The sequence below is a fragment of the Gymnoscopelus microlampas genome (genome assembly GCF_963454915.1).
Source record: "Gymnoscopelus microlampas genome assembly, chromosome: 2".
NCBI lineage: Eukaryota > Metazoa > Chordata > Actinopteri > Myctophiformes > Myctophidae > Gymnoscopelus > Gymnoscopelus microlampas.
Genome location: NC_139939.1, coordinates 12,490,506 through 12,562,594, shown reverse-complemented (window position 1 = coordinate 12,562,594; position 72,089 = coordinate 12,490,506). Strand labels below are relative to the sequence as shown.

The window sequence follows — 72,089 nt, the reverse complement described above, 5'->3', positions numbered from 1 at the left end:
TGTAGACCACAATATTTATCTGTGGAACGAAGTCAAACAAAATGGGGGGTCCCCAGTTTAAATAGGATTATTTTGGGGGGGGTCCCCAGTTCAAATAGGATTATTTTGGGGGGTCGCCGCCTGAAAAGGTTGAGAACCACTGGTATAGCAGTATCATAGGGGGGATTTCAGGACTTTATCTGAGACCACCCCTTCCTCTCCTGAGAGCCACAGCTTCTCCACGGTTGTCCTAACCGCTTCCCTGCACTGGCTTATTCATTCCTTTTATGTTTATTTTATCAGCCCATCACCCGTCAGCCCAAAACAATTAGAACACCCAACCACCCCACCCACCATCCTGCTATCTCATCATCTATAAATGAGCTGATTGAATGAGGTTGGCCGGGCCAAGGCTTAGCTGTGTGCTAATGCAGTACACTATTCATGAGAGTACACACAAACACTCACACACACGCACGCACACACACACACACACACACACACACACACACACACACACACACTCACACTCACACTCACACTCACACTCACACTCACACACTCACTCGAATGCTATCAATGCATTGAATGGGCAAAGTAGGCGAGATTCTGAACTATCCGCGATTTATCAGACCATTCATTGGGCATAATCAGGAGATACTGACCTACCGGAGGCACAACACAACACAACATGATTTACCATTCTGTGCCTATCGGTATATAACTCGGACGGCGCTGAGTAGGCTCAAGCAAACGTCACAATGTTCGGCACGGCAACTCGCTCGCTTTGGCTCGCTCAGTGGTGCTTCGCGTGGCTCCAGTTCGCTTGAGACTGCACACCTCCGTCAACCGAAAACCAAAACTTAAATTATAAGTCATCTCCCTCGGTAGATCAGTATGTCCTGATAACACTCAATGAATGGTCTGATAAATCACGGGTAGGTCAGTATGTCGCCTATTTCGCCCATTCAATGGTCTGATAAAACCTGATAATATCCCATTCAATGCATTGATAGCATCCGAATGGGGTGGACCCACTCACTCACTCACTCACTCACTCACTCACTCACTCACTCACTCACTCTACCCTCACATCAACCAGGCTTTCCACACAGAGGAAAGCCTGGTTCTTTCCAAACTGACCAGGGTGATCCAGTCTGTGCCACATCTTCTACTCCAGGGTTTCTCTTCTGAATGCCGTCGTGGCACCCTAGGGTGCTGTGCCGCAGAATAATTGGATCATATTTGGAATTTATCACCTCAGTTTAGTTTCACCACTTAGTCTTAGACCCTTCTTGGAAAACTGATATTCTCTCGTCACATACTGTACCGTAGCGGGGAAACATTTACATATTTACGTACGGCAATATGACATTCAAGTTCAAGGTCATTCAGGGGTGCCTTGGATGAGAAAGTTATTTACAGGGGTGCTCTGAGTCAAAAAAATCTATAAAACTCTACAACCTTCCAGCCGAATCGAATAGTCTATAGTCTCGCCAATGGCACTAATACGAGTTGGAATAAAACGTGGATATACCAAAACGATTGTTGTACCAAGCGAAACAGTTACACCAAAACTAAAGAACATGACGCCTCTGGCCGAGGGGGGAATCACTTTGGAAGAGCCCGCCTGATGACGAGAAGTCATATCGTCTCTGTCGGGTGGAAACCTGATATGTCCCAAACCGTTACTTTTCAGGATTCAAATTCAAAAGCATCAAAAGTAGCAGATCTGCAAGCTCAAAACGCGTCGCTTCGCGCCGCGTTTTGAGCTTGCGGATCTGCTACTTTTGATGCTTTTGCGTGACGCTGCGGTATGATCGAGTAGGGAGTTAATTTACAAAAAAAACACAATAAGTTATAATATGGAGATAAGAAGTTTCTGCACGACAGCAACGATATACACTGTCTAGACTCTAGAATGTATCATAAAACTGCAAAAGGACTCTCTCTCTCTCACTCACACACACACACACACACACACACACACACACACACACACACACACACACACACACACACACACACACACACACACACACACACACACACACACACACACACCGAGTAGTACAGTACAGAGTCTTTTAAAATCGTGATGGTTTTTTGTTATTAATTTGGGGGGGACAGGAGGGAGGGGGCTGGTGTTTTATCATCTCCACACATTTTTTTCCTCGTCACAGACACATTGATAAATGAGCTCTGCTGGAAGGGGAGACACAGCTGAGCTGCTTGGAGGAGAGATTTGTCTCCCAGAAAGAGGAGACATGATCACACACACGCACACACGCACGCGCACACGCACGCACGCACACACACACGCGCACACGCGCACACGCACACGCGCAGAAACACACAGACAGACAGACAGACAGACAGACAGACAGACAGACAGACAGACAGACACACACACACACACACACACACACACACACACACACACACACACACACACACACACACACACACACACACACACACACACACACACACACACACACACACACACACACACACGTGCACACACACACACACACACACACACACACACACACACACACACACACACACACACACACACACACACACACACACACACACACACACACACACACACACACACACACACACACGCACACACACATTTGGGAAGCCGTAAATTGATCCGGCTCTTCCCGGCTTTGTGCCCTTGAGCAATTGACACTGAATCCTCCACCGCTCTCCCGATCAGGGCGGTTCCTTGCATGGTTGCCTCCACCATCACTTAACCCATTAAGACCTGAGGCCGATTCTACGAATGCCTTGTGAATCAGCACCCTGCATGGGCAAGACCTGGGATGTTGGTTGTCTAGGAAGTTGACAACCGGAAATGGTTGAATTTGGCGGAAGTACCGCCCAAGGAAATGACGTTGATGCTTTACAAATCTGTTAACATTCTCCGTGAATGAAACGAGTGTTGTGATTGGTCAAAAAATATCGCTTCCGGGGGAAACGCGTACGACCCGATCGACCCATTGTTTTGGAACCAGTGCACTATAGGAATGCAGAGCATTTTACTCCTCTTCCCGTCTCTACCTTCTTCATCACTGTTGACAGTGGTGGGAAAAGTTCTCAAATTGTTTATTTAAGTAAGTAAGTATCAATACTGCAATGCAGAAATACTCTGTTACAAGTAAAAGTCCGGAATTCAAAATTGATTACATTTACTCGAGTATTGGCATCAAAATGTACTTACAGTTCCCAAAGGAAAAGTACTAGTTATGCAGAATGTCCCGTCTAAAATGTGTAAAAGGCTTTTGAAAATAGCAGATCTACAAGCTCACAATCTGTGACGCATTGTGAGCTTGTAGATCGGCTATTTTCAAATAGCCAAAATGTATAAACTGTACGGCTGAAGTGGTTACTGTATGTTTTGTAATAATAATCAAAATCTACAAAGTAACTAGTAACTCAAGTATGCAAATAATTGTGGGGGAGTAAAAGTAAAATATTTGCCTCTGAGATGTAGTGGAGTAGAAATAAAAGTATTGAAAATTGGAAATATTCCAGTAAAGTCAAAGTACCTCAAAAGTGTACAAAAAGTACAGTACTTGAGTAAATGTACTTAGTTACTTTACACCACTGACTGTTGATGCCTCTTTCTGTTCCATGGCCTTCCACTCATGTGGCTGAAGGGCTCTGACTCAGCCTCCCTGTATATGAAGTCCATTGAGCTGCAATGGTCTCTCTGGAGCCAGACTGTTGACTCACACTATATATTCAAATGCTGCAGCAAAGGAAGCGGATGTCCTTCTGTTTCGCCTTTGCAAATGTTCGTGAACGGCAATGACGAACAGATGACAGCTTCTATTCTCCGCTTTCAGGAGGTGCAGTTCCCAGCAGTGGTGGAAAGTAACTAAGTACATTTACTTAAGTACTGTACTTAAGTAACATTTTGAGGTATTTGTACTTTACTTGAGTATTTCCAATTTCCAATACTTTTACTTCTACTCCACTACATCTCAGAGGCAAATATTGTACTTTTACTCCACTACATTTACTTGAAAACTTTGGTTACTAGTTACTTTTCAGATATAAATTATGATATAACGAAACATAAATTAACCACTTTAAACCTATTTTATACCTAGGCTATTTGAAAATAGCAGATCTACAAGCTCACAACGCGTCGCATCGCGACGCGTTGTGAGCTTGTAGATCTGCTATTTTCAAATATTTAGTACTTTTACTTTTGGTACTTCAAGTACATTTTGATGCCAATCCTTTTGTACTTTTACTCAAGTAAATTTTGAATTCTGGACTTTTACTTGTAACTTGTAACAGAGTAGGGCATTCAATTATGAAAAAACACAAAAGGTTAGAATATGGAGATAAGAGGTTTCTGCCCGACAGCAACGATATAGCATTCAGAGATTGTGGAATAGTTGTGGGTCTACACGCGAGACTATAGGGCTGCAACTACCCATTATCTTCTTAGCGATTATATTGATCCATTCATCCATCCATCTTCAAGCGCTTATCTGGAATAGGGTCGCAAGAAGCAGTGAAGCAACCCGTATAGCTCGCCGAACCGTATGCCCTCTCCTCCGTGACTGCGTCTCGAGATCCTGCCCGTGAGTATCACGCACAGGATAGGAGACAATGCGTTGTGCTTACATTGTTATGGTGTTTAGAAAGAGGTGGCGAAGAAAACGGTACAATAAGCTAGGGCAGTGTAGGCGGCTATATATATATATATATGTATTTAAGGAAAATTGTACATCAACAAATATATCAAATAATCTAGTACATTATTTCCTACTAGAAGTTCGGGCCGCTACGCGGCCCGAACGTCTAGCGTGACGTGTCGTTCACTTTGCAGTGCCACCTTACAGGCACCTCACAGTGTGAGAGAGAGTTTTGTGCTCTCCTAAATCCACGGCAGGCTTTGAAAGTACCCACTTCAGAAAGAGGTGACGTGCATCACCTCTCCAATGACCAAAACCCACTATGGAAGCCGTCGAACTGGTGCGATCTGACGGCATCCTAGAATTTATAGGTAGGATGTGATGTCATGCGTGATGTCATGCTGTTTGTGTCCATATTCGGGACGACCGTCTCATCGTGATGTCAGATTACGTCACACTGGCCACATACAACGTTCGTACATACTGACAACCGACATGGCGCAGGATTCAAATTGTATATATAGATGATCAACTACATTGAATAGTCTGATAAACCTTTATCACTCAACTGTGTCGTGCAAAAATAGCTAAAATCCCACAACGTTGTGAGCTTATTTCCTTACCTTTGAAAATGAGTTATTGTATTAAAAATCTATATTTTTTCTTATAATTGATTACATTACATTACATCACAGTCATTTAGCAGACGCTTTTATCCAAAGCGACTTACAATAAGCGCATTCAACATAGGTAGGGAACGAAACTACTAATCACCAGAAGTCTTAAGTACATTCTCTTCTAAAACAAGCAACTAAGAGTATACCTAGCGCTAAAGTAAAAGTGCAGTATATCAGCTACCTACTTTCTTAAACAGATGAGACAAATAGGAAAATCAAATGATGACTTGATTGAATCGATTCGTTTGAGGAGCAGTTGCACCCCTTAGTCTCAACCTCACTGTATAAAGTCCGTTGTCTCCCTCCTCTCCCATCCGTCACTCTGCCCTTCTCTCTCTGTGTGTCTCTCTCCTCTTGTCTCTCTCGTGTTTCTCTCCGTCCGTCTCGTTCTCTCATATTTCTGTCTTTGTCTCTCTGCTCTGTCATTGTGTTTCATCTCCCTACGGTACCGGCGGAGACACAAGAGACAGACGGATTAAAGTACCTGTCAAGCTGTAGCTCAGATCTGTTCCTTTTCTGTTTCCCCTTCCACTGGAAATGACACCACACTGTACTGTGTGTGTGTGTGTGTGTGTGTGTGTGTGTGTGTGTGTGTGTGTGTGTGTGTGTGTGTGCGTGTGCGTGTGCGTGTGTGTGCGTGCGTGTGCGTGTGTGTGCGTGTGCGCGTGCATACACATGCAGACATCTTTAATGTCGAGGACCAAACCTTATATTGCATCATCCTAAAGGCTGCTGTAGCTTAGTGGGTAGAGCGGCCGTTTGGTATTCACCGGTTCGCCTCCCCCGGCCGAGAGAATAGATCTACTGTACGTGTCCCTGAGCAAGATACTTAATCCCTAACAGATCCCAGATATATTTTTTTAGCTTTTCTACCTTTATTCGTTTCGGAAACGGGGAGAGAGAAACGCAGCAATGGGCTGGGCTTGGGAACCGAACCCGCGACTCGCTGTATAGAGGATGCATCAGAGCCTATACTGTATATGTAGTATGCACCGTATTCACCTTTTAAAGTAGGCCTACTGTTATTTTAGAGCCTTACAGGGTGGACGGGGCAGGGATTTCACGGAAGCCCTGAAGGCCATGCATGGCCGCCGTAGCCCCCCAGGTTGACATTCCGCCCCGCCAAAAAAAGATCCCCCCCCACCCACACTGCCCCAGCTGATTGTACCGTTTTCTCCGCTATACCGCTTTTTAAAGATGACTTTATACCTTTGTTCGACGCCAAAGCAATCTTGATGGGTTTCTGGTGCACTTTGTATGACACACTATACTGATGGTGTGCAATGGTGTGCAGATCTATATAGCGCTTTTCTAAGTAACCAAAGACGCCTTACATAAGGGGGGACAAGAAAAAAATAATCCACTTAACTTGAAACATTTTAACAAGTATATGGCGGTCCTCCCGGGTGCAAATTATTTTCACATCCGTAAGTCCGTGGGCCAAATTCAATATCAATTAGGCGGTCCTTGACATGAAAGTTTGAGAAGCAGCGAAGCTAAAGAAATCCAGGCGAGATAATAGTGTTTTGTGCAGATCACTTATCAGACGCTCTCCTCTCTCGTCTCTTGTATCATTTTCTGCTCCCTCGCCCATTCTCTCTATCCTGGCAAGAACGCTGTGTCTGTAATGAATCGAATCAATTAAAAGTATCGATTTTTCTCCACTTTTTCTTTACACCCTGCAAGAACAAATCCCACCTGGTGTGTCTGTGCCTGATCTATAGCCGTTAGACTGATAGCGCAGACACACACACACACACACACACACACACACACACACACACACACACACACACACACACACACACACACACACACACACACACACAGTGTGTGTGACTTTGAGGCACAGCCATGTGGGTCAAGGCCAGAGTTATCAGTGCAGTCTGTGATGATGGGTTGAATCTGGCCTCGGGGCAACACTGCTCTTTCAGGAATAAAATATATATTTCTTTATGTACACAAACAAACAGTCACAGTAGAATCCACAGCGTAAATGTAACTCTGAAAGTCCTTGCTCTGAAGTTTCGATTTTTTTCATACATACAAAATGGACGACAATAAATGCAAACAAACACGTTTCTCTATGACCTCAGTGGACATTTTATTCAATCTCACCAAGGTGGAATCCTGTGTTAGTTCTTTTTTTTCCGATGCGTTATAAAACGGAGTGACAATTAAACAATTACATCGGACTCTGTGTGCAAGGGCCTTATGATTTCCTTTCATATTCTCAGAGTTGAAATTAACACTTTTTTTTTTTTTTACATCACATTTACCTATGCACCCATTCTCTGGTAGATCATTGCTTCTCAAAGTGGAGTAACATAAAATGAGTTAATATAGCATCACAATCATTTTAACCACTCTGACCATATGTTATAGTAATTCAGAAACAGCAGATATACAAGCTCAAACTTGTGGATATGCTATTTTTGAAAAATCTTGAACATTTGTGCAAAACTTTAAACATATCTCTGCTGTCGGTCAGAAACCAGCCAACTCCAAAATGTTCATTTTTCAGGAAATGAAAAAACAAAACAAAAAGTGGAGTTAGGAGGTTTTGTTCATCATTGATAAGAACAGCTGAATGGACCTCCAAGCTCACAATGAGGTTGGAGGTCAAAAGGGGGTGGAGCCTGGAGTCAGCAGAACCAGCTAACTCCTCCCCTTTTGATGGAGTTAGCTGGTTTAGCAGAAAGTTTGAGGATCCAATGGAGCTGGTTTTGTCAGAAGCACTTTTTAATACTTTTCATTTGCTCAATATTTCTTTAACCCACACACAGACCTAACGGGTGTTCAATAGGACTGATTTATGAAGAAAAATAATTAACTAAAATATTTGTTTCTGGCACAACATTTCTGAGATCGAGGGGGGGGGGTCCACAGCCAATAGGCTCTATGCACAGCAGCCATATTGGAAAGAAATTGGGCCTCTTCTTACTTCCTTCACAGGTGTTACCAATGATACTAATGAAGGCTCTGTTCCATTCTGGTCAGGATGCTGATAACGTGCATGTTGGCTCACTAGAAACACTCCATTTTGGTTCCCAAATGGCCCCTTATGGTGGCTGTGTAACTCTGAGAGTGTACAAATGGAACCAAATTGACCCGTAAGGGTTATGGGGTTCCTTGAAAATAAGACAACCACTATGCACACTAAATAGAACAGAGTCTTAATTAGTATCATTGGTAACACCTGTGAAGGAAGTAAGGAAGGGGCCCTATGGCTGCTGTGCATAGAGCCTATTGTATCATGTTGGAGGTCCTTCACATGAAAAAGTTTGAGAAAAAGTTTGAGAACCACTGTAGATACATCACATTTATCTATACATGCATTCTCTGTAGATAAAAGTGTGTGCGGGTGTCTGTGCGCGTGCGTGCACGCGTGTCTGCAAACAGGAGCATTTGCCAACACCAGATGGAATGGGCGTGAGATTCTTTCAGGTAAGTTCATCCCACGATTCAAGAAGTCTCCCCAAAAAACTCCAAACAAAACAAACTTTTTTTTTTTCAAACACTTTCCTGCTGACTGTGCTTGTTGTTGTTTCTGGTGGTGGTCTTACACAGCAAGCTGCTGCAACTCGGGGAACATTCCAATTAAGTCTGTTGACAAGGCAATAGTTGATCCGTGTCTTGGTTGATGAGCTAGATTATGGCTCTGGCTGCATAATGGTTTTTGCAGTAATACATACACTCACAGGGCTGTTTGGGGTGAAAGGGTTGGTTGGGTTTTGCAAGCAGGTACAACAAAGGCTGGCTCCCTGTGGAGAACACGGCTCATCTACCCTGCAGTGGTGGGAGGATGTAACTGAATACATTTTTGTTGCCGTCGGGCAAAAACCTCCTATCTCCATATTTTAATTTTTTGGGGGTTTTATTCGTAAATTAACGGCCTACTTGATCATACTACAGCGTTGCACAAAAGTATCAACAGTAGCAGATTCACCAGCTTGAAACAATCTTTTCTGAGCTTGTCGATCTGCTCCCTCAGAGCTCTATAGTGACTTTTCTGTTATTGTGGGGTAGGCTTTCGCTGGGGTGATTGTCGATCTGCTACTGTCTGCGAAAGCTTTCCCCACGATGCGGATGCTGGGGTTTAAGTGATTAAGTAAAAAGTACTTTTCCCACCCACATTCCCCCTCCCAGGGTGAACATCAACACCTGCTGCACTCTGACCAAACTGCCAAGAGTGGGTATATCGACATCTGGGTGCTCCGCTTTGTGGAAAAGGCAGGAATACTTACAAGACATCAAATGTATTCTTTTAGTTAGAAACTTCTTGTTTTCAAGAAAGTTGTCAGCATCTTGGGAAGTGTAAAGCCTCTGACACACTGAAGCATAAAATGATGACTTCTGGATCTCTTCTCCACTTCATTTTTTATAATTATAAAAATCTATAATCTGTGAAGTGTCTATTTTCATTAGGTGTATCAGTCATGTTTGTATCTCTTTGTGTCTCTCCATCAAACGATATCAAGCGAAAAGGAAACATCGGCCGATGACAGGGCACTCATGCGCCTCATTCCGGAATGGAGAGAGGTAGCTTAGTTTTTATTTAGTTTTTATTCAGGTTTCCTCAGTGAAAAAAGGTAAAGTCAACGAAATGAACACTGCAAGCGTCAATAGGCTCTATGCACAGCAGCCATATTATCACTTCCTTCACAGGTGTTACCAATGATACTAATGAAGGCTCTGTTCCATTTAGTGTAGCACAGTGGTTTCCACGACCCCATAACTCTGAGAGTGTACAAATGGAACCAAATGGACCCTTACGGGTCCATTTGGTTCCATTTGTACACTCTCAGAGTTACACACCTGCAAGGGGCCATTTGGAAGCCCATAAGGGTCCCTGGACCCCAACTTTAGACCAACTGGTGTAACAGAGTGTTTCCAGTGAGCCAACATGCACAACATCAGCACTCTGACTCTGTTTGACCAGAATGGAACAGAGCCTTCATTAGTATCATTGGTAACACCTGCGAATTTCTTCATAATTTGGCTGCTGTGCATAGAGCCTATTTGACTTGAAGCGAGTCTGCAGTTTTAACTACAATGAATGAGTTTGTTCCACAGTTTGGGAGCCAGAAGGGAGAAGAGTCTGGGACGTGTGGAGCGTTGTACCGGAAGATTTATAGGGAAGGTTCTGACAACTTCCCTGTGTTAGCTGATCTGAGTGAGACGGCCATGTCTTCTCTACCGCGTCGCATCGCGCTATGAGCTTGCAGATCTGCTTTTTTCAAACAGTTAGTACTTTTACTTTTGGTACTATATATATATATTGATACCAATACTTGTGTACTTTTATTTAAGTAAATTTGTAATTCCAGGCCTTTTACTGGTAACAGAGTACTTTGATGCAGTATTGAGACTTTTACTTAAGTAGAACATTTCAGTAGTTTTTCCACCACTGACCCCCATGTCTCTCTGTCCTGTCCAGTCTCATGTCTTTCTGTACCGTTGTGGTGTCCCCCCCCCCCCCCCCCCCCCACCGTTAACCGCTGTGGTGGTGGTGTGTCCCCCGGGGGTCCTGCCTCGGCGGTGACAGGCAGGCAGGGGGCGTCAGGCACACGCACTCCAATATGGCTGCCATGGGAAGAGAGTGGCAGTCGGGCTAATTAGAGCAGCTTTAATTTGCACTGCCTTGATCTCCTGTCTTAACCCCCCTTTCATTCTCTGAAAGTGTGTGTGTGTGTGTGTGTGTGTGTGTGTGTGTGTGTGTGTGTGTGTGTGTGTGTGTGTGTGTGTGTGTGTGTGTGTGTGTGTGTGTGTGTGTGTGTGTGTGTGCGTGTGTGTGCGTGCGTGTGTGTGTGTGTGTGTGTGTGCGTGTGTGTGCGTTTGTGCGTGTGCGTGTGTGTGTGTGTGTGGCGTAACACATCTTACAGTACATCTAGTGTCACCTTGCATGGCAATGGAGACAAGGTGGTGTCACTGAATATCTATTGCCCTCGTTTAGACCTGGCCCCAAACTTTCTCAGTTGCTCTACTTTTCTTACACTTTCTATTCTCTCTCCTCCACCCTGGTGTCTAGTATTTCTTCCACGGTGTGACATTAAGGGTCACAACAAACTCTTCTGGGAAATTTCTCCCGGAAACTTTTCCATTCGTTAAGTTCAGCGGTTCTTCTCAAACTGTTTCAGGAACCGTCACATTCATATGTATGTATTTGGCTCATGGACCCACATCTGAACATATGTTGTACTCCAATAAGAAGAGATTTGTGTTCTTCCACGATTTTTCTAAAAATATTCAAAAATAGCACCTAAACCCAACACAACCATTATTAACTGGATTATCTGCAGCACAGTATATTGCACTATAAGGTCAGCCTTATGCAGCCTGCCATGTTTTTACCCTGTTGTAGTTTTTAACCTGAACCGGAATCCCAAATTAAGCTTTGGCCCAATTTCAATAACAATCTTAAGTTGTAATAGTGTGTGGGGGGGGGGGGGGGGGGGACTCATTTTGGAGGTGGGGGATGCCTATTTGGTTAAAATATCCCTATTTAATGGAAATTCTGTTGAATTTCCGCCATGCGCTGTGCGTTCAATGTGAGGTACACTGTTCTCTCACATGTACCGATAAATTGCCTCTATCCCATTTAGAATGAATCAGAAATACAACCATCTGCATGCATAGTGCAGTGGTTCTCAACCTTTTCAGGCCGCGACCCCCGGAAATAATCATATTTGGACTGGGGACCCCCCCCCACAATAATCATATTTGAACTGGGGACCCCCCACAATAATCATATTTAAACTGGGGACCCCCCACCCTGACAAGCACTTGAAATTGTAGGAGTTGAGGCATTACATTTAGTTTGACTCGGTTCCACAGATAAATATTGTGAAAATAGCAGATCTACAAGCTCACAACACCGCACAAAGCGAGGCGTTGTGAGCTTGTAGATCGGCTTTTTCGAAAAAGTTTGCCTCTGTCTTTATTCTATATTCTTTGACAATTTGGCCAATAATATGTTTGACTAGTTTATATAGTTTGTTGATTACTTTTGATGTAATAATGGTGTTTTTATTTTCTTTCTTACTTTGTTTGGTATTAAGGTCTTTAAAGTCCTTAAATTGTCACTTCACTGACATCTGTGAAGTGACCCCCATGTGGGGACCCCCCTCGGGGTCCCGACCCACAGGTTGAGAACCACTGGCCTAGGAAGCAGGGAGGGGTGGGGCTATTTAACTCCTCTAGTTGTCGCCCCTCCCCCTCTCTCACACCCCTACCAGCAAACACAAATGTTTGTGGCCCAGACAGTGTGTTTGTGTGTAAAAACAAACAGTCTTATAGTGAAATAAACAACTTATAATGTAACATTACTCTACATGGGCGTTAAGTTCTCAGTGTTTTAGCAGGCTGGTGATACAAGCTGCTACTAAAACACACTGTGGAAACATCTCCATCCATCCAGACCAGACAGGTGAGTTCTCTACTGTGTGTTAGCTACTTAGCTTAGCTAATTAACTGCCCAGCATTAAGGATTTGATGACATTGCGTGTAATTTCACTTTCATTTGACTTGGTAAAAAGCAGCAACTGGTCAGGATGAAGCATTGTTGTGTGAATATGAGCTGGTTGTTTTAGATTTCAAATATAACGTGCTTATCTCATGGCCATGGATGTTATAATTATGGCAGGGTCCTCAAGAAGTACAGTATATTCCATATTGTTCAATTAAAAGTTTTTAAATCCAATCGGTGGCCATTTTTTCCGTCTTTTTGCCATGTGCTTCAAACTATGCCACCCTATCGGTTGGGAGGTGTATTGCAGTCTGCTACATTATAACTAATTATATGAGGAAAATGGCCACCGATCGGATTGAAATGCTTTGTATTGAACAATACGGAAGATACGGGTACTTCTGAAAACCCGTACGTTATTATAACATCCGTGGCCATGAGGTCAGCACTTTATATTAGAAATATGAACGTTTATGTAGATGTACGGGTTGTAAATAGACAACGTGCAAACACCAGGTTGATGTTAATCCATGACGGTTGTGATGCTGCTGACACAGTCCATGTAGGCCTAGTCAGTGGTGTAAAGTAACTAAGTACATGTACTCAAGTACTGTACTTGAGGACAATTTTCAGGAACTTCAAAAATAGCAGATCTACAAGCTCACGAGGTGAGCACGGTCTGAGCTATTTTCACACTATTTCTATTTGTTTACAATTTGAAAACTTTAAAAGAGACATTTCTGCATTATGAGTACCTTTTACTTTGGTACTTTGAGTATATTGGAGTGTGTCTGTTTAGTTGTAGATGGAGGTTGAGTGAACAGTAGATGAAATGTCTGTTGAAAAGTATCCATATGTTCTGAGTATTTTTAACTACTTTGTTAGTGCTGTGGTTTGTCATGTTTAGAGGTAGTGAGGAAGACAGCAGTGCTGGCAGTGATGATGAGTTAAATTTTTTTAAACTTAAGTACAAGTATCAATACTGCAATATAGAAATATTTTAAGAGTCCGGAATTAAAAATGTACAAAAGTATTGGCATTAAAATGTACTTAAAGTACCAAAAGTAAAGTACTCATTGTGCAGAATGTCCCATTTCAAGTTCTGTAGATCGGCTATTTTCAAATGGCCGAAATGTATATAGGGCTGAAGTTGTATGTATGTTTTGTAATAATTAAATCAAAGCTAAAGTATTTTCTTTTTTGTCAATATATCATCTTCTTTTAGAAGCAATTGAAAATACAAATAATGTTGAGTACTTTGTTGACGCCCCCTAGTGGCCAAGTTGAATATTTGTCAGCTCTCCATGATGATCAGAAGCCTAAGACTTAATGCCACTTTAGTTAATCCACTTGAACCCCCAGCATCCTGGGGGGAACGTTGGCATGAATAGCCGATCTACAAGCTCACAATGCACGCAACGTGTAGTGAGCTTTTTTTGGCGAATCGATGTGTGTAGAGTGAAAGAAGAGCGTAGCAAATGTGCAGCCGGGAATGAGAAATCAAGGCAAAAGTTACTAAAGGGCTGAGCCATGTAGAATGAATGGACTGCCTTCACTAGAACGCTCCTGCTCAGGAGCACAGATTTCCGCCAATCTCTCCCAGGCCAGGTTGTCTGCCCCGGGGCCCACAAACTTTGGAAGTCAGTCAGTCATAGCCACTTGGAATGAGATTTTTTTTTTACTTTTCAAAGAATGTTAATTAATCTTAAGGAATAATCAGAAAATGACAGTTGATAAAACCCAAAGTTTCTATTGTAACGCTGGGGTACTATTACACATGTGTGTCCTGTTGCTTTGATTGAGGGAGGTGTCACTGATTTGGGGGTTGGCTACACGTGTGCCGGGGAGGTAAAAGAGTTAAAGGAGAATTTTGGACTAAGGTTTTCTTACCGTTTCTATGATGTTATGATATCTTAGGATGACTGGTACAGTAGAAAAATAATTTGTAAACTTTGTTGAGGTGTGAATTTAAAGTAGTTTTAAATCTATGTGTGTGTTCCTGGTCAAATAGGTTCCTGCACGGCGTGCAAGACGCCGCTGGAAGGCTCAACCAGAGGATGCCCGTAGAGATGGAGAATCTCTCTCTATCCATGGATTTGTCTGCATGGGGAGGATTCCTCCGCGCCGATGGCCTGGGTCTTCGGTGGTTCTGAGACAGTTTTTAAGTTGCTTGATTCAGTATTTAGATATTTGATATTCATTTAATCAGACACGCCCCCTTCCTATACAAACCCATTGTGACTTCAAACTCCATTTTAACCATGTTAGATTCATCAGAAACACCCGTCCTTGGTTCTGGTGACTGATATTGACCTTCTAGTGTGTGAGTAGACTGGGTTTTTGCAATAAGTTTTTTCATTTATTTCTTTTTTTTAACCGTTTTATTCATTTACTCCAAAAGATTTTGTAAATAAATAAAAAAACTAATTGAAAAAACACGGTCCCACACATTAGAAGGTTCACATCAGTCACCAGAACCAAGGACGGGTGTTTTCAATGAATGTAACATGGTTACAATGGAGTTTGAAGTTAACGATGGGTTTGTATAGGAAGGGGGCGTGTCTGATACAATGTATATCATCAAATATCTAAATACTGAATCAAGCAATTTAAAGTGTCTGGGGTGAATCACAAAAGCAGAGTGGACGTTAAAATGAACTCAAACAAGTTTGTAAGTGAAATATCCCTTTACGGTTATTTGTCATGTGCAATTTACAAAATACATCATCATTTTGGGGGTCCTTCACATGGAAAAGTTAGGATTTAGAAAACATTTTTAGATATGTATTTGGCCATGGACCCCCATCTCAGAATGTTTTGTTCCAGACACCCCCAGAAGCAAAGATTTGAGTTACAGATGTTAAAAAACATGTATATATTCAAAGATTTGAACACATTTTCAAGATTTTTCAAAAATAGCAGATCTACAAGCTCATAGCGCTTGTATATCTGCTATTTTTGAATAGCCAAATAAATCTTACAATGACACAGATGCGTTCCCGGTCTTAAAGGGTAATAGTTCACCCCCAAAATAACTCATTTGATGACCTGAATTAGATGGCAGCGGTTCCGGTAGGAGACACAAAGAGTCTCCTTTGTTTCTCCTACCGGAACCGCTGCCTACCAGTCCGCTGGTCATCAAATTATTGTCTTAGGAATGAGACAAAAGCTAAAAGATATCCATGAATTGAAGTGTCCATGGGGTGACTAATTGATAGAAAAAAAGTATTTTTTTGGGGTGAACTATCCCTTTAATGGATTAATGTGATGCCTGCTATTGCCACTGAGCATGCTGTGTAGGGCAGGCTATAGGGCTGTGTCACCGTTATGTGTCACTGCTATGCTGTGTAGGACAGGTTATAGGGCTGTGTCACCATTATGTGTCACTGCTATGCTGTGTAGGACAGGCTATAGGGCTGTGTCACCGTTATGTGTCACTGCTATGCTGTGTAGGACAGGCTATAGGGCTGTGTCACCGTTATGTGTCACTGCTACTGTATGCTGTGTGGTACAGGCTATAGGGCTGTGTCACCGTTATGTGTCACTGCTATGCTGTGTAGGACAGGCTATAGGGCTGTGTCACTGCTATGCTGTGTAGGACAGGCTATAGGGCTGTGTCACTGCTATGCTGTGTAGGACAGGCTATAGGGCTGTGTCACTGCTATGCTGTGTAGGACAGGCTATAGGGCTGTGTCACCGTTATGTGTCACTGCTATGCTGTGTAGGACAGGCTATAGGGCTGTGTCACTGCTATGCTGTGTAGGACAGGCTATAGGGCTGTGTCACCGTTATGTGTCACTGCTATGCTGTGTAGGACAGGCTATAGGGCTGTGTCACTGCTATGCTGTGTAGGACAGGCTATAGGGCTGTGTCACCGTTATGTGTCACTGCTATGCTGTGTAGGACAGGCTATAGGGCTGTGTCACCGTTATCTGTCACTGCTATGCTGTGTGGTACAGGCTATAGGGCTGTGTCACCGTTATGTGTCACTGCTATGCTGTGTAGGACAGGCTATAGGGCTGTGTCACCGTTATGTGTCACTGCTATGCTGTGTGGTACAGGCTATAGGGCTGTGTCACCGTTATGTGTCACTGCTATGCTGTGTAGGACAGGCTATAGGGCTGTGTCACCGTTATGTGTCACTGCTATGCTGTGTAGGACAGGCTATAGGGCTGTGTCACTGCTATGCTGTGTAGGACAGGCTATAGGGCTGTGTCACCGTTATGTGTCACTGCTATGCTGTGTAGGGCAGGCTATAGGGCTGTGTCACCGTTATGTGTCACTGCTATGCTGTGTAGGGCAGGCTATAGGGCTGTGTCACCGTTGCAAAACTTACGTTGACGATTGGTTGTCATACAAGTAATTTTAACCATGAATTAACCATGAATTGTGTTTTTGACATTGAACATATGAATACAATGCCTTTCAGGCACACTGTGTATGAGGATACAGTATAGGTATACTAGGCTGTGTATGAGGATACAGTATAGGTATACTAGGCTGTGTATGAGGATACAGTATACGTATACTAGGCTGTGTATGAGGATACAGTATACGTATACTAGGCTGTGTATGAGGATACAGTATACGTATACTAGGCTGTGTATGAGGATACAGTATACGTATACTAGGCTGTGTATGAGGATACAGTATACGTATACTAGGCTGTGTATGAGGATACAGTATACGTATACTAGGCTGTGTATGAGGATACAGTATACGTATCCTATATGTGGCTCTCGGTCACTTGAGTAAATCTTTGTTTCTTTGTTTCTTTCAGATACTCCAGAATACATCCTGGCAGAGGTTCTTCACCCCCCTGTGAAACTACCCAGCCTGCACCCTCCTGTGACTCGTCTAAGCCTGCCTCCGCCACTCTCTACACGAGTCTTTCGAAGAGAAAGTCTTTCGAAGAGGAGTTTCTGTCTACAAAGTCTTTCGAAGAGCCGCTGTCTACAAAGTCTTTCGAAGAGGAGCTGCTGTCTACAAAGTCTTTCGAAGAGCCGCTGTCTACAAAGTCTTTCGAAGAGGAGCCGCTGTTTTGTAGACAGCGGCTCCTCTTCGAAAGACTTTGTAGACAGCGGCTCTTCGAAAGACTTTGTAGACAGCAGCTCTTTCGAAGGGCCGCTGTCTACAAAGTCTTTCGAAGAACCGCTGTCTACAAAGTCTTTCGAAGAGCCCCTGTCTACAAAGTCTTTTGAAGATCCGCTGTCTACAAAGTCTTTCTAAGAGGAGCCGCTGTCTACAAAGTCTTTCGAAGATCCGCTGTCTACAAAGTCTTTCTAAGAGGAGCCGCTGTCTACAAAGTCTTTCGAAGATCCGCTGTCTACAAAGTCTTTCTAAGAGGAATACAAAGTCTTTCGAAGATCCGCTGTCTACAAAGTCTTTCTAAGAGGAATACAAAGTCTTTCGAAGATCCGCTGTCTACAAAGTCTTTCTAAGAGGAATACAAAGTCTTTCGAAGATCCGCTGTCTACAGAGTGGTGGTCTCCACTGGTGGAATTATTTGTACAAAGACCTTGGCCCGCCGGGGGTTTCCTCTGAAGACGCCTCAGGGTAGGAACCTCTTTAGGGCTGTCACGATTATGATGTTTAACTTCAATGCTTGATTAATTGTCGCTCAAATAATTGCGTCGTAGTAACATTTTGAATAAAACTTTTGTCTGAATTTGTGAACAAAAGCCGAACTTTCGACTATTTCGACGATTATAACTATTATCCCCAAAATAGTATTGCGATTATCTCAAATACTTGCGATTATGTTATAATTGTGACGGTCCTAATTACTAACCCTAACCTGCTTTTTTTTCAGGTTTTTAGACATAGGCCTCTGTAAATCCGGGCCCCTACCTGGTCATTTGAAAAGGTCCAAAAGACCTGGTCATTTGAAAGGTCACTTTTTGGTAGGTCCCAAAGGTGACCTTTTTTGGGTGTAAAGTCGGGGTGGGGGGAACTATGTAGTTCACACTAATCACATAATCTAAGTTTTTCATTTAAAAGTTTAATTTCTTGCCCAAAGAAGAACAAGAAAGAAGAACAAGAATCACATGAAGCTGCTACATTTTAATGAAGATGATCTGCGTTTTTCCATTTAAAAGTTTAATTCAATTTTAATTTCTTGCCCGAAGAAGAACAAGATCAAGATCAAGAACATCATGTCGATGTGTCCCAACATACCTGAACTGAGTCAACAAGATGTACATTTTTAATGATAAATCTCTAAGCAATGGAGCAAGTATTTTTGATTTCTCACCCACCTTTGGAGTTACATCATCGCAAGGTAACTATACAATCCAATAGCTATACAAGTGATCAGCAGTCTGCTCAAGCATACTGTGCTGTCTAGCAGGACCCACTTCTTCATGTATGTTTTGAAGTGTCTAACCCCAGTACGCAGTCTGTTCAGCTAGGTCAATTTCCGGCATCGCAGATCTCACTCCTTTGATGCCGTCTCCTGGGTCCCAGATGTAGCGGTGACAACGTCTGGGCCCATGCAGAAGACTCCCCACTCCTGCTTCCAGGATGCCTCCAGCCATGCCTTTGTAGACAGGTCCTCAGGGATGGAACTGAGCATCTCTTGTTGAATGGGCGGCGGGACTCGAGTCAATTTGGAGGCAATGCTGTCATAGTGTTGTCATGGAGGATATGCCAATCATGTTTCTGGGCTTTCCTTGGGGCCAGGATGCGAGGGTAGCAGCCTCTCGTTGGAGGCCGGTTGAGGCAATTCCTGCTAGGATTGGTAAGTAGAACATAGGGTTGGGATTCAGGCAACCAGTTATAATCCGGAGAACATTGTTAATGGCAGCATCAACGTTTTTGGCATGTGGGCTTTTACACCAGGCTGAGGCACAGTGTTTGGCTGCAGCGAAGACCAGGGCTTGCCTGGGGATTTGTAGTACTTTGGCAGAGGAATCCTAGGACGTACCAGCGAGACATCAGATTGGCGAGACCCTTGATGACACTTTGGCCTCTGGGTGTTGCCTAGAAGACCGTGTCCTATCCACGTACCTTGGGGCTTGCTGGAACTCCAGGTGATTGTGGTCCATGAACACGTCTAGTTCCCGTTTTGCTTCGCTGTTGTTGAGGGGATATGCTGCCAACACCGTCTTCCCAATGCTGAGCTGCAGGCGCCACCTACGAAGGTAGGCTGCTAAGATGTCCATGTGGACATGATGGAGGTCATTGGGGTAGAGCGACTGAGTTGGATTTGACAGACCAGGAGTGTTGGTATAGGTAGAGGCATGGCTGAAGAGCTTTGCCCATCACTCATTTCTTGCTGATGCCGAAGTAAAAACACAGTATTTACCTCATTGTGATAGCTGTATAAGTCTGCAGTACACCTGACTGGTGGCAATAGCCTGGTCGTGATGCGTAGATGTGATCAATCAGGGTGTGCTCTTTGGTCGTTCACAAATAAATCACCACAAAATGCCTCAAAATTGTTTAAAAAGACCACAAATGCTGCAACAAATAACTCAACTGTCACAATACATTTAAAAGAACGCCATTAAAAAGTCACACAAAGAAGCCACAAATAATTCCCCCAAAACATGACAATGACCACAAAATAATTCACGAAACCTCCACAAAATGCCACAAAAGAAAAGTCACCTAAAATAAAAAATATCACCAAAACATCGCAAATACCAAATATGACACAAAATGTCACACAAATGCCAAATAACAAATACACACATTAAAAACATGTCACAAAAAATGTCAAATGACACAAAAACTGTCAAATGAATGCCACAAAAATGTCAAATGCCACAAAAACTGTCGAATGCCACAAAAATGTCAAATGCCACGCAAAAAAAATGCAACAACAAATTAGCTTATCTCCACTGCAACGACCAAAGAGCTTACCCTGATTGATCACATCTACGCATCACAACCAGGCAATTGCCACCAGTCAGGTGTACTGCAGACATACAGCTATCACAATAAGGTATATACTGTGTTTTGACTTCGGCATCAGCAAGAAGTGAGTGATGGGCAAAGCTCTTCAGCCATGCCTCTACCTATACCAACACTCCTGGTCTGTCAAATCCAACTCTACCGCAATGACCTCCATCATGTCCACATGGACATCTTAGCAGCCTACCTTCGTAGGTGGCGCCTGCAGCTCGGCATTGGCAAGACGGTGTTGGCAGCTTATCACCTCAACAACAGCGAAGCAGAAAGGGAACCGGATGTGTTCATGGACAACCACCTGGAGTTCCAGAAAGCCCCAAGGTATCTGGATAGGACACTGTCTTTTAAGCAACACCCAGAGGCCAAAGTGTCATCAAGGGTCTCGCCAATCTGATGTCTCGCTGGTACGTCCTGAGATTCCTCTTCCAAGGTACTACGAATCCCCTAGCAAGCCCTGGTCTTCGCTGCAGCCAAACACTGTGCCTCAGCCTGGTGTAGGAGCCCACACGCCAAAAAGGTTGATGCTGCCATTTAGCAATGTTCTCCGGATCATAACTGGTTGCCTGAATCCCACCTGAATGTTCTACTTCCCAATCTTAGCAGGAATCGCCTCAACCGGCCTCCAACGAGAGGCTGCTTACCCTCACATCCTCGCCCTAAGGAAAGCCCAGAAACATGATTGGCATATCCTGCATGACACCTCTATGATAGCGTTGCCTCCAAACTGACTCAAGTCCCGCCGCCCATTCAACAAGAGATGCTCAGTTCTATCCCTGAGGACCTGTCTACAAAGGCATGGATGGAGGCATCCTGGAAGCAGGAGTGGGGAGTCTTCTGCATGGGCCCCACACGTTGTCACCACTACATCTGGGACCCAGGAGACAGCATCAAAGGAGGAAGATCTGCCACGCCGGCAATTGACCTAGCTGAACCGACTGCGTGCTAGGGTTCAACACTTCAAAACATGCATGAAGAGTGGGGCCTGGCAGACAGCACAGTATGCTTGAGCAGACTGCTGATCACATAATCACCTCTCTGTGTCCTCTACAGATCACCATCGGAGGCCGGTCTCTTTGATGTGGGACCTGAGACGAGGGCGTTGCTGCACGTCATTGAGCTGGACATCTGATGATGATACACGAAAGAAGAAGACGCCCAAGTCTCGTACAATTATGTAATATCTGTTTGCTTATGTTTGTAATAAATGTTTCATGTTGTCTTGTCCAAATTGTTGATCCCCTCCCCCCCACCTTTGTGGGGGGGAGGGGGTGTCCCCACTCTCGGCCTGCACCTTGTCGTGGTGAGTGGGCTTTAAACCAAGACAGGCCATTTAACCACAGTTGTAAGGTAACTAAGTACTTTTACTCAAGTACTGTACTTAAGTAAAATGTAGATATTTTTTTACTGGAGCACAATTTTCACTACCTTCACTTCTACTCCGCTACATCTCAAATGTAAATATTATATTTCTACTTCATTGCAATTATTTGAAAACTTTAGATACGTGTTACTTTGTAGATTTTGAGCATTACGTAACATACATTAACCACTTCAGCCCTATATACCACTTCAGCCCTATATACATTTCGGCCATTTGAAAATAGACGATCTACAAGCTCACAATACGCATTGTGAGCTTCGGCGTCATTTTGATTATATATATATATATATATATATATATATATATATATATATATATATATAAATATATATATATATATATATATATATATATATATATATATATATATATATATATATATATATATATATATATATATATATATATATATATATATATATAAATATATATATATATAAATAAAAGTTTGAATTATATATATAATTCAAACCACCTCCTTCTACCACCAGAAAACTCACAACGTGTCGAATCGCGACGCGTTGTGAGTTTGTAGATCTGCTATTTTCATATAATAGCCAAAATGTACATAGGGCTGAAGTGGATAATGTATGTTTTGTAATAATAATCAAAATTTACAAAGTAACTAAAGTTTTCAAATGCGTGCAGTGGAGTAAAAGTACAATATTTGCCTCTGAGATGTAGGGAGTAGAAGTAAAAGTATTGAAAATTGGAAATACTCCACAAGTAAAAAATACCTCAACATTGTACTTAAGTAAATGTACTTTACACCACTGCAGCTATGCAACACAAGCAGGTTACCGATGGCTCGTTGAGCCTGTGCATTTGACCCTGATTTGACCGCATAGGCAATCAACAGCAACTAATTAATGGCAGCAGTAACCGCTTGTGTTTTGTCTGTGTCTTGTGTGTATGTGTGTAGGCCAGTGGTTCTCAACCAGTGGTCCGGGGACCACCAGTGGTTCTTGAGGGGGTTCCAGGTGGTCCCCAGCTAAATGATGGAGAGTTGGTAACCAAATGGACCCTTATAGATCTGTAACTCTTGAGAGCGTAAAATGATACCAAATGGTCTATCCAACTGAATTGACTTCTAAGTTCCACTTCTCCTCAAAAGGACAACTTTAGTTTCCATCCTCAATGACAAGCCTAATATTATTATTGCATTTTGGCTATATGCAATAACTGCAAGCCAATGTTCAGAGGCATGTTCAGTATTTGGCTTATTTTCTTGAATTCCTATTTATTTTGTTGCCAATAATTCAACTGTAAGCCAGTGTTTTTGAGACATATTGGCTTTGATTGCTACACAATAAATAGTAAAAATAAATTCTACATGAATAAATAATAATAAAAAAGAAAATAATAATAATGAATGCAATTATTGTCTCCGCCAGGGCGAAAGGCATGGAAAGAGAGTATGTTTTGCATACACAAAATGACACACGAACGGGTGGACAGAGAGGGAGTACATACTCTACTCTCGCCATGCCTTCGGCCTGGTGGAGACAACAAACCAAAACAAAAGGCACTGGTCTGGTTCTCCTGGTTTTACTAAGACAGGGTTCAAATCCCTGTGGTGCCCTGCTCATGGTTTGCGTTGCATTTACATTTTCATGGTTTATATGCACTCTAGTAATAGTGTATTCTCCAATCTAAGCAGCTTACTAACTGAGGTGAATATATATGGTATAATTCCGTTAACAAATGTTGCTCCAATGTTATGCTAATGAATATTCTTTAGAATGTGGAATTGCACCTTCCCTTGCTACTAAGATATGTTATGTAGTATACTGTATATACGTTGAAGCCAAAAAGAAGATATACAGAATATAGAATATACAGCATATAATTGGACGAATAAATTAAGTAACCTGTGATATAGGGAATATAATGCAGCAGAATGCGTCATGGGAATGATCATTATAGGTAAATAGCACCAAGCCCCTCTACACCGAGAGACATACTGTTGTAGACTAGATTCCAAAACAAAATGTTTAGTACAGTATATCGTCTCTATCGGGTGGAAACCTCTATGTCCAAAACTGTTACTTTTCAGGATTAAAATAAAAAAATAGCAAAAGTAGCAGATCTGCAAGCTCAAAACGTGTCGCTTTGCGCCGCGTTTCGAGCTTGCAGATCTGCTACTTTTGATGCTTTTGAGTGATGCTGCAGTATGTACGACTAGGGCATTAATTTACAAAAAAAAACACAAAAAAGTTAAAATATGGAGATAAGAGGTTTCTGCCCGACAGCAACGATATATTAATAGATAGAAGGGACTGACCTACTGTGTTCAGCTGCATCTCCACAACTGACTCCCAGTGGTTCCCAGCTTTCTGATAAAACTCCTATATTTTATCCCCATATTCCCTCTACCAGCTCAGTGGCCTTGTGTTTAGAGTGTGCCCCCCTGAGATTTGGAGGTCAGGGGGGTCAATCCCTGTCCCTGAACACCCCCAATGCCTCGGATCCCTGCTTGTCACTCAGCATCAGGGGTTGGATTCCCCGTGACATACGATGTCCAGGGGCTGTACTGTACATCAAGCTGCATGCCTAACACAACAGAACCAGGAGATACTGTAGGTTCCTGATCTATGGGCCACATGAGGCTACGTACTGTACTTATATATTGCCTTTAATTCGCACATAATCGTTGCTGTCGGGCAGAAAGCCCCTTATCTCCATATTCTAACTTTTCTTGTTTTATTTGTAAATGAATGACCTACTTGATCATACGGTGCACCCGATACCTAGAACTACCTAGAAATTATCCCATTGGGGCTGTTATCACCCTTATCATCCCATAGCTATGGTCCAGCAGGTCCCTACTGGCCTACCAGAAGGCTTTGGTGGGCCGTTATCAGCTATTCTATGGGTGATTCAATGTTACCGTATGTGCTGTCACGGGGTGGAGTCACATTGAAATACAGCACGAAAACCCCATTCCAGCACCTGCCTCGGCGGGGTGCCTGGCTAATCATTGGTCTTTCAGCCCCAACCTCCTGGGATGAAATCACGACGGAGGCGCGCCGTCAGAAGTGGACGAGCTAAGGCGAGCCAGACCCCAGCAAGTCCGCTTCTGCCGACTCAGCGCGAGTTATATCCCCATATAGGCATAGAATCCTAAATCATATTTTGGGAAAAGCGTTTGTCAACTGTTCGTTCAACTGCCAATGAAAGTGACTACTGGCCAATCACAGTGCGTCTTTTCCGCTCAATCACAGTTCGTCTTTTCCGTTCAATCACAGTTCGTCTTTTCCAGTCAATCACGGCGCGCCTGGTAGGCCAGTAGGAACCTACTGGACCATAGCTATATGGGCCTTATCAATGCTGCCCTGATGCACTCCACCTCCAGCTGGCTCCATCCCGGTGGTGGAAAAAGTACTCAAATGTTTTACTTAAGTAAAAGTATCAATACTGAAATGCTGAAATACTCTTTTACAAGTAAAAGTCTGGTAATCAAAATTGACTTCAGTAAAAGTACAAAAGTATTGACATTAAAATATACTTAAAGTATCAAAAGTAAAAGTACTTGTTATGCAGAATGTCCTGTTTCACAAGTTATGTCTAAAATGTCTAAAAATCTTTTGAAAATACAGATCTACAAGCTCACAACGCGTTGTAATATGCCTTTTTTCAAAGAGCCAAGTTTATGCATAGGGCTGAAGTGGTTAATGTTTTGTAATAATAATCGAAATCTACAGCGTAACTAGTAGCTAAAGTTTTCAAATAATTGTAGTGGGGTAAAAGTTGAGTCATGGAGAGAATACTGAGGAAAAGGGTCGGAGCTGGCTGGGAGGTGAGAAAACAGGACTTATGAGTTAATAGGTCATGGGTTACGCTAGTTAGCCGCTGTTTAAGCGGAGTGAGATGTAATAGAGTAGAAGTAAAAGTATAGAAAATTGGAAATACTCCCGTAAAATAAAAGTACCTCAAAATTGTACGTAAGTACAGTACTTGAGTACATTTGCTTAGTTACTTTACACCAGGGGTCTTCAACAGGGGGTCCGGGACCCCTAGGGGGTCCTCAGAGTTACTACAGGGGGTCCGCTAAATCTTTGTGTGATGTGATTTTTTTTTTACCTCAACCACTTGAACCCTAGCATCCCTTTTCTGAGGAGAACTTTAGCCAAAAAATAGCCGATCTACAAGCTCACAACGCCTCGCGCTGCGAGGCGTTGTGAGCTTGTAGATCGGCTATTTTTGGCAAAGAGTTATAGGTGTGGAGGGAAAAAAAGAGCAGCAAAAGATTATCTGAAACACAATTTTATACAATATAGAGGAAGGGGGTCCCTGCTTCATCTCTCTCTCAGCTAGGGGGTCCTTGGCCTTAAAACGTTGAAGACCCCTGCTTTCCACCACTGCTGGCCTGACGCACTCAACGTCCAGCTGGCTCCATCCGCGGTGGACCAGCAGGCAGCGAGCCACGATCCCAAAGAACACCGGCAGCTACAAAACATCAGAGTTCGCTGTCCGTCCGTCTCTGGCCGGCTGTCCAACACTGAGTCCTGATGCCAAGTAGGGAAGGAAATACATAAACAAACGAAGGCAGCAGCTCCTCGGGCTCAAACACTCACTCCCAATTCCCCACATGGCATTTACACTGACACCTATGGCAGGGAAGGGACAGTGAGAGAGAGAGATTGAGATTGAGGGCAGCGTTGCCAAGTCTGCATATTATAAGCAACGTTGTGCTTGTTTTTCTGTAAAGTCTCTTGTAAGTATTGGTATTAGCAAGTTGTGTTTTTTTGGGCTTGTTTCTAAAGTGTAGTTGCTTTTTTTTTTGTTCAAGGATCCCCCAAATGAATATGTACTAGACCTGTGCCCGTCGGGCAACCGGGCCTACTTGGGAACGATGCAAAGTTGGGAACAATGAAAATAGGGAATGCATGCCCCACCCGGTTATGCAATACCCGTTATACCCGTTGTCATAGCACCCGTTTTAACCATCTGTCTGTCTGTGTCCCGTTTATGCCCATGTATGGAGATCCCTAATCTGAGTTCCCAGAAGTTTTCGGCGGCTCGGCGAGGAACTTCTGGGCCAGAGCCCTGGGATTTGTGGGCGGGATGTAATTTACGCTCTGAATCTGAGCGGACACGCCTCTTACCGGTCTGGAGCTGTGCAACTCGTGTAAAAGGTCCGACGAGAGGCAAACAGCAGTACACAACAATGGCGGCCGAAATTTCTCAAGGGGAAATTGCTTCCCGTCGATCCTATTTAGATGCAACACCCACTGCATGTGGATCCCGCCCCCTTTTCTTCATTGGCTGTTGATTTGAATCACAACGCAGTGGCCGCGCCCCCGCTGTCCAAACTCCGAGGCAATGCCTCCCAGACTAGGAGATCCCTGATGTTATCAGTATATGGGCATATATGGGCCTGCCCATATATGGGCATGCGGTGGGGATCGGCAGTTGAGGAAAGTCCTTGTGCAGTGAGTGGTAAACGTCTGTGGGGAATGTCTGAAGAGTGCAAACTGACTGTGAAAAGTGGACTGACTAACCAATGAAATGAAATGGCAGGTCAGGGGAACACGCCAGATCAAGCTAAGGCTGCCATGTGTTGCCATGGCAAACAATTGGCTCATTTGGGCCACGGCCAGAGCCTTTTCTGGTGGTTCTGGACGACCGCCTATCTTACCGACTCCACGCCAGACACTGCACTCCCTCGGGTCGGTCGAATAGTTCTCGAGATACATGGATTACAGACATAAATATACGTACATACATACGTACATACAGTACATACGTACATGCATACGTACATGCGTACATACAGTACATACGTACATATACGTACATACATTAGTACGTTCAGAGATTCGGTGCATTTATTGTATTGCAAAGAAGATTTGTCCGCGGACCCCCATCTGAAAACATGTTGTGCCAGGGACGCCCATTGATTATCCGCTTGTTTATCCCACAAACTCTGGCAGTACGAGGTGAGGGAGGGAAAGGGAGAGAGACTGAGCGAGATGGAGAGGGAAAGACCAAGGGGGTGTGAGAGAGAGAGAGAGAGAGGGGGGGGGCTACCAATTCAATCGAGGGTATAGCAGCAGATAAAAGCGAACAGGGACACTAAAAGGTCTCGTTGCTCATTTTTTCCCCGAGACTTGTGTGAATTGTCCCCGAGCCCCTCCTGGGTCGTCTTTTGTGAAATCATATAAAACCAGGATTAGAATTCCACTCGTTCTCTGTTGGAGACGCTCGTTGTAATGTGGTGTCTGCCCTGCTGAGAGGAGGCGGCTCGATGGAGCGCTACGATACGAGGAATACAGAAACCTCTTATCTCCATTATTCAAACCTTTTGTTGTTTTTTTCGTGATCACACTACAGCGTCGCACAAAAACAGCAAAAGTAGCCGATCTACAAGCTCGAAACGCGACGCGGAGCGTCGCGTCGCGTTTCGAGCTTGTAGATCGGCTACTTTTGCTGTGCTTGTATTTGAATCCTGAAAAGTACCAGTTTCGGACATATGAGGTTTCCACCCGACAGAGACAAATATTAGGAAGGTATAATTCAGACCCCTTCGGATTAATGCTGTTCATCAACACAGCATGCCCTCAGAAGGGAAGGTTTAATTCCACTTTAGATCCTCTATTACTTAATAAAAATGGACCTGAGTTGGCGCTGTACTTGGTGCCTTCTTTCCCCCCCCCCCTTTGTGCACCGAATCTCTTCAACGAATTGTTGAGTTTGTAGATCGGCTATTTTCGGCGAACGCTCCCACCAGAATATAGGGATGCTGTAGGGCTCAAGTGGTTCACTCCAGCGGTGCAACGGCATGGCCATAAACTGAACAATGTGTGCATGGTGCACGTGCACGTGTGCACACACACACACACACACACACACACACACACACACACACACACACACACACACACACACACACACACACACACACACACACACGCGCAGCATTAATAATGTACAGCAGGTCATGGAGAGAATACAGTGGAAAGGTCGGAGCTGGCTGGGAGGGGAGAAACAGGACTTATGAGTTAATAGGTCATGGGTTACGCTAGTTAGCCGCTCTCTCTGCTTCTTGTTTAAAAATAAACATCAGAAAGCCCAATCCAGCACGAAACCGAAAAACAACAGTCAGCCACACGCAGTCTAGGGGAAGTTATCTTGTCGTGTTTTCGCCTCGTGAACAAACGCAAACAAACAAGCTTCAAGTATAGCACATGAACTGAGCCAACGCTTTTTGCGAAGACACTGCTACTTTGGTTTTACGGATGGATGGATGGAGGGCCAAAGGAGCAGCCATAGAGGAAACAATGGCTATGGAGGAAAAAGACATTAGCAGTCACAGTGTCTTTTCTGTTTTCCGTTATTGTGGGGAAAGCTTTAGCTGAAAATAGCCGATCGACAAGCTCACAACGCGTTGCAACGCAGCGCGTTGTGAGCTTGTCAATCTGCTATTTTCTGTGAAAGCCTTTCTGTGAAAGGGACCCCCTGGAACCCCCCCCCCCCCCCTCTCCCCAAGGACCCCTGGGTGTCCCCACTTTGAGGACCACTGCTCTAGAAGCCACGCGCCTGTATGCGATCTGTTGAATTTGCAACGTCATGTAGAAAAACTTCACTACCCACAATCCTAATGTGTCGAAGCGACGTCTCTGATTCGTGGAGCTTGCATTACTATTGAACTATTACTATGGAAGTGTTAGGTCCAGGCTTATGAAACTCGTAATGTGAGCATTTTCTGAATATGGAGAAATGAACAGGATCTCTAACACTGGAAACTACACCGTCGAAAAACATGGCGGCGACTGTCGCGCTCTATTTAGGCTCTATGTCCTGCAACTGCTCATAACACGGCCAATAGCAGACCGCGATTCGCTCTTTCCATTCGTTAACCTCATCGGGTTATTAGTGCTAAAAGCTGCCATGTTTTCTGCCCTGAGCGGTCTTTAATAAGCTGTTCCCCGTCATAAAGATGTCGGCCCTTGACCTTAAATAAAATTACCTGGCTTCATTCTCTTCGGTTCCCAGATTCCCTGTTTTTTTAACCCTTTCAGACCGAGAACCTGTGTCATTTTAAAGAGCTGGTGCCATGTTTTTGCACTTTTTCTGTTTTTCATGTGTCTGTGAGGTTGATAGAACTTCATTATGCCCCCCGGTGGTGGTTTTATGGTGTTTTATGTCTTCTCTGACTATTTGGAGTTTCTTACTGGAGGCTGAAACCTTGAGGGTCAAATGTGCCAATAGAGAAACAGCGCTTTAGTGACATAGTAAAAACATACCCTCCCCCTCATAATCATAACACATGGTCCCTGGGGGTGGTCCCTGGAACAAAATATTTTGAGATGGGGGTCCGCCGCCAAAATTCATATTTTTTTTTCAAAAAACTCTTAGGATTTAGAAGACATTTGTAGAATCCCCACAAACAAAGATTTTAGTTACAAACGTTTGCTTTGAAAAATATATATATTCAAAGATTTGCTCAAATGTTCACGATTTTTCCAAAAAATAGCAGATCTACAAGCTCATAGCGCGGCACTCGGTGCCGCGCTATGAGCTTGTATATCTGCTATTTTTGAATAGCCCAAAGAAATCTTAAAATGACACAGATGTGTTCTCGGTCGTGAAAGGGTTAAAGAGCAATTCCAGTGCTTTGATCAGTAAAATAATAGCACACAGTCCACCTTCCAGCTCTAATGGAGGTTTACCCTGCTGTTTGCATACAGTGGGCGTACAGACACACAAACACATAACAATGAGGGAAAGAGCGAGAGAGCTCTCTGGAAGGAGTTCTGAAGTGGGTGGGGGTGGGTGACGGGGGCGGGCGAGGTTGAGAGAGAGAGAGAGAGAGAGAGAGAGAGAGAGAGAGAGACTGAGACTGTCGGCGTAACCATGGAGATGGACAGAACCCACCTGCCCTGGTTTACAGTGGCGCAGATAGAAGGCACCGCTATATGAGATGCACAAACCTTGTATCTCTTGTACCCTAATTCATCGTACGAGAGTGTCGTGCAAAAATTGCGATTATACAGTATCTGCGAGCTCAGCTGTTTCTGCTATAAAAAGAAAATAGTGTGTGTTTTTTTAAATATAAATGTTAAACCAAAAGTATTAACATGAGCGTGTGACTAAATACAATTAAAATAAAAAGAATAGCAGATCTACAAGCTCAAAATGTGTCGCTTCGCTTGTGTGTGGAAGCATTAGCATAAGCACCCCCTATTGGTGCTAATGTTTGTTTGTCTGTGCCTATTCATTGTACGGTATGTTATTGTCTGCTTACATGGCATTGTTTGCTTCCTGTTTTTTTGTATTGCCTTTGTGTTTTTTGCTTAGTTTTGCTTTTTACCTGTACAGCACTTTGGTTGACCTGGTCATGTTAAATGTGCTATATAAATGCACTTTGATTCGATTTGATCTACTCCTTTTGATGCTTTTGTGTGACGCTGTGGTGTGGGGCGTTAATTGACGAGAAAACAAAAAGTTAAAATAACAACGGAGATAATAGGTTTCTTACCCGACGGCAACACAATTCAACAGCCTCTTTCCTTAAACTACAATAGATCGATCACACACGGTCATGTGGCTTCCAGAGGAGCATATTAGACCCCCCCCCCGCCCCCCAAAGCCACTTGTACAGCAGCAGTTGAAGATAACCGGTAATGAGACAAGCGGCGAAGGCTCTCTGTGGGCACTGAAGCTGCCGTTTTCCAAGTCGATCCTAGCCTTGGATTTATAGACACTGCATCCCCCTCTGGCAAATTCCTCTCACCTCATGTATCCAAACGATGTTTTCTTTCACAAAGATAAGCCATTTTAGTCCACCACGCTGCGCGGGAGTGTGCATGTGGCACGCATGCGTGTGTCTGTGTGTCTGTGTGTGTGTCTGTGTGTGTGTGTGTGTGTGTGTGTGTGTGTGTGTGTGTGTGTGTGTGTGTGTGTGTGTGTGTGTGTGTGTGCGCATGTGTGTGGAAAGAAGTAGACATGGTGAGAGCCATGTTCCAGGTCCTCACATAAGAGAAATGGTTGTTGTATGGTTTTAAAGAGATTTGGGGGAGTTTGGGAAAGGATTGAGGTAGGGATTAGGCAATAGAAGTTAGGTTTAAAGGAGTAGGGGTTTACTCTATACTTGTACGCCGGTGACGCGTGACACGTTGCGAGCTTGTAGATACAAAAAAAACACTAAATGGACTAGATTCATAAAGCTTTTGTGTGACGCTGTAGTATGATCAAGTAGGGCGTTAATTTACGAACAAACACAAAAAGTTAGAATATGGAGATAAGAGGTTTCTGACCGACATCAACGAAATGCAGGATGTGACATAAACCACTGTTTCCCACTGCTGCCTAACAACCCCCCCCCTCCCACACACACACACACACACGCACACACACACACACACACACACACGCACACGCACACGCACACGCACACACACACACACACACACACACACACACACACTGGTTTGTATTAGGACAGCAATTTTATGAATGCTATTATTTTGAATACATTTTGCCATTCTTATCCGTAAGCCAGAAGCCGAAAAGTAGCTGATCTACAAGCTCACAACTGCGACGCGTTGTAAGCTTATAGATCAGTTATTTTTTCGGTGCATGACACTGGCATGTGACTAAGTATAAATCATGTTGAACTCTATAATTCTAAAAGGAAGTAGAGAGTGTGCACACTGGAAATATCGAAAAAGCTCCTCTTCATTTTATTGCGTCAACGTTTCGATCACGTGGATCTTCTTCAGGCCATAAACCTGATGTAGATATAGTTACACACACACGCACGCACGCGCACGCACGCACGCACGCACGCACGCACGCACGCACGCACGCACACACACGCACACGCACACGCACACACACACACACACACACACACACACACACGCGCGCACAAGCGCGCGCACGCACTCCTTGGAGATGCAGCAGTGTAGAGTAATAACACAGCCAAATGAGAAACATTCCAGCGCGCTGCATAATTACCACCGATGTTCCTTGAAGCAAAGCACACTTAACCACGTTCACCCCGGTGTCTGGTCTCTGCAGCCAGACTATCTCTAACACAATCTTCACAATGCTCCAGAGAGTCTGTTAATTGTTAGTACATTTGGTCAAGAGGCAGATGGCCGCCGCCCATACCCAGAGCCTAGCTGGTTCTGCCTGAGTTTTCTGCCAGTCAACCCATTAAAATCATCTCTGTTACCACTTAAACCATTATTTTATACTTTGGCTATTCAAAAATAGCAGATCTACAAGCTCATATCGCGGCACCGAGTGCCGCGCTATGAGCTTGCATATCTGCTATTTTTTTAAAAATCTTGAAAATGTGTGCAAATCTTTGAATGTATCTTTCAAAGCGAACATTTTTAACTTGAATCTTTGCTTCTGGGGGATTCTACAAATGTCGGTCGCAGCACAATTTACGGTACACTAATTTGACATAATAAGCCGTTATTACAAAAATGTGTTTCTTATTAGCAATAATGTTTTTTTATTATTAAGAAACAAATGTTGTTATACCCTTATTTTCCACTATTATCCCTTAATTATGTTCTAATTAGAAATTGAATGAAAATTAACAAAAGGTGTTATTAAAATTAAATGATGTTCTCTGCTATTAGACAGAAACAAACACAGTTATACTCTAATTATGGAACATAATTCGTAGAGGCTAACAAAGCCTAATAAGAACCCCGCAACTACTAACTACACGATGCGATGTTAGGCTACTATTAGTCTACTGTAAGGGTTTCGTTAGAACAAATGTGTTCTTTATTAGGCCTTTATTTAATGTTATTTCCACTTACTTCAAGTTACTTTACATATAATTACAACAGAACTGTACCGTAAATTGTACATCAGCCATTCCGGGCAAACTTCATGACACATTATATTCTTACTACCTTTTTTGCTTAATACAAATTATTACTACAAGGCTACAAGCGCGTACCGTTGTGAGCTTGTAGATCTGCTATTTTTCGCGAAGATCTACAACATGTACACACACACAACAACATGTGTTTCTCCCTCCATCCTCATTGTCTGTTGAGCCCCCCCAGTCCCTCCCTCGACTTCATTTTAGTCCCTCAAAAGGAAACATTAAAGACTGAGGGTTTAACCCTAAAAGGACTGTTCATTTTATTTCCCTTATTTTCTCCCCCTTGTATATTTAAAATACTTCCAAAACATTCCACATTTGTCGTATTTTCTTTCAGGTTTTAAAAAGATGTTAAAAGTTTAGGTAGCACTTTACAATAATGACCCCTTATAAAGCATTTATAAACGTTTATAAGTAGTTTGTAGACTATTAACAAATCATTAACAACCTGTTTGTTGACATCCGTAAATGATTACTAAAACCTTTATAACTACTGTTACAAATCATTTGTAAAGTATTAGTAAGTAGTGAACTATTCATGAATAAGCCATTTATATACATCTGTAAAAGATTATTAAATAATTTGTAACGACCCATTCTAAAGCATTTATAAACGTTTATAAGCAGTTTGTAGACTATTAACAAATCATTAACAACCTGTTTATTGACATTTGTAAATGATTACTAAAACCTTTATAACTACGGTTACAAATCATCTATAAAGGTATTAGTAACTATTCATGAATAAGCCATGTATAATACATCTGTAAATGATTATTAAATCATTTGTAACTGATGTTACATAATATATACAAGCTATTGGTAGCTTGTTCATGTTTAACATATGCTTTGTTAAACATTCCTAAAGTATCTATAAATCCTTAGTACATGTTATTATGTGCCCTATAGTAAAGTGAAGACAGTTCATCATTTACAACTGTCTGTTAATGTGTTTGTTCATGTTTAACATGCTTTGTAAAACATTCCTAAAATATCTATAAATCCTTTGTACATGTTATTATGTGCCCTACAGTAAAGTGAAGACAGTTCATCATTTATGACTGTCTGTTAATGTGGACTTTCTCCTTACCTGTTGCAAACTACCTGGCTTTCATGAATGCAGACACCAAACAATTACTAGAATTATCATTCATGTTAAGCAAATGATGCGTAAGACATTCGTAAAGAGTATGTAAACCATTTGCAGACGTTATCATGAGCCTGAGCCTAGTTGCTTCTTTTGGGCTTGTTTTCATAGACCTGTCCGCTTGTTTCTTTTGCAAAATCTGGCAACACACTGATTACCTGCATTACACCTGCAGTAGCCTACTAGGGAGGAAGTGAACAGTGATGCAGTTGTACCAGGAAGGCTGTACTTGTCAGCCATCTTTTAGCTCAATGGGTTGAGACGCAGTATACATGATCCAGAGGCCATGAGTTCAAATCCCACTGGTGTCTTTACTGTGATTTTTTCCTTTGCAGACTAACTTCTAGAAAAACAAGTTAAAACCACCAGGAAACCTGTAACTCTCAACCAACAGCATAGCTCAACTGGTAGAGCGTCTGTCCAATAACATGACTTGACTTGACTTGAGTGGGTTCGATTCCCACTCGAGTCAAGTGTCCCCGGTAACTTGGGGCAACGGATAAATTGACTGATATCCTTAGTGATGCTTCCCTTTGCAGACTAACTTCTAGAAAAACAAGTTAAAACCACCAGGAAACCTGTAACTCTCAGCCTACAGCATAGCTCAACTGGTAGAGCGTCTGTCCAATAACATGACTTGACTTGACTTGAGTGGATTCGATTCCCACTCGAGTCAAGTGTCCCCGGTATCTTGGGGCAACGGATAAATTGACTGATATCCTTAGTGATGCTTCCCTTTGCAGACTAACTTCTAGAAAACAAGTTACCTGGGACACTTGACTCGAGTGGGAATCGAACCCACTCAAGTCAAGTCAAGTCATGTTATTGGACAGACGCTCTACCAGTCGAGCTATGCTGTAGGCTGAGAGTTACAGGTTTCCTGGTGGTTTTAACTTGTTTTTCTATAAGTTAGTCTGCATAGGGAAGCATCACTAAGGATATCAGTCAATTTATCCGTTGCCCCAAGTTACCGGGGACACTTGACTCGAGTGGGAATCGAACCCACTCAAGTCAAGTCAAGTCAAGTTATTGGACAGACGCTCTACCAGTTGAGCTATGCTGTTGGCTGAGAGATACAGGTTTCCTGGTGGTTTTAACTTGTTTTTCTAGAAGTTAGTCTGCAAAGGAAAGCATCACAGTAAAGACACCAGTGGGATTTGAACTCATGGCCTCTGGATCATGAATACTGCGTCTCAACCCATTGAGCTAACAGATGGCTGACAAGTACAGCCTTCCTGGTCGTTTTCAGTTGATCTTCTGGAAGCCAGTCTGCAAAGGAAAGAATCATAGGAAAGACATCAATGGGATTTGAACTCATGGCCTCTAGATCATGTATACTGCGTCTCAACCCATTGAGCTAACAGATGGCTGACAAGTACAGCCTTCCTGGTCGTTTTCAGTTGATCTTCTGGAAGCCAGTCTGCAAAGGAAAGAATCATAGGAAAGACATCAATGGGATTTGAACTCATGGCCTCTAGATCATGTATACTGCGTCTCAACCCATTGAGCTAACAGTCGGATGACAAATATAGCCTTCCTGGTAGTTTTCAGTTGATCTTCTGGAAGCCAGTCTGCAAAGGAAAGAATCATAGGAAAGGCATCAATGGGATTTGAACTCATGGCTTCTGGATCATGAATACTGCGTCTCAACCCATTGAGCTAACAGATGGCTGACAAGTACAGCCTTCCTGGTAGTTTTCAGTTGATATTCTGGAAGCCAGTCTGCAAAGGAAATAATCATAGGAAAGACATCAATGGGATTTGAACTCATGGCCTCTGGATCATGTATACTGCGTCTCAACCCATTGAGCTAACAGTTGGATGACAAATATAGCCTTCCTGGTAGTTTTCAGTTGATCTTCTGGAAGCCAGTCTGCAAAGGAAAGAATCATAGGAAAGACATCAATGGGATTTGAACTCATGGCCTCTGGATCATGAATACGGCGTCTCAACCCATTGAGCTAACAGATGGCTGACAAGTACAGCCTTCCTGGTGCTTTGTCTTGAACAACAAACAAGACAAATAACTTTAAAAAAAAATGTGTTACAGCATAAATATAAATCTTTTTCATGGGGGGCCCTGACACTACATCTTTTCACATTGGGGTCCACTGCCCAAATACATGTCAATTTGGGGGGTTGACAACAAAACGTTACAGGACCACAGATTCCAAGGAAACTGCTGTAGGTGAATGGATAGAGTCACTGACTAGTGAGCCGCAGGTAACAGGTTCAAGCCTCAGCTACAGCAGCAAGTCAGGATGTCAAATCAAATAAGTATTATTAGGAGTGAAATGGTTGTGTTTCTTCACCCCAACTGCACATGACAGCAGTTTTATATCAGTTTACATGTACGTTATTTTCAGTGATGAAGACAAACCGCACAGACGTTCACTGTACTTTAGTACATTTAAACGTATGACTCTGAGTAGAGTATAGCCTGACTTAAACAAACAAATAACAACTTAGTATAGTCAGATTATTTTTTACAAAACTTACATTTTGTAATCAAACTACCGAAACGAAAGTTGGTCACCACCGAAACGAAAGTTAAATCCGAAAAAATCCGAAGAAACTAAAACCTTTATAACTACGGTTACAAATCATCTATAAAGGTATTTTATGACTATTCATGAATAAGACATGTATAATACATCTGTAAATGATTATTACATCATTTGTAACTGATGTTACATAATACATTCAAGCTATTGGTAGCTTGTTCATGTTTAACATATGCTTTGTTAAACATTCCTAAAGTATCTATAAATCCTTAATACATGTTATTATGTGCCCTATAGTAAAGTGAAGACAGTTCATCATTTACAACTGTCTGTTAATGTGTTTGTTCATGTTTAACATATGCTTTTTAAAACATTCCTAAAATATCTATAAATCCTTAGTACATGTTATTATGTGCCCTATAGTAAAGTGAAGACAGTTCATCATTTACAACTGTCTGTTAATGTGACTTTCCCCTTACCTGTTGCAAACTACCTGGCTTTCATGAATGCAGATGCCAAACAATTACTAGAATTATCTTTCATGTTTAATATATGATTCGTAAGACATTCGTAAAGAGTGTGTTGACCATTTGCTAACGTTATCATGGGCCTTGTTGTAAAGTGAAGACTATGCATTATTATTTCATGTTTAACAGTGATTAGTAAAACATGTGACATCAAAAAGTGGCAAAAGTAACGTTATATAGTATACAAGTATACAACAAGTTATTAAGATATAAAATGTAGCAACTCTTGGCCACAGCACACACACTGACATTTAAACAAAGAAATTAATCACAACAGAATCACAGAGTAGCAGCTTGGAGCCTCTGCAGTCACCACCTCCCAGTGCAAGTTAGCTTTAGCTGCTAAGCTAAACTGCTAAGCATGGAGGACATTACTAGCCTACACATCAAAACAAACATTGTGGATACAAACAGCCACCATCAAAATACCCCCTAGTCATAATGCTACTTCATGTGTGTAAGATTAGCCATTTTATGTTACCTCGATCACCTGCAACAAGACAGTTAAAACACATGAATTAGACATATTTCTGTCCAGTCTGCAACTGCATCACTGTTCACTTCCTCCCTAGTAGGCTACTGCAGGTGTAATGCAGGTAATCAGTGTGTTGCCAGATTTTGCAAAAGAAACAAGCGGACAGGTCTATGAAAACAAGCCCAAAAGAAGCAACTAGGCTCAGGCTCATGATAACGTCTGCAAATGGTTTACATACTCTTTACGAATGTCTTACGCATCATTTGCTTAACATGAATGATAATTCTAGTAATTGTTTGGTGTCTGCATTCATGAAAGCCAGGTAGTTTGCAACAGGTAAGGAGAAAGTCCACATTAACAGACAGTCATAAATGATGAACTGTCTTCACTTTACTGTAGGGCACATAATAACATGTACAAAGGATTTATAGATATTTTAGGAATGTTTTACAAAGCATGTTAAACATGAACAAACACATTAACAGACAGTTGTAAATGATGAACTGTCTTCACTTTACTATAGGGCACATAATAACATGTACTAAGGATTTATAGATACTTTAGGAATGTTTAACAAAGCATATGTTAAACATGAACAAGCTACCAATAGCTTGTATATATTATGTAACATCAGTTACAAATGATTTAATAATCATTTACAGATGTATTATACATGGCTTATTCATGAATAGTTACTAATACCTTTATAGATGATTTGTAACTGTAGTTATAAAGGTTTTAGTAATCATTTACGAATGTCAATAAACAGGTTGTTCATGATTTGTTAATAGTCTACAAACTGCTTATAAACGTTTATAAATGCTTTAGAATGGGTCGTTACAAATGATTTAATAATCTTTTACAGATGTATATAAATGGCTTATTCATGAATAGTTCACTACTTACTAATACTTTACAAATGATTTGTAACTGTAGTTATAAAGGTTTTAGTAATAATTTACGAATGTCAACAAACAGGTTGTTAATGATTTGTTAATAGTCTACAAACTACTTATAAACGTTTATAAATGCTTTATAACGGGTCATTATTGTAAAGTGCTACCAAAGTTTAACTTGTCACTTTAGAAATGTGCAGATAGTCTGAATACACTTTATCTTCAACCTGTAAATAAGTGAAGAAGCAAAAGACGCTGGTATAGAACTCCTGGTTTACTGGGATGGGGTTCAATTCCCTGCGGTGTCTGCTGATTGCAGGTTAAAAGTGTATTTATAAGTGTAGTTTAATTTAAAGGTCAAAAGTGTATTTATAAGTGCAAGTTATGTATACTAATTTGAAGGTTGTGTGTAAATATGTATTAAAGTGTACGTATGTACTAAAAGTGTCTATTTATCAAAAGTCTATGTATCGATGTATAATACTATGGTACTGACTAAACGACTACTTAGTCAGGCCAAAATCGTCCCCCCAAAACCTGTTAGGAGTACGTTTCAGGCAATTTAGAGTTGATTGGTAGTACTTTGTAGTGACACTTTTTTTGGTCCCTAACATTCATCGAGCTCTGGACTTAGTACATTTATTTTTTCACCATTGGGTCACTACCGAAACGAAAGTTGGTCACTATACCGAAACGAAAGTTAAATCCGAAAAAATCACTAAGTGTGGAGGCCAAAATCGTCCCCCCAAAAACCTGTTAGGAGTACGTTTCAGGCAATTTAGAGTTGATTGGTAGTACTTTATAGTGACTCTTTTTTTGGTCCCTTACATTCATCGAGCTCTGGACTTAGTACATTTAATTTTTCACCATTGGGTCACTACCGAAACGAAAGTTGGTCACTACCGAAACGAAAGTTAAATCCGAAAAAATCACTAAGTGTGGAGGCCAAAATCGTCCCCCCAAAAACCTGTTAGGAGTACGTTTCAGGCAATTTAGAGTTGATTGGTAATTTTCGTTTCGGTAAAATTTATTTTACCGAAACGAAAGTTAAATCCGAAAAAATCACTAAGTGTGGAGGCCAAAATCGTCCCCCCAAAAACCTGTTATTTATAGGAGTACGTTTCAGGCAATTTAGAGTTGATTGGTAGTACTTTGTAGTGACTCTTTTTTTGGTCCCTAACATTCATCGAGCTCTGGACTTAGTACATTTATTTTTTCACCATTGGGTCACTACCGAAACGAAAGTTCAATCCGAAAAAATCACTAAGTGTGGAGGCCAAAATCGTCCCCCCAAAAACCTGTTAGGAGTTTTAGGAAACGAAAGTTAAATCCGAAAAAATCACTAATAACGGTAATCATTTTTTTCAGTTTCAGGAATTAGTCATGCCCAGAGTTTATAATGTTTTCTTTTCAGTTCCAGGATTTAGTCATGCCCAGAGTATGTAAAGGTTTTTTTGGAACCATTACATACTCTGGGCATGATTAATTCCTGGAACTTTTTTCCAGTTCCAGGAATTAGTCATGCCCAGAATATTAATGTTTTTTCCCAGTTCCAGGAATTAGTCATGCCCAGAGTATGTAATGGTTCCAACAAAAAACATTACATACTCGGGGCATGACTAATTCCTGGAACTTTTTTCCAGCTACAAGTTAGACTGATCTCTTAAAGTGGTACTAGCTTCTAAAGACCTGTTGACTTATTAAATTGCCTGCCTACTACTAAGGTTTTGAAATAGACACATATTAACGCTGGGGAAATTACCCAGTTACAAACATAATAATTTGTATTAAGCAAAAAAGGTAGGAAGAATATAATGTGTCATGAAGTTAGCCCGGAATGGCTGATGTACAATTTACGGTACAGTTCTGTTGTAATTATATGTAAAGTAACTTGAAGTAAGTGGAAATAACACTAAATAAAGGCCTAATAAAGAACACATTTGTTCTAACGAAACCTTTACAGTAGACTAATAGTAGCCTAACATCGCATCGTGTAGTTAGTAGTTGCGGGGTTCTTATTAGGCTTTGTTAGGTCTTATTAGGCTTTGTTAGCCCCTAGGAATTATGTTCCATAATTAGAGTATAACTGTGTTTGTTTCTGTCTAATAGCAGAGATCACCATTTCTAATAACACCTTTTGTTACGTTTCATTCAATTTCTAATTAGAACATAATTAAGGGATAATAGTGGAAAATAAGGGTATAACAACGTTTTTTTCTTTCTAATACAAAAACATTATTGCTAATAAGAAACACATTATTTGTAATAACGGCTTATTATGTCAAATTAGTGTACCGTAAATTGTGCTGCGACCCATATTTCTACTGTACCATTCATCCTAAGATATTATAACATCATAGAAAAGGTAAGAAAACCTTAGTCCAAAATTCTCCTTTAAGTACAGTACTTGAGTAAAGGTATTTATTACTTTCCACCACTGGCCAGCGGTATTCTGACTGTCTGTCAGGCTGCCTGATGTGTGTAGAAAGCATGTACAACCACAGGGCATTTCTTTGTATAAAGACCACATGTTGTGTTCGGTGCGAGCCGAGCCTCCAGGACTTAAAGCATCAGGTACATTATGTTATTGAGAGGTTGACAGCTCAATTTTCAGCAAAGTTGAACCGCGGGCCCCTTGGCTCACAGCACAACCTGATGGGAGTAATCATGGCAGGGCACCAGGCCCCCGTCACACACAGCGCTGATGCATGGTCTCACACTTGGACAGTCACAGTGTGGAGGCCACTGGCTCCCAGACCGCAGTGCACTGCAGTGCTGTGGTGAGACACAAGTCCAGACGTGCCTTTTGGGATTTGGTGACAACCACACGTTGTTATTGCAATATTTGTGCTGCTGTCATGCGGAAAAAACAATATACATTGTGTGTGTGTATGTGTGTTCATATATATATATATATATATATATATATATATATATATATAGAGAGAGAGAGAGAGAGAGAGAGAGAGAGAGAGAGAGAGAGAGAGAGAGATTTATTCGGGTAAAGTGATGATAATATAAGGACTATATCTGACAATGTATAAAGTCATCATACCAACTTTGATGAGGCGGTATTGTGTTGCTCTACATTTCCTCACATAGCTGTGTGTGTGTGTGTGTGTGTGTGTGTGTGTGTGTGTGTGCGTGCGTGCGTGCGTGCGTGCCTGCCTGCATGCGTGCGTGCGCGGCTGCGCGCGCGCGCGCATGTGTGAAAAGCAGCAAGAGGGTTCACAGAGTACATTCTCCACAGAACTCGCATCTGTATCTCTCCAAAGGGGGACCGATCCATTGTTACACATTGTAACACTAATTATATCACTCTCAAATGTAACAACATAAAGATTTGCGTGTGGCATACATACATGTGTTCTCAAATAGAACTGTGTGTGTAATCACATTGTACAGGTGTGGATGAGAAATGCCTGTGTGTGTCGAATGCCATAGCTTAATTAACGACAGGCATGCAAGGAGTATTAGTTCATTAAAAACTTGGGTAAAGAACATTCATATTTAATGCGTCAGTTAAAGGATATTGAGTTTTTTAAAAACAATATGTTGCTTGTTGTTCATATAAATAAATACAAAATCTTATATGGAACTCCTTTTAGGAAAATGATTGATCTTTTGCTCTTAAATGTTGTCTTAACTAAGGAAAGGCACAGGCTTTGTGTGCAGTCTTTTGTTTGAAGCATGAAATGCTACACCTCCGTAAGTACAGCATGTTACTAATCAATGGTATGTTAACCATATGCGGCCCTTAGATCAGTGGTTCTCAAACGTTTTCATGTCAAGGACCCCAAATTGATATATATTTGGTCGCGGACCCCCATCTGAAAATATGTTGAACCAGGGACCCCCAGAAGCAAAGATTTGTGTTAGAAATGTTCGCTTAAAAAAAATAAGTATTCCTTTCACTTAAGTTCAAGATTTTTGAAAAATAGCGGATCTACAGGCTCATAGTGCGGCATAAAGTGACGCGCTATGAGCCTGTAGATCACAAAGTGAACTTTGTAATGATCATCTTACATGTGCCTCACGTTCTCTGGTCTGTTGTTACCCATCACAAGATATCACTGGGAGAATAGACGACTTGAAGGTTGCTTTGGGTTCTGTATGTCTTTGCTGTCGGGCAGAAACCTCTTATCTCCATATTCTAAGGTTTTGTGTTTTTACGTCAATTAACGCCCTACTTGATCATACTACAGCGTCACACAAAAGCATCAAAAGTGGCAGATCTACAAGCTCGAAACGCGGCGCGAAGCGACGCGTTTCGAGCTTGTAGATCTGCTACTTTTGATGCTTTTGAATTTGAATCCTGAAAAGTAACAGTTTTGGACGTATGAGGTTTCCACCCGACTATTTCAGCTATTTTCATGTTCATCATTATCCTGCCGCCAAAAGAGATAATTTTACAAATTACTGTTGAATGATTCTCTGATCATTATCCAAGTCTTTTGCTAATAATGTCCCGTAGAAATGAATATGATTTCATTTTGTAAAATGATATTCAATAATAGGCAAGGGCAAATCCAATTATATCTCATGGGATATAGTTTGCGTGACAGACACTTGGTGCTCGAGATCGTGTGAAGCTTGTGAATCTGTTTTCCGACGCTTGCTTTTGCCCAGTGCAATTATAGTGGGCAGAAATGCTATCAAAATGATCACAAATCCATAATTGTGTGCTATTGCGGTATCAGTTTCCCTACCCAGGCAGTTAATGAAACTAATTGCATTTTGCTGCCAATTGTACTGTCCCACAAAACCTGTATGCCTGTGCACATAGTAATACCTGATTACATTGTATACTAGAGGTCACCCCATTCGGATGCTATCAATGCATTGAATGGGAGATTATCACGTTTTATCAGACCATTGAATGGGTGAAGTAAGCGACATATGATTTATCAGACCATTCATTGGGTGTTATCAAGACATACTGACCTACCGACAGAGATGACAAAAGTTCAGTTTCGGTTTTGGTTTGGGACCATGACGGAGACGCGCAGTCTGAAGCGAACTGGAGCCACGTGAGGGACCACCGAGCGAGCTAAAGCGAACGAGTTGCCGCCCCGAACGTTGCGACGGATTCGTAAATCATGTTGTGGGGACTGCTCTGCCTCCGAGTAGGTCAATACATCGCGGGTAGGTCAGTATGTCACCTACTCGCCAATTCAATGGTCTGATAAAACGTGATTATAATCTCCCATTCAATGCATTGATAGCATTCGAAGCCGGTGTAGAGGTTCGGGCCGCTATGCATGCGTATTGCGTACCATAGAAGACAGGGAAGGACCATAGGAAGCACCATAGAAGACAGGGAAGCATGGGGAGCACCATAGGAAGCACCATAAATGACAGGGAGGCACCATAGGAAGCACCATAGATGACAGCGAAGCACCAAAGGAAGCACCATGAGTGTGTGACCTCTATGCCAGTGGTCATCAAAGTGGATGTCCAGGGACCCTCAATGGTCCTTGAGTGGCTTCAAGCCCCCCCCCCCCCTCCCCCCCGAACAGCTTGCTCATCTGCTATTATTTTAAATACAAAAAATGAAATATTTTGAATGATAATAAATCTTCTCTTATTGGGGTCTCTTTCACATGGGGATCCGTGGCCAAATACACATGAATTTGGCTGTCCTTCACATTGAATTGTTTGAGAACCACTGCTCTATGCCACCCAGAACACCCCTCACCCCATGAGTTTTGAGAAATGAGGTTCCCTTAATTTGGACACTGTGTCCCATGCTGTCAGGTGGGCCAGAAATCCCATCAGCGTATGTGATTAATGTTGCTAATGTATTAGATTGTTAAAAATATCTTATAATTTGGGTTTGACGTTGATGGAGTGCAGCTTGAGTCTTAGCCGGGATCAAAGGTAGATTTGGGTTCATAATAACAGAGTTATTATAGTTTTGAAATATTAATTAGTTTCACTTTTTATTTAGTTTTTCAGTTTGGTGTTTGATTTCAGTTTAGTTTCAGTTGTTTTTTAATATTAATAGTTTGTCATTCTTTTTTGTGCATTAATAGTTTTAGCTGTTTTGTTTGTGTGTGTGTGTGTGTGTGTGTGTGTGTGTGTGTGTGTGTGTGTGTGTGTGTGTGTGTGTGTATCCTTGAATGTCAGATTGATGTGAGATGGATAAACGATGAGTGGGTTTTCTCCAGAAAAGGAGACAGGCAGGAGAAAAGCTTGTTTATTGTGCTCATTTTTATTTCCAACAGGAAGAGAAAAGAAAAGAAAGCAAATACTGTAACAAAGCCTCTCTTTCTCTCTCTCTCTCTCTCTCTGTCTCTCTCTCTCTCTCTCTTCTCAGTCATTCAGCAGAAGAGTATAAAGCCAGATTCAAGGCCAATTTATTCTATGAGCCACAAAGTGTCGACCAACGTGCACGATGAAAGTGACGTCAAAAAGGCCAAAACTATTGGACCTTCGGAACAATTAAGGCGTTGCAGATGCCAGTGGTGTAAAGTAACTAAGTACATTTACTCAAGTACTGTATACTTAAGTACAATTTTGAGGTATTTTTACTTTACTTGAGTATTTCCAATTTTCAGTACTTTTACTTCTACTCCACTACATCTCAGAGGCAAATATTGTTACTCCACTACAATTATTTGACAAAACACACATTAACCACTTCAGCCCTATATATATTTCGGCCATTTGAAAATAGCCGATCCACAAGCTCACAATGCGTCGCGTAGATCTGCTATTTTTCATAACATTTTTATACATTTGAAGTATATTTTGATACCAATACTTTTGTACTTTTACTTAAGTCAATTTTGAATTCCGGACTTTTACTTGTAACAGAGTATTTCTCCATTGCAGCATTGATACTTTTTTTTTTTTTTTTTTTTACCTTTTCCACCACTAGCAGATCGCTTCATGAAATGTTGTGCACTCTGATTGGTCGGTGAGATGCACAAGACTACTGTACATCGACTTCCTTGTTTATGTTACAGGCAACGCTGTCTTGTCGGTGAGTCGCAGACAGTACTGCCAGTCGACACTTGCCGCCCAAAGCATAATGTCGCTGTCCGGTAGAAACCTCTTATCTCCATATTCTAACTTTTTGTGTTCTTTCTTCAATTAACGCCCTACTTGATCACACTACAGCATCACACAAAAGTATCAAAAGTAGCAGATCTACAAGCAGGAAACGCGGCGCAAAGCGACGCATTTCGAGCTTGTAGATCTGCTACTTTTGCTCTTTTTGAATTTGAATCCTAACAGTTTTGGACATTCAAGGTTTCCACCCAACAGAGACGATAAATTAGCCTTTGTATTTTGTCACATGACGGCGTCGCGCACCGAAAATAGCCTGCCTAGGCCCGGACTCAGACATGTGCTTCAGAGAGGCAGCTTCCCCGTTCACTTCCATTCTATGGGAGAAACGGGGCGGAGCGTCCCGACGGCTTCAACCGCCACCAACCAATAGGACAGAAGCACCCCACTTGGCAGCCATTTCGCTTGTAGGTTTCTTTCAATGAGCTAGCACTCCAATTCAAGTCAAACAAACTACACACCGTAAAAAAACGGCATTCTGTGATTGGGGGCTGTGGTGCTGAGGTTTCAGCTTGCGTTTCAGAAGGGTGTATAGGTCGGCTATTTTCTGGCGTGCGGCACCGCCGCGTGACGGAGCGTAATTCAGGCTCAACACGATTCTGTTCTCCCCCCTCAGCAACATGTTCCATTTTTTTGGGTCCCCCGTGTGTTGTGTCAGGCTCCTGTAGTAGTTGCTGCTTTTTCGCTTCACGGCTGCCTCCTCCAAAAGAAAAGACACACACACACACACAGATTCCCCTCGCCGCGCTTCAGAGCGTCAGGTTCACCGCACAGTCAAACTCTCAGTGTCAATTTAACTCCCAACAGCGTACGAATGGAACCAAAAATTGGTTCCAATCCTACGCTGTTTCGGAGTCACAGTGGCACTGGGAGTTTCTACTGTACGACTGCTCACTTCTAAAATAAAGTCACTCGGTAATGAGATGGCGGTCGGTGTCTCATTACTGACTGACTACATTATTTTTGAGGGAAACCAGCAAGGCTGCTCGCTCGCAGACATACTTGATAATGACAGGCCATTATTGTTCATGAGCAGAAGATGAAACATAGATAAGTAAATATATAAATAAATAAATAAATAAATACAAAATAACAGCATTGTAAAAACAAAACCCAGTCGTTTTCTTTTGAATACATTGCTACATTGATATTATTCTTATTCAAAGAATACTCGTTTGAGGCTTTAGAACCAAGCAATTAGAAAAAAACGCAGACAGCAGACAGTTCAGGGAGGGAATGAAAGTATATTTAAAAAAAAAACAGAAGCGGGGGGGAACATTTTTTTTCCCCTTTATTTCAAAGCTCAATGCTCGAGTTAAAAAAAAGATAAAAGCAAAGGAAAGTTTGGGCGGGGAATAAAAGTAAAGAAACTAGAAGCGAGCGGGGGAGATGCCCTGCCCCCCCAAAAAAATAAAAGAACATTTTCAAAGCTCAGCGGCTGGAGTTAAAAAAGATAAAAGAACATCTAATGTTTTAAGGCTGTTGTTTAGTTAAAGCCACAGTCAGGGGATGTGAAACGCAAGAGCTGGAGCCTGGCGTCGCGCTCTCCCTTCTCGGGGAAAAAAACAAGAGGTCGGGATTACAAACATGGTGTTGTGTAAAAAAAGACAGGAGGAGGTTTCGTCTCTGTGTGTGATCTTAGTGTGATAATAGCTACCGGGGTGGGTGAGCCTGGTTAACAAAAATGAATGTGCGTTCGCAGTGCTACAAAATAACCGCAGTGGTTTCGCTAACCCTTGGAATATGGCTTTAACTGGGTTTAATGACATTTTGACTCTTTTGTTTGTGTGTGTGTGGTGGGGGGGGGGGGGGGGGGGCGCATGTTTTATACGGCAGTTTGTTTCAGCAACAAACTTTTCATAGAATACCCAGCTGTGTCGTTTCGTCCGTCGTTGTCCCCCGGAAGTCTTTTCCGTTTTCCATTTCAACCGAGCGAAGTAGAGGCAATTCGATCGGTGCAAGCACTTGTCATCGGAGATTACTTTTCCATAGATGGGGATATGAGAAGCTATTTCTTTCTCTCTCTTATTCTTTTTTTTCACAGCAAAGAGGATTGGATTGAAATTGGCCTTGATACCATCGTCATTCCTGTCTGTGACAAGATGAGGTCCTTTTGCGTGTCTGTACAAAATAAACAGTGGCAATTTAGTCCCGTTGGAAGCCTCCCCTCTCGCATGTCTGGTTAGCAGAAATAGCGCAGACATTGATATATACAGTACATGTATGTATTTCTTTGTGGGTTTACGCTAATCACACTTCCTCTCCATTGCACGTCTGACTGACAGGAACCCGTCAGTTCAAACCCCGTGGGATCCAAATATTAATCACACAGTAAAATCTACAGTGTTACGTTTATCCATTGGTAAATCGGAGAAATGTAATGGACGCTCGCGGATCCATTTTGATTACATTTGTAATGATTTCTTTAATGCAAAATGCCTCTGGCTGTTTAGCATTATTTTGTCTTCGTTCGATTTAATAGGCTCTATGCACACTTTGCACAGCAGCCATTTTGGAAATACATTTACTTCCATCACAGGTGTTACCAATGATACTAATGAAGGCTCTGTTCAATTCTGGTCAAACAGAGTCAGGGTGCTGATATTGTGCATGTTGGCTCACTGGAAACACTCTCAGGGTTCCTTGAGGGGTTCAGAACGGCCCCTTCCATTTGGTTCCATTTGTACACTCTCAGAGTTATGGAGGTCCTTGAAATTGAGTTGTGAGAACCACTATGCTACACTAAATGGAACGGAGCCTTCATTAGTACCATTGGTAACACCTGTGAAGGAAATACGGAAGGAGCCCAAAGTTTCTCCAATATGGCTGCTGTGCATAGAGCCAATTGGATGTAAAATAACAGGGTATCAGTCTTTGTTTGTTTGTATAGAGAGCCAATAGTTCTTGTCATGATTGAGATTCTGGAAGGGGAAGTGGTCAGAAACCAGCACAGTAGCCTAAGTTAAGTTAACTCTGAAGAGAGCACACAGGGAACCAAATATTTGGTTCCACCACGTATTTGGTTCCATTTTAGTTTTGCCCTCCTCAGGATTATACTGTGAGGAATGAGTCATTTCCTGGACTCACATGGAGGCGTCGTGGCCCAAAACTGCTGGTAGGTTCAGAAAAAAAAAGAAAAGTACAGCTGGTCAACAGTTTTATTATGCAAATTATACATTCATCTGTGTGTGTGTGTGTGTGTGTGTGTGTGTGTGTGTGTGTGTGTGTGTGTGTGTGTGTGTGTGTGTGTGTGTGTGTGTGCGTGCGTGCGTGCGTGCGTGCGTGCGTGCGTGCGTGTGAGTGTCTGTGTCTGTGTGTGTGTGTGTGTGTGTGTGTGTGTGTGTGTGTGTGTGTGTGCAGTACGTGGGTACAGTATTATGTGCTAGAGTAATTACCGTATAATTACTGGATGAAGTTGTTTCAATACCCAGAGGAGAGGGGGCTTGTTTCTTTTTTCCCCCCCATTGTTTTCTTTTTCATGGGAGGGGGAGGGGCGGGGGGGGGGTTACAGGGGTGAATCCGCTACCACAGTACTTTGGTCTTAGAAATGATTGGAGGATAAGAGCAGTGAGTTCAGTGGCGGTGGTTGTTTTTTGTGCAAATTGTCATCTGTTTGGCAAAATGAACTGATATGGCGACTTGGAGATCTGTAAAATAGCGGTACTTTTTAAAATCTTCTGAAGTAGGCCTATACCCACCTACCGTACGTGATTGAGAAAGAGTTCGCCCGGCACAGTGACACCACAGTGGAACCAAGAGACAAAGAAAAACAAAAAAGTTCGAAAGGAAGTCGTAAAAACCGGGGCAATGGGGGGGAGGGGGGGGGGGGGGGGGGGCTACAGTGTATCGGGAAGGAAGCCAGAAGCGTTACCTTTTCACCTATTAAAGAGTCGATTTTTTTCCTTGTTCTTCGAACAGTGCAGGTGTGTGTTCCCCTCCCTCTGTGGGAGTCAAAGACATTCATTGAAGATTTTGGATTTCTTTTTTTGTTCAATTTAAAAATCAAAAAACTTACCACTGTTAAGTGCCAGAAGAAGGTAACTAACATGGGATTCTGTTTTTTTTTTGTTCTCTTTTTTTTTTTTGTTCTGAAAAGTCTCGAAGGTTTCAAAACCGTGTCGTACAAGTTGAGGGAAGGAGGGGAAAAAAGAAAGAAAAAAAATAGGAGTCACCTCTGTGTTCCAAATATAGAACTTCTTCTCCTAGCTTTCTGTACAGTGTTCCCAGCGTGGTGTAGGGTGGTAGGAAGGTATAGCAACGCTAGGGTTCATAGTACCGAGAGAAAAGGCAGATGTCTCTTCGACACTCACGGTGCAGGGGAGCACATTCCTCTCAGTAAAGGGAGAAAACTAAACAAAACAAAAAAAAGGTGGAGAACCGAAAGCTCTCGGAGTCCATCTTCACATGTGGGCGGCGGTGTGGGAGGGTGCGTTTCCTCCGTACGGACCGAGAAGGTCCACAACAGTCTAAAACACGGTCACACGGTCACAGAGCCACATGCCATATTCAAATAATAGAGAGTAGTAAAGATGAGGATCATAAGAATAAGAATAAGAAGAACAGTAGTAATAATGATAATAATTGGAATAGTAATAACAACATATATCATTCTAAGATTATTTTTTTTTAGTTTGTTTCCTTTAAATTCCATATAAAAAAGAGTCGGAGAGAAGTCGGTACACAGTAAGATTCTACTACCTCCGTGGGTTGATTTGGCACATTTTGAACGCTCGCTCCCCCCCTAGGCGAGGACAACTTACTCGGCGCTTCTCGTAACAACTCCTGAGAGTGTGCAAATGGGACGGGTCCGTTTGGTTGCATTTGTACACTCTCAGAGTTACTGACCTGCGAGGGTTAAGGATACCCCCCCTCAAGGAACCCCTGGGAGGTCCCTGGACCCCACTTTGAGAAGCACCGATTACCATACTATCATTCTCAGCACAGTCGATTGTTAGTGACGTCTTGGACACCCAATCCTGCAATTCCCTCCACGGTAATCCGTTTCACACGTTTCTGCTAATCCGTCTGAATCTGATAATTCTCGACGGAAATCTCATAACTGTCTGGGCACATGGTAATATTGCGTGAGTGTAATGCACAAAGAAAAAGAACAAGTTCCCCTTCCAACAATCGGATCGTCTCTGGCGAGCAAAAAAAAGAAGTCTCAATCAATCCATAGCCGTTGGGGAAAACACGCTATTTGGCGAGGTAAATGCACTGTAGTCAGTTTTAGTTTGACTGTCTCACTGAACGCACGTTAAAAGGCTGGCGGGGCATTGAAAGTCTCTTCAGGATGGGCTGCCCGGCAATGTTTATGGGTTCCTGTCCTTTAGTGTGTGTGTGTGTGTTTGTGTGTGTGCGTGCGTGCCTGCGTGTGTGCGTGTGTGTGTTTGTGTGTTGTTTCTTGTTCTTCATTCAAAACCTACTCTTAGTACAAACGGCTACATAAGTCAGAGTTATAATTTCCATTACATTACAAAAAAGTAAATCAGTCTTTATAAGTTATCTGAATGTCGTTGTTCAATGTAGTTTATATCATCATTAGTTTGGTCCATGTTCCCAGAAGCAAAGGCTTGGTTTGTGTAAAGTGTGTGCTAGCGTGTGCGTGTGTGTGCGTGCGCGTGTGTGTGTGTGTGTGTGTGTGTGTGTGTGTGTGTGTGTGTGTGTGTGTGTGTGCGTGTGCGTGTGTGTGTGTGTGTGTGCGCGTGTGTGTGCCTATTTACATATGTCTTTTGTCATATGTGGCAAGTATATTATGCAATATCATGTGTATGCACGTGTGTGTGTGTGTGTGCTCGCACGTGTGTGTACTGTACGTGTGTGTGTTTTTCAAATCTCCCGAAGTGTGTGTGTGTGTGTGTGTGTGTGTGTGTGTGTGTGTGTGTGTGTGTCTGTGTGTGTGCGCGTCCGTGTGTGTGTGTGTGTGCGTGCGCGGTCGGAGAGAGAGGAGGCCGGCTCAGGCCTTCTGCTGGGCAGAGACGCCCTTCCAGTAGTCCAGGATGTCGTGCAGGTCCTCGTCCTTGGCGAACTGCACCTTCCGCCGGAGCGCGTGTCCCGCCGCCACGTAGCCCTCCTCCTCCATCATGGCGGCCTGCCGGTGGCGCTTGCGGTGCAGCTTGAAGCGCTCCCACAGGCCCAGCGTGGGCGTGCAGAGGAGGCCCTCGTCCTCCTCCTCGTCCTCCTCGGGGCTGGAGCAGTAGCTGAGGTTGTGGTACTGCGGGGACAGCGGGTAGTGGGGCGACAGCTGCGAGTAGGCCAGCTCCCGCTGCTTGGCCTGCCTGCTGAGGGTGAGCGGGTCCAGCACGGTGGGCTTGTTACGGCCTCCTCCTCCTCCTCCCCCGCTGCCCGGGTGGTGGTGGAGATCCTGCAGGACCTGGAGGGTGGGTAGGGGGGGGGGGGGGGCACAGTACAATTTACAGTTCTAGGCATCTAGCAGACGCTCTTAACCACAGCGACTTATCAGAACCACAAGACAGCAGTGGCAGTGACAGTTATAGACAGCAGCTACAGTTTCTTCAGGACCATGGACAGCAGCTACAGTTTCTTCAGGACCATGGACAGCAACTACAGTTACTTCAGAACCATGGACAGCAGCTACAGTTACTTCAGAACCATGGACAGCAGCTACAGTTACTTCAGAACCATGGACAGCAGCTGCACACATCTCTGTGCTATGTTCAGTGTCTCTCTCTCTCTCTCTCTCTCTCTCTCTCTCTCTCTCTCTCTCTCTCTCTCTCTCTCTCTAACACTGTAGTGTTCAGGGGTCTGCCACGAAAATAGTCAGATAAAAAAAAAAGCTACATTGAACACATAGGGGGCGCTACAGCAGTGTTCAACACAATGGCCAAGGTGACCATTGCTCTGATAGGAATCACAATATAGGACAGGATATGAAGGCCTCAGTGAACCATAGGATCATGAGTAAACCAAGAGCTTAGCATCAGTCTAAACCACCGGTTCTAAAACGTCTTCATGTCAAGGACCCCCACGTTGACACTTATTAGCCTGCGGACCCCCATTTGAAAAGATATGCCAGGGACCCCCATAAAAGAAGATTTGTACGGCTCTAGCACTGATTTTCAACCATTTTGATTTCAAGGACCCCCTGTTTGACATGCATTATGCTATACGGACCCCCATGTAATGGCATTTCTATGTCTGGGACCCCAATTTATATTGTAAAGTCAATGTTAATTTAACTCTGAGAGTGTACAAAATGGAACCAAATGGACCCTTTACAAAATGGAACCAAATGGACCCTTTAGGGTCCATTTGGTTCCATTTTGTACACTCTCAGAGTTACAGACCCATAAGGGCCAATTTGGTCCCTAACTATCGATCATTTAGCTGGGGACCCCCCGAAACTCCCTCAAGGACCCCTGGGGGTCCCCGGACCCCACCTAAAATGACCTTTACTGTACCTGGGGGTGGTGCTGCAGGTCCTGCAGGTGCTGCTGGGAGCCGGGGTAGGAGTGGCGGTGCTCGTTGTACTGGCGGATCCTCTGGGCCTCGGCCCGCAGGATGGCGGCCGCCGGGGTGACGGTGTGGATGGCGTCCCCTCCTCCTCCTCCTCCTCCCCACTCTCCTCCTCCTCCCCCTCCTCCACCTCCTCAATATACAATTCACGAGTTAGGCATTTATCCACACAGCGACTTACACTAAACAATAGGCCTGTCAAAAAAAATCGATTCATGAATAAATCGCGATTCTTAATGCCACGATTTTAAAAATCGATTCAAAATATTAAAATCGATTTTTTGAAAAAAAAAAAAAAAAAAAAAAGTTTTTCTTTTTTTTGTTATAAGGTAGTACCTTTTTCACTGGCAATTTGTCTGAAATCAATGTCAGAAAGACTGCCTGACATGATCTGGCTGCATTGAAGTGTATGATTCAACTTTTCATGGTTTATATTATATGAAAATGTTCTAGTATAATTAATGCAAAGTGATTTGGGGTAGAAAATCGCAATAAATCGCAGAATCGAATATCAATTAATCGCAGAATCGCAATTTTAATCGAATCGGCACCCTAAAAAATCGCAATAAATCGCAGAATCGAATCGAATATCAATTAATCGCAGAATCGCAATTTTAATCGAATCGGCACCCTAGGAATCGATTTTGAATCGAATCGTGAGGTAAGTGAATCGTGACACCCCTACTAAACAAGGTAAATGATCACAACAAATGGAGTGCATAGAGAACTGTGTGGTGTCTAGAGAAAATAGGCCACCCAGGTAAACGATGAACCATCTGTCTGAACAACACGCTATCTAAATAACGTTCTGGAACTTTAGGATGCCAGGTAATCAGTGAAAGTCATTTTTGGTCGAAGAAAACCCAAACAAAACATGGGGAACGGTGTGACCAAGATGTGTCTGCATAGTAAAGACATCTTGGCCAGTCGCTAGCATGCATGTTCCCATCTCTTTTGTATACATGCTGTAATAGTGTTTTTATTTATTGATGACATGTATCATTGTGTTAATGTTGTATGTTGATGAATAGGCTCTATGCACAGGCTGCACAGCAGCCATATTGGGAATGAATTGGGCCCCTTCCTTCACAGGTGTTACCAATGATACTAATTAAGGCTCTGTTCCATTTAGTGTGGCATAGTGGTTGTCTTATTTTCAAGGACCCCCATAACTCTGAGAGTGTACAAATGGAACCAAATGGACCCTTACGGGTCCATTTGGTTCCATTTGTACACTCTCAGAGTTACACACCCACCATAAGGGGCCATTTGGGAACCAAAATGGAGTGTTTTAGTGAGACATCATGCACGATATCAGCACCCTGACCAGAATGGAACAGAGCCTTCATTAGTATCATTGGTAACACCTGTGAAGGAAGTAAGACGAGGCCCAATTTCTTTCCAATATGGCTGCTGTGCATAGAGCCTATTGAATGTATAGGAAACAAGCAGTGGTGTAAACTAACTAAGTACATTTACTCAAGTACTGTACTTTTACTTTACTGGAGTACCAATTTTCAGTACTTTTACTTCTACTCCACTACATCTCAGAGGCAAATATTATGCTTTTAATTAGACAATCATTCATAAATTATTCAATCAATCAATCAATCAATGGAAAGAGAAAGCGGGGCGAGAGGTGAGAAGAAGGGGCGCGTATATTTACGCACCTCGCTCTCCGGGTGAGGTCCTCTCGATGTAGCGGCTCTCGGAGGAGCGGTAGCCGCCGTCGGAGCGGAAGGAGCGCGGGGTGCGGGCGGAGCCGGGCGAGGAGGAGGTGCTGGGCCGCTTGGAGGTGGGCGGGGCCTCCATGCTGTGGTGGCGCTGCAGCGAGTGGTGGTGGTAGCTCCGCCCCCTCTCCTCCCCCCGCCCGCCCCTCCCGCCCTTGTACACCGGGGAGAGGAACTCGCTCCCGCCGCCTCGCTCGCCCCGCTCGCCCCTCTCACCCCTCTCGCCCCTCTCTCTCTCGCCCTGCTCGGACAGGAGGACCAGCTGGGGCTCGGCGGTGGACACGGCGCCCCCCCCGCCGCCGCCGCCGCCGCTGCCCGCCGACGACGGGGACTTCATCCCCTGCTGGAAGGACGTGGACTCGGACTTGAGCGCGTCGATGCAGTTGTTGATGATCTGGTTGACCTTGTCCACCTGGAAATGCATCGTTTACAATTTAGGCCGGCGTCATTCCCAACCTGTGGACTGGGGGTCCTGCTTGGCGGGCCGTGAAGATATCGCAAGTGGGCCCCCAAATAATTTGAAAACACTAAGATTTGAATGATAGTATAACATGAATATATAAACAAATGGTATTCATTCTTTAACCCATTGAGACCTGAAGCCGGTTCTACATGTCTCCTAAATCCCAACAGTATTCTGAAAAACCTATGTTTCTATATCAGTGGTGCTCAAACTTTTTCATGTCAAGGACCCCCACAATTATATGTATTTGGTTGCCGACCCCCATCAAAATATGTTGTTCCAGAGACCCCCCAGAAGCAAAGATTTGAGTAAAAAATGTTCGCTTTAAAAATATATATATTCAAAGATTTGCACACATTTTCACGATTTTTCAAAAATAGCAGATCTACAAGCTCGTAGCGCGGCACTCGGTGCCGCGCTATGAGCTTGTAGATCTGCTATTTTTGAATAGCCCAAAGTGTAAAATAATGCTTTTTAGCTCAAATTTAAAAATGACACAGTTCCAGGTCTTAATGGGTTAAAACATTGAAGATGAGTTTTCATTGTGATAGCGATAGAAACGTTTTAGTTCCATTGATTCAAGCCAGAACATTAATCGTTGAAATAAACTTGCTCTGAAAAAGCACACAGCCCACCCATCTGCTGAGGTTAAGTGGTGGGATTGGTGGGCTCTGAACACTTTTGACAATTTCAAGTGGGCCCTGGTCCAGAAAAGGTTGGGAACCACTGATTTAGGGCATTTATCAGATGTTTTCATCCAGATCGGGATAAGCAGAGTAGAAACTAGGAGGCCTGGTAAAAATGATCTACTTAATTAACAACATGGTCTTTAAAGGAGACACACCATGAATTTCACTTTTTTTTTTTTTTTTTTTTTTTTTTTTTTGGGCTCCCCAGTGTCTCTTGTACCCCAAAAAAAATATATTTTTTAACATTCAGTCATTCATTCTCATTTCAGAGATTTTCAGAATGGGCGTGTCTGAACAGGCCATCTCAGAATGGCATGTTTGCTTACATCACGAAACTGTCTGCCCATGTATTTTGACAGACAGAATTGCTCAGTAGCACCCCTCTGCCCAACAGGACGTTTTGGTATTGCAGCTGAAAGTGCTTTATAAGCCTGAGAGAATTGACTTGGGATGAGTATATCTGAGTGTTGATTTAGGCTCAAACCTTTTGAAAATGGTTTGAGGGACATACACCATATGATATTAAATATCAATTATTTTTTTTAATTCATGGTGTGTCTCCTTTAAAAAAAAATCTTTCTGTACATTTGGAACTATATGTTACCAGGTAAATAATCAATCCAGCATTTTCCTAAATCAGTGATTCTCAAAAGGCTTTCATTCCAAGGACCCCTAGTTTACTACGCATTAGGCTACGGACCCCCATGACTCCGTAGAGAGTGCACACATGTAACCAAATGGACCCCCCCCCCCCCCCCGCCGCTGGCCTAAATAATGCATGGCTGAATCAACATTCCTAAATCCTAAAATCACCTCTTTGGCGATGGTGGAGATCTCCGCCACGGAGCCCTGAGGGTTGTCCTGATGGGGCGACATCTCTCTCTCCCTCTCCCGCTCTCTCTCCCTCTCCCTCTCCCTCTCCCCCGCTCCGCCGGAGCCCCTGACCTCCATGTAGTTGAGCTTGGCCGCCTTGTGCGCCGGCGTCTCGATCACCTCCTGCAGCTTGTACGGGTCGATCTCGCCGCCCTGGGGCAGGTAGGGCATCCGGGAGAGGCTCTCCCCTCCTCCGCCCGACAGCATCTGCTTCTGGGAGGAGGAGACGCCGCCGCCACCTCCTCCTCCACCTCCACCGCCTCCTCCTCCGCCTTCCATCTCGGCGCCGCCGTACTTGAGCTCGATGAGCGTGCGCTGTATGCGGCTCATCTTCCTCTCCTTAAGAATGATAATAATAACAATAATCATCATCATCTTTATTGTCCCCTCAGGGATATTCATCTTCACAGTCTGTTCCAATAAAAAAAAACACATGTCCATATAGCACATAGCCACATTACACTAAGACAATACATGAAGTCCCCAGTAAACCCTAAAAGTATCCTGTCAGCGAGGCAGTCTGTTTAACCCATTAAGACCTGAGGCCGCGTAAAAAAAAAATCAAAATCCTAACAATTTTTCGGGAAAAAATATAAAAACATAATTTTCACGATTTTTCAAAAATAGCAGATCTACAAGCTCATAGCGCGGCACTCGGTGCCGCGCTATGAGCTTGTATATCTGCTATTTTTGAATAGCCAATGAAATCTAAAGTGACACAGATGCGTTCCAGGTATCAATGGGTTAACTCTTTGCCTGCCACTGACGAGTTCCCTCGTCAGATCCTGCCAAGGCGCAGCCTGCCACTGACGAGTTCTGACCAGTTTTGTGGTTTCAGTGGTTTTCCACCCTATGAATGATGCTTTCACTGCCTGATGACGAAAGACCCGGAATTTACGTCATTTAAGAAAGAAAAGCTTGTCCTGTTCCTGTTTATTTTCTGTGGGGAATTGGTTAAACCTCCGTTCCTCTTCTCTTGACGGCAAAAAAACAAGCCTCATTCAAATGACCACAGCTGTGCAATGGATCACCACGAGCGGACACATTTCTTTTTCCTATACTACAAGGAACCCTGTGCGTGCAATGAGCCGATCTCCGTGAGGACGGCGGTCATGGCGAATATTCCCAGATTTTTCAAAGGTACAGTAAAATCTCTCGTTTTCGCTGGCAGCAGTGGCACACTACACTACAGTATTACTCTGGCAGTCAAAGAGTTAATGGCTGAAGGGACAAAACTTTAAAACAAACTTTTTTCCCAATTTCAAAAGTTCTGTATCTTCGTCCAGATGGCACGAGTCTGCAGTGACGATGTAAGGGATGATCAGTGCCATTTGCTATTGTGAGCGCTAAACGTGTGATGGCTTTATTGTTCAGATCAGAAAGTGCTGGTGTGGGAAGTCCGATAATCCTTGGAGGCAATACGGGAAAAACTGAACATTTTGTTTTTGTTAGACAATAGGCTCTATGCACAGCAGCCATTTTGGAGAGAAATTGGGCCTCTTCTGATTTCCTTCACAGGTGTTACCAATGATACTAATGAAGGCTCTGTTCCATTCGGGTCAAACAGAGTCAGGGTGCTGATATTGTGCATGTTGGTTCACTAGAAATACTAGTGGGTCTCAAAGTGTGGTCCAGGGACCCTCATGTTTCCTTGAGAGGGTGTAACTCTGAGAGTGTACAAATGGAACCAAATGGACCCGGGAGGGTCCATTTGGTTCCATTTGTACACTCTCAGAGTTATGGGGGTCCTTGAAATTAAAAAGTTTGAGAACCACTGTGCTACACTAAATGGAACAGAGCCTTCATTAGTGGCATTGGTAACACCTGTGAAGGAGGCAAGGAAGGGGCCCAATTTCTGTCCAATATGGCTGCTGTGCATAGAGCCTATTTATACAACAGAGCAGGCTGAATAATGCTTTCTGTATACCTTCTCCTCCATCATCCTCTTCTTCCTCAGGCAGTGGACCACCAGGCCGAGGAAGAGGAGCATGCCGAAGAGGCAGCCCAGGATGGTCATGATGTAGTGCGTGGCCGACGACTCGCTGGGCTGCCTCTCGGGGTCCAGCCGCCGCCCCGTGGAGATGGTCAGGCAGGTGTGGTTGAAGCGCAGCGAGTTGCGGATGGACGCCACGCAGTACCTGTTTAACATCCATAATACAAACAGCCAATAAGAAATCCAGGGAGCAGAAACTGATGAGATTATAGATCCTGTTCTATAATGAGAAGAAAGGGATTCATTTGGACATTTTTTACAATATAAGCTAATATAAGCAGTATTGATCATTTTACTGAAGTAAAAAATGTGAGTACTTTTTCCATCACTGCCTATTACTAGCCCGAAATTGTTTTTGGTACAAATAGATTTGTAAGGTTCTCCCTCACGAGATATTATGTGCATGCATTTAAAGGCAACAACACAATTTCCTGGAGAAACTACCTCCCCACTGACATCTCTCGTATCCTTCTGAGAGGTCGGTGTCCTTTTAACCCATTAAGACCTGGAACCGTGTCATTTTTAGATTTGAGCTAAAAAGCATTATTTTACACTTTGGGCTATTCAAAAATAGCAGATCTACAAGCTCATAGCGCGGCACCGAGTGCCGCGCTATGAGCTTGTAGATCTGCTATTTTTGAAAAATCGTGAAAATGTGGGCAAATCTTTGAATATATATATTTTTAAAGCGAACATTTTTAACTCAAATCTTTGCTTCTGGGGGTCCCTGGAACAAAATATTTTGATGGGGGTCCGCGGCCAAATACATATCATTTTGGGGGTCCTTGACATGAAAAAGATTGAGCACCACTGATATAGAAACATACATTTTTCAGAAAACTGTTGGGATTTAGGAGACGTGTAGAATCGGCTTCAGGTCTCAATGGGTTAATTGGATAGACATGGAAATGTGAACAGGATTTTCGTTATATCCACGGATGACTAAATTACCTTTGTAAACACATCTAGGGCCTAGGTGGAATTTTCTTTTTCTTTATTTAAAAATCAATACCAAAAAAAAAAAAAGAACTGGTTAAATGTTTATAAAAGTGTTTCACCTCTGTTTTCTGGACAACTTTCGGGTTGTTAGACTTCAGAGCTCTAGTAGAGCAACTATACACGAGGTAATTGCATTGATTGGTTCAATGCGTAAAGAAGTCATTTGGACAGTCTGCCTTCTCAGTAAAAGGCAGTGGTGGAAAAAGTACTAAAATGTTTTACTTAAGTAATAGTATCAATACTGCAATGTAGAAATACTCTGTCACAAGTAAAAGTCCGTCATTCAAAATGTACTTGAGTAAAAGTATTGGCATCAAAATGTACTTAGAGCACCAAAAGTATCAAAACAATTGTAGTTGAGTAAGAGTAAAATCTTTGCCTCTGAGATGTAGTGGAGTAGCAGTAAAAGTACTGAAAATTGGAAATGCTCCAGTAAAGTAAAAGTACCTCAAAATTGTACTTAAGTACAGTACTTGAGTAAATGTACTTAGTTACTTTACACCACTGATTATAGTGATTTGAATTCCCTGTACTGAATTGGTTTTGATCACAGTACTTTTTTTAATCAACAAACAAACAAAGAAATAGGTTGCATACGTGTAGTCGGTGTGTGGCTTGAGGTTCTTCAGCTCGATGTCCTCCCTCTGGCTCTTCAGGTTCTGGATGTCGGTGAAGAAGCTGTTGTTGTAGAGGACCAGGATGTACATCTTGCGGTACGGGTGCGGGATCTGCACCGTGATCACAGCGCTCGAGTGCAACACCTGTAAGGGGGTGCAACCATTTAAATGAGTATAAAAAAAGTAGCGATAATCAATCATTTCATTAAATAATTGATTAATAACTTACAGTTGGAACGTTTAACCCATTGAGACCTGAAGACGATTCTACATGTCTCCTAAATCCCAACAATTTTCGGAAAAACGTATGTTTCTGTATCAGTGGTGCTCAATCTTTTTCATGTCAAGGACCCCCAAAATGATATGTATTTGGCCGCGGACCCCCATCAAAATATTTTGTTCCAGGAACCCCCAAAAGCAAAGATTTGAGTTACAAATGTTTGCTTTAAAAATATATATATTCAAAGATTTGCACACATTTTCACGATTTTTCAAAAATAGCAGATCTACAAGCTCGTAGCGCGGCACTCGGTGCCGCGCTATGAGCTTGTAGATCTGCTATTTTTGAATAGCCTAAAGTGTAAAATAATGCTTTTTAGCTCAAATCTAAAAATGACACAGTTCCAGGTCTCAATGGGTTAAATGAGTATAAAAAAGTATCAATAATCGGTCATCTGATTAAATAATTGATTAATAACTTACAGCTGGAACGTTTAACAGTCCCGTCTGTAAGTACTAAGAGGCAGCTTTTAGTTTGAATCTCTCTGCCAGTGATTCCCCGAATGGCTGAATCAGCAGATCTTAAGACATATTTATTTTTGCCTCGCTTATCTCGATGATTCATTTGATAGCTTTTGTTTGTGTTCCCTTGCTCTTATACTGAGTATATTTTTGTTTTATGCAAATTGTATTCGTTTTTACCGTTCCTTTTTTATAAAATATGTTCTTCTTATTTTGATGTACTTGTTTTTATGATCTTTATTTTTTTTTGTGTAAAACCCTTGAGTTGCATTTTATGTATGAAAGGCGCTAATGATAAAAAAAATCATTAACATCATCATCAATAATAATCAATCCCTTATTTTGGGCATGGTCATTTTATACAGAACGTTTCCAAACATTTCCAAAACTTCAAGCTCACAACCAGGCCTGGACTTTCCAGGCCTGGTTAAGGCCACTTGGCTTAAGGTGTTGTACATTTTTTGAAGGCAGGAAGGCCATCAAATAAAACATGATTTTAGTCCATTGAAAGAATCAAATGAATTTAAGGGTTAAGGATAATTTTTCATTAACTGACTATCTGCAGTGAAATACATAAATGATGGTATTTACATTCTGATCCATACTCAGCCTGCACCAATCAAAGTCATTGGATTGGTTTAAAGATGGGGACTCAGGGTAGTTAAGAATTCAGAATGTCAACAAAAGACACTGGTGTCTACATGACAAGACAGAGACACTGGTGTCTACATATTGACAAGAAACAGACACAGGAGAAAGTCATACAGTCAGCTGGGGCATTAAGGCCCCTGTGGCCTCAGGGCATGCAATAGGCTCTATGCACTGCAGCCATATTGTGAAGACATTCACAGGTGTTACCAATGATACTAATGAAGGCTCTGTTCCATTCTGGTCAAACAGAGTCAGGGTGCTGATATTGTGCATGTTGGCTCACTGGAAACACTCTGCTACACCAAGTGGCCCTAAAATGTGGGTCCAGTGACCCTCATGGTTCCTTATAAGGCCCAGTGTGATCACACGATCACATGTATGTTTTATAAAGAAATGAGTTTAAATCATTTTTCTTTTCTGTTATTTTTTATTTTTTTCACCTCTAAATCCTCATTGGGTCCTATTGTTTAGTCTTACAATGCCATTGGCCAGGATATTTGCATATAAATACCCCCCACAGAGCCAGGAATCATCACAACTTGAAAAGAATCTGGGCCTTGCAGGGTTAAGGGGTTTCCAAATGGCCCCTTACGAGTGTGTAACTCTGAGAGTGTACAAATGGAACCAAATGGACCCGTAAGGGTCCATTTGGTTCCATTTGTACACTCTCAGAGTTATGGGGGTCGAGGGAATCGAAATATCTGAGAACCACTGTGCTACACTAAATGGAACAGAGCCTTCATCAGTATCATTGGTAACACCTGTGAATGTCATAGAGCCTATTGTTTTGAGGAGCACAAGGCCAAACTGAGGGGCAAACGACGACCATGGCCTTTGTGGCCTCCCTGAAATTCCTGGCCCTGCTCACAACGCATCTCGATGCAACACATATTGCCGTTGACATTTCTGTCTCATAAAGCCATTCAATCAATCAACAGATCAATCAAAAAGCACCTGTTTGAGCTTCATGGCCGGGTTGGTGTCGGTGAAGATGGGACTCAGGCTGACGGGGTCCTCGGGTCCTCCGGCTCCGGACGGGCAGTCGTCCAGGCCGCACGGCGAGGCGAAGTCCGGCGGCGGCGTGGTGTAGTCTCCGCTCGGCTGGATCACGAAGTACGGCGTGACGCTGCTGCCGTCGTCGGTGCACACGACGCTGAGCATGTGCAGCGCGTTGCGGTGCGCCGGGATGCGCGGGTTCTGGCTCAGCAGGCTGTAGCCGGAGAAGCCGGCGGGCGAGTCGCACACCTGTTTAGCGCAACAGTGTTAATTATAAGTGTTATATAATGACACAAGATGATATACAAATACGTGCTTCTACCTGACACCATTCTCCATTATGTATAATAGTACAATGCATTAGTGGTCACAGCTCCTTTACAGATGTGCCACTTCAAAACTTCACACGTTACTGTTCTTTCCCTGAAAGTGGCCTGAAAATGCATTTTTTCCTCCCTGTTCTGCCCTTAAAAATTCACTGTTTTGCCCCTGAAAAGAAGTTGTCACTACACACCCCCGTTTTTCCCTTCAACAGACATCCATATACATGAGAACAAAAGAATGTGTGTTGAAGAAGGTGTCAGACTCATTATGAGGCGAAAGGTGATTTGAAGAGGTCCTTGACCAGTTGCTCAAATTAATTAGCATCATAAAAGCAGTGATCATCAAAATAATTCACCATTTTAAATGCCCTTCTTTGTCCCTCTTATTGCCCTGGGAATCCCCTGAAAATTTACTGTCTTGGCGATGGCAGGACATTTGAAGTTTTGAAATGGCACATCTGTAAGTCTTCTGCTTCTGTTCCCTGTATAAATATCCTGCCACACCTCCACCTCTTCCTTGTGTGTTTCCGTATTGGAACGAGGTGGGAGTCTTTTGTTATCTTCTCTATAACACAATAAGAATTGGAGTTACAAATGACTTATACAGGGTTTGTTTAGAAAGGAGTCCATGCATTAGAGAGCCAGATTAACTTGGAGACGTGTGTTTTGTGTCGTTCTGTCAGAATAAATGGAGATTGTCTCCAAAGAGAGTCCTGGGTCCGTCTAAAGCCATTCAACATAACGCAGAGATAACGATTACACCGGTTGGGATTTTAGGATGAAATTAGGATGAAACATATTGGACTGTCAAATACTGACGTGTCATTTTATGATTGTATGGGTGCCGTTATCTTAGTATTGGATACCATTTTGTTGCTGTCGGGCAGAAACCTCTTATCTCCATTCTAACCTTCGTAAATGAATGTCCTACTTCAGTGATTTTCAACCTTTTTCGCGTGAAGGACCCCCAAATTCACACATATTATAGCCCACAGACCCATTTGAAAAGATATGCCGGGGACTCAACCATTTTCATTTCTTGGGGGTCCCACAGTATCATCATCATTAGTGTTCATTTTTCTCTGAGAGAGTACAAATGGAATATGGGTCAATTTGGTTCCTAACTATTAATTTGGCTGGGGACCCCCTGGAACCCCCTCAAGGACCACTGGTGGTCCCCGGACCACTGGTTGAGGTACTGCTCAACTTGATCCTACTACTGCGTCACACAAAAGCATCAAAAGTAGCAGATATACAAGCTCGTAACGCGTCGCGTTTTGAGCTTGTAGATCTGCTACTTTTGATGCTTTTGAATTTGAATCCTGAAGAGTTACAGTTTTGGACATATTGAGGTTTCCACCCGACAGAGACGATTTGCTCCGTACCCACACTGTTGTGACACATTAGCCTAAAAAAAACTTTTATCTGAGTATAGCCTGAGGTGTTACTCCTTTGTCAGGGGGAGATAAAGGGCCTCAAACCACCTGTAATGTATAAAAAAGCCCGGTCTGCTGTTGACTATTGGTTTGTAGAGATTAAATTCTACCGAAAAAAATAGTTTAGGGAGTTCTTGGAGAGACAGGACGGTGAGAGGAGAGAGAGTTAAGTTAGCCCTCTGGTGCTTGGGGGTAACAGGACAGAGAATAAAAAAACGTGTTTATTTTACACACTGTTGGATTCAACAATCAACTTCATAAAATAAAATGTTGTTGTATAACATGGTGGTTCTTCGTGCCGCGCTGCGAGCTTGTACATCCGTTATTTTTTAAGTAAATTGAAAAATATCAAAAATGTTTGAAATACTTTCTCTTCTCACCCCATTCGGATGCTATCAATGCATTGAATGGGACATCATCATGTTTTATCAGACCATTGAATGGGCGAAGTATAGAGAGGGACCACCGAGCGAGCTAAAGCGAGCGAGTTGCCGTGCCGAACATTGTGACGTTCACTTGAGCCTACTCAGCGCCGTCCGAGTTATATACCGATAGGCACAGAATGGTAAATCATGTTGTGGGGACTGCTCTGCTTCCGCATAGGTCAGTATCTCCTGATTACGCCCAATGAATGGTCTAACAAATAGGCGGGTAGGTCAGTATGTCGCCTACTCGCCCATTCAATGCTCTGATAAAACGTGATAATGTCCCATTCAATGCATTGATAGCATTCAAAGCCACAAAATATTTTCAGGTGGGGGGTCCTCGCCAAAAGTACATAATACATTTGGGGTCCTTGACGGGAAAACGTTTGAGAAGCACTGGTACAACACTCACCATCCGCTCGTTGGTGCGGTTGGGGAAGATGGAGAGCCAGCGGAGGAAGCCCAGCAGCTCACAGGAGCAGTTGAAGGGGTTGGTGTACAGCTCGCATGTGGTCAGCTTGCTGAGGCCCGAGAACAGACTGCCGTCCAGCACCTGGATCCTATAGGGTGGAACAGAGAGAGAGACACGGTGTCCGCTCAGCATGGTGAGGATTGTTACCAAGGTGTGGACAATAAGGAAGTACCAGTAAGGAACCTCCCAAATGTGGAAGTAGAGCGTTATTCGGGCTGCTTCAAATACCAGTGATCAACTTTCATTGAAATGAACAGCTGGGGGCGGGGCAGTCCGCCCTCTAGATATATTGTAACTATATTGAGGAAGACTCCCAGGCTAAGAAGAAGAGTCTGTCTAAATTCCAGGCTATCTATCACTCCACTACATTTCAAAGAGAAATAATTCCACTACATTTCTCTCTCTCTCTCATCGCGTTGCGATGCGTTGTGAGCTTGTAGATCAAAAAGAATTTTGGTGCACGACACCAGCGTGCAACTAAGTGTAAATATATAACTCTCATCTCCAACCAGTAAACATAACATCTAAATCCTAAGCCTAACCCCAACCTGAATGTTTTCCGAATCGTAAACCTGTCTCAGAAAATCTTTTTTTAACCGTAAAACAAGCATTTCTCTTGTGAGGGCCAGCAATTTGGTCCTCACAACATCTATTTATCATATTTTACTATACTTGTGGGGACATTCGGTCCTCACAAGTATAGTAATACACACACACACGCACACGCACACGCACACGCACACGCACACACACCGGTTCATGGAGAGGTCTATGTTCTCTATGTTGGGACACTCCCAGAAGGTGTTTGGCGTCACCGTCTCGATGAGGTTGGCCTGCAGGTAGAGATACTGCAGCTTGCCCAGGCCTCGCAGCATGCCCTCCGTCACGTTCCGGAGCTTGTTAAAACCCATCTGGAGGACCTGGGGGAGACACCAGAGACACAAGAGGGGGGGGATTATCCCAAATCCCCCGCCGTCGGCACGAGCTGGCCAGCGCCAGTCATCATCAACCCGCCTACGAGCAGAGAGAGAGAGAGAGAGAGAGAGAGAGAGAGAGTAGAGGCCTAGAACAGAGACACTGTCTGCTACTGTACAGTAAGTAGTGTCTCGTTGCTGTCGGGCAGAAACCTCTTATCTCCCATATTCTAACTTATTTGTGTTTTTTTCCGTAAATTAATGCCCTACTTGATCATACTACAGCGTCACACAAATTAAGGCATCAAAAGTAGCAGATCTACAAGCTCGAAATGCGGAGCAAAGCGACTTTTGCTACTTTTGAATTTGAATCGTGAAAAGTAACAGTTTTGGACGTATGAGGTTTCCACCCGACAGAGACGATATACTGGGTCTCACATATTGTTGCTGTCAGGTGGAAACCTTGTACATCCAAAACTATTAGTTACTATTCCTACAACTATTCAGGAAATTGAAAAAAGATATATAATGAAGAATCTGTGTTCCAATGGATCCCAGTGTAGTTATAATTTAGTCACAGGCTCTTGGTTAATACTTTTCATTGGTATTTATAAAACCCACTACCCACAAGCTTATTTTTAATTGATTTGTGTTACAAAAATAGCAAAAATAGCTCACAATGCTCTTTTATTTTCGCTACTTTTGTGTGAAAACCTTGTACGACGAAGTAGTAGCATTAGCCCCCCCCCCACCCCCAAAAAAAAATAAATAAATATGGAGATACAAGTTTTCCGTGTGACAGAGACGATATACGGCTTCCAAAGCTCTGTGGCAGGGCTTCAGTGACTCAGACGTGTGCTCCTCCCCCCTGTGGTTGGGACAGGGTGTGTGAGACACTGCCCCCCTGTGGTTGGGACAGGGTGTGTGAGACACTGCCCCCCTGTGGTTGGGACAGGGTGTGTGAGACACTGCCCCCTGTGGTTGGGACAGGGTGTGTGAGACACTGCCAGCTCATTATAGCTACGTCATTATAGCTACGTCCAGGGGGGGGGGGGGGGGAGTAGTGTTTTGCCTGAGCGTGTCCGCAGGCTAAAGCCTGACTTAGACTAGTTCTGCGATGACAAACACACCGGCACGCACCCAAGCATAAATCGGGCTTAAGTTGAGCGGAGACTGGCCTTTCTCTCGTGCCTGTGTGTATGGGTATATCGTTGCTGTCGGGTGGAAACAGTTATTTTTAAATTATTATTTTACCTGTGGCGATAGGGCTTTTGCCTTTGCTGCCCCAATCCTGTGGAATGCCACCCTTCGAACCTTCAAAAAACGCTCTCAATACCCACCTCTTCAATATGGCTTTCCCCAGCTAACTGCACACCACCCTGGTCCACCATTCCACTGTTTTTTATTGATTTTCTTCTGTACTCTTAGCCTTTTCTTAAGTGTAAAGCGTCTTTGAGCACTTAGAAAATTGCTATATAAATTTGAGATGTTATTATCATTAATATATTATTGTTATAAAAAAACAATTTAAAATAGATGCATGTACATTTGTGCTACACTCGTGTTGTCTGCCTCGACAGCAACGATGTCCATTTAATATCGATATTGTGATACAAGACTACCCGCAGCTAATACGTCATGGATTCTCATCCAATTCTGTCTTTTTCCTGGTATTAAAGGCTATAATATAACAGTGACCTGCAAACGTTGAATTGTGCAGAGGGCTTTGTGTGTGTGTGTGTGTGTGTGTGTGTGTGTGTGTGTGTGTGTGTGTGTGTGTGTGTGTGTGTGTGTGTGTGTGTGTGTGTGTGTGTGTGAGTCATCACTGACTTGCATAGTGAATTGTGCAGTGAAAGGCTGCAGGTGTGAGTGTGTGCATTGCATGCATACTTACTGCGGACAAGGAGAAGGCTGAGTGTGTGTGTGCACACGTGTATGTGTGTTTGTGCATGCCATCGCTGACCTGCATGTTAACCACTTAAACCCCAGCATCCGTATTGCGAGCAAAGCTTTCGCTGAAATGAGCAGATCGGCAAGCTCACAACGACACGTTGTGAGCTTGTAGATCGTCTATTTTCAAATAGCCTAGGTATAAAATAGGGCTAAAGTGGTTAATGTATGTTTTATAATGTAATAATGTATATCTGCAAAGTAACTAATAGCTAAAGGTTTCAAATAATTGTAGTGGGGTAAAAGTACAATATTTGCCTCCGAGGTGTAGTGGAGTAAAAGTAAAAGTATAGACAATTGGAAATACTCCAGTAAAGTAAAAGTACCTCAAAATTGCACTTAAAGACAGTACTTGAGTAAATGTACTTAGCTACTTTACGCCACTGGGAGTGAGAGAGAGTGTTGAACAGACACTAGTATGCGTGCCATCACTCGCCTGCAGGTTGAACTGAGCGGAGAAGGCTCCATCCTCCACGTAGCTGATGTCGTTCTTGGTGAGGTTCAGGTACGTGAGGTTCCCGAAGCGACTCAGAGACGAGTAGTGAACCGACCGGATCTTGTTCTCGTTCAGCCTCAGATCCACTATGGTGCTGTGGACCACGACACACACACAAACACACACACACACACACACACACACACACACACGCGCACGCACACACACACACACACAGACACACACACACACACACACACACACACACACACACACACACACACAGCATGCTGATACATACGCAATACCATTTCGTCCATATTTTAACCTTTTGTGTTTTTTTCGTAAATCAACGGCCTACTACATCATCCTACCATCATACTATGATCATACTACAGCGTCATGCAGAAGTATCCAAAAGTAGCAGATCTCTAAGCTCAAAACGCAGTGCGAAGCGACGCGTCGCAGCTTGTTGATCTGCTACCTTTTTTTTTTCATTTGTAGAGAACATGTTTTGGACATATGAGGTCTGTGAGGGCTGACCTTGATCTTTCAGTAATAACACACATTTTACTATATACACAGTAAAATCCTATTTTACACACAGCAGATTTTACTGTACTAGAGGTTCGGGCCGCTGTGCGGCCCCTCACATCTAGAGTTTGGGCCGCGTGCCTACGTCGCACCGCCAATCCCACCAATATGTCTGAGTCATAGTGTCGGGGCTTGGTCAGAGTACCCGTTGTACCCGTCTGTCTGCATGTGTCCATCTGATGCCCAAATATGGAGATCTCTGTATATGTCAGTCCTCGTCCCTTTTATGCCCATATATGGAGATCCCTGATGTCATCAGTACAGTATATGCCCATATATGGAGATCCCTGATGTCATCAGTACAGTATATGCCCATATATTGGAATGTCCTTATATGGGCATAATGGTTGGATCTAGGCCCCCAGAACCGAGAGGGAGCAGTGCAGTTGGGGCCAGACACATGAACGAGCGAAAACGGTTTCGACCAATGGCCTCGACTCACCAGCTTGCGCGCAGGCTTGCGCACAGGGCTTGCTCACGGAGGTGACGCAAAACGCGTCACATAGGCCCCGCCCATCACATTTCCCAACCCGGAAGAAAGGGTGAAAAGGGAATATGTGCTGGGTGAGCAACTCCATACAAGTGGATGGGCGGGGATTTCCGGTGCCCTCTCTATTGTTTTGAACTCTATGTTTGGATCGGCGGTTCTGGACAACTGTATAACTGAGCCACTCGACGGCGGGCACCGCACTCCCTAGAGCCCTTGCCTTGCTCTGTATTCTGATAGTATTCATTGTGTCTCTCCAGCTCTTTAAAGGAGTAGTTCACCCAAAAAATGACTTATTTTCCATCAATTGCACACCCCATGAAGCCTTGAATTCATGGATTTATTTTTAGTTTGTGTGGCATTCCTAAGCCAATAATTTGATGACCGGGTGTATTTCTGGTAGGAGACACAAAGAGTCTATTTTGTCTCTCCTACCTGATACATTAGCCGGTAGGAGACGGGAATCAAATTATTAGCTTAGGAATGCAACAAAAACAAAAAAGCATCCATGAATTCAAGGCTTTATGGGGTGTGCAATTGATAGAAAATAAGTCATTTTTTCGGTGAACTACTCCTTTAATCAGAAAAAGAAATACATTTTCAGGTTTCAGGTCACGATACAAATTTCATCCAAACCATATGGGATAAAGGATATACGAGGCAAACAAACCGGGACATTCTCTCAGCGTTACCTGTTAATATGAGCGGGGATGGCTTCGTACGGAGGCTGGTTCATGCTGCAGATGGCCAGCCACACAAAGCCCTTCTCCCCCTCGATGAGCCAGCAGTCCGCCGTCACCGTCGGCAGCCGCATGACAGACAGCAGGGCCAGCCAATAGAGGAAGGAGCCGGCCGTGCACACCGCCAGCGAGGACGAAGAAGCTCCTCCCGCCTGTCGAACGGGTCCCGCCCCCGCCTGGGACGCCTTTCCGATATCCATTTGGGAGAGGGAAGCCGTCCGACGTTTCGTTTTGGCAGTTCTGACCAGTGGTGGAAAAGGCACTCAAATGTTTTACTTAGGTAAAAGTTTCAATGCTGCAATGTAAAAGTACTGTGTTACAAGTAAAAGTTCGGGAATTAAAAATGTACTTGAGTGAAAGTACAAAAGTATTGGTATCAAAAGGTACTTAAGGTACCAAAGTAAAAGTACTAAAACGTTTGAAAATAGCAGATCTACAAGCTCACAACGCGTCGCGATGCGACGCGTTGTGAGCTTGTAGATCGGCTATTTTCAAATAGCCTAGGTATAAAATAG

The 72,089-nt window shown here is 43.0% G+C and overlaps 1 pseudogene across 1 annotated transcript; it reads right to left on the bottom strand.

The window, feature by feature from the left end:
* Positions 1 to 52,525: 52,525 nt before the first annotated feature.
* LOC311064650 (protein ELFN1-like) lies at positions 52,526 to 71,774 on the bottom strand (annotated as a pseudogene). The gene is made up of 11 exons: positions 71,527 to 71,774; positions 69,754 to 69,907; positions 67,207 to 67,373; positions 66,394 to 66,541; positions 63,756 to 64,046; positions 61,390 to 61,553; positions 59,728 to 59,938; positions 57,741 to 58,139; positions 55,712 to 56,187; positions 53,991 to 54,169; positions 52,526 to 52,942 (listed from the first exon to the last, which is right to left on the bottom strand). The product of its transcript is annotated as a protein ELFN1-like (transcript).
* Positions 71,775 to 72,089: the final 315 nt, after the last annotated feature.